The sequence below is a fragment of the Colias croceus genome, chromosome 9 (assembly GCF_905220415.1).
Source record: "Colias croceus chromosome 9, ilColCroc2.1".
Classification (NCBI taxonomy): domain Eukaryota; kingdom Metazoa; phylum Arthropoda; class Insecta; order Lepidoptera; family Pieridae; genus Colias; species Colias croceus.
In genome coordinates this window covers 5,045,831-5,117,919 of record NC_059545.1, presented here as the reverse complement: position 1 = coordinate 5,117,919, position 72,089 = coordinate 5,045,831, and the positions used below count along the sequence as shown (strand labels likewise).

General features: G+C 31.8%; 2 protein-coding genes across 7 annotated transcripts; one reads left to right on the top strand and one right to left on the bottom strand.

Moving 5' to 3' along the window:
• Nucleotides 1-13,994: 13,994 nt before the first annotated feature.
• On the bottom strand, nucleotides 13,995-33,226 carry LOC123694399 (cysteine and histidine-rich protein 1-like). Of its 5 annotated transcripts, XR_006751804.1 has the most exons (8): nucleotides 22,950-23,180; nucleotides 20,373-20,539; nucleotides 17,433-17,601; nucleotides 16,212-16,415; nucleotides 15,761-15,866; nucleotides 15,404-15,528; nucleotides 14,565-14,782; nucleotides 13,995-14,357 (listed from the first exon to the last, which is right to left on the bottom strand). XR_006751804.1 is itself a non-coding variant. In XM_045639824.1 (7 exons), the coding sequence occupies exons 2-7, from the start codon at nucleotides 20,457-20,459 to the stop codon at nucleotides 14,676-14,678; spliced, it is 798 nt and encodes a 265-aa protein (XP_045495780.1). In that variant the 5' UTR covers nucleotides 20,460-20,541; nucleotides 33,105-33,226; the 3' UTR covers nucleotides 13,995-14,675. The 5 variants fall into 5 exon arrangements, 4 of the variants coding, with proteins under 4 accessions (XP_045495780.1, XP_045495779.1, XP_045495778.1 ...); XM_045639824.1 differs by lacking the exon at nucleotides 22,950-23,180 and adding an exon at nucleotides 33,105-33,226 and having other exon boundaries at nucleotides 13,995-14,782; nucleotides 20,373-20,541; XM_045639823.1 differs by lacking the exon at nucleotides 22,950-23,180 and adding an exon at nucleotides 23,284-23,301 and having other exon boundaries at nucleotides 13,995-14,782.
• A 17,672-nt stretch (nucleotides 33,227-50,898) lies between these two features.
• On the top strand, nucleotides 50,899-65,070 carry LOC123694465 (methanethiol oxidase). 2 transcript variants are annotated; one of them, XM_045639912.1, is made up of 11 exons: nucleotides 50,899-50,935; nucleotides 56,130-56,281; nucleotides 59,415-59,600; nucleotides 61,322-61,481; nucleotides 61,722-61,833; nucleotides 61,988-62,185; nucleotides 62,272-62,369; nucleotides 62,456-62,640; nucleotides 63,198-63,347; nucleotides 64,379-64,497; nucleotides 64,883-65,070. In XM_045639912.1, exons 1-11 carry the CDS (start codon nucleotides 50,899-50,901, stop codon nucleotides 64,929-64,931), a joined length of 1,446 nt encoding a protein of 481 aa, XP_045495868.1. In that variant the 3' UTR covers nucleotides 64,932-65,070. The 2 variants fall into 2 exon arrangements, with proteins under 2 accessions (XP_045495868.1, XP_045495869.1); XM_045639913.1 differs by lacking the exon at nucleotides 50,899-50,935 and adding an exon at nucleotides 51,449-51,570.
• The last annotated feature ends 7,019 nt before the right edge of the window (nucleotides 65,071-72,089 follow it).

Sequence of the window (72,089 nt, the reverse complement as noted above, 5' to 3'; positions counted from 1 at the left end):
AGTTGCAGAAGCGCGACTCTTTCTGATATTCCTATGAAGTTGGTAATGTTGTTTTTATATTGTTTCTTTATTATAAATCCTACTCCATATAGACCTTGAGTTTCGCCAATGTAGCAAAAGATAAGATCACTATACTCTTCAATCTTACACCCCATTTTCCGGATTTCTGAGAGACCTAGAATGTCCCAGTTAATATTTTTTAGAGCATTATTTAATTCAAGAAATCGTTCTGTTGATGAAAGTGTTCGTACGTTATAAGTACAAATTTTGAGAGTTTGTTTCGCGTCTTGGTCTGTTTCTATATCTATATTTATATTCGTGTTAGGTGGAGGGTTGCAGTCTAATTCCCCACGAGGACAAGTCGGGTTGGGGAATGTTTTCTCAATATTTTCTTTCGGTTTATATTTATTTAAAGTTTTGTTCCGGCGGCTGATGACAATTTCCTATGCATTCTGATTAGTTTGTAAGTTGGCAGAAGGCAGAGAGTTACTTCTGTTCCTCATAACGTCGAAAGCGTTTAGGCGATATGCCTTTGATGATAATTGTTGTTTCCGAGGGTGCTCTTTCGTAATGGGCGAGGTTGAAGGTTGCCTTTTGCGTTTCTCGTTCACAGGTTTCCCCTGTTTGATCACAAGCTTGTCGTAGTTTATAAATGCATAATTACCTTTCTTTCTTTCTTCTTCCAGTTTTGGCTGTAATTTCTTTCTTATGTCAAGTATTTCTTTCGGGTAGTCTTCAGACAGATATACATTTTTTAATTTCTTTCTATTTGCCATTATTTCGTTTTTTTTCCATTGATTAACGAATGTCAGAAGGATTGGCCTTTCTTTTCCTTTTTCTGGGTTGTTTTTTCCAATTCTGTAGATCGTGTTTACATCCCTATCTTCAAAATTGATATTTAAATCTTCTTTAAATTTTTTTCTAACGATTTCGATAAGGTTGCTACTTGATTCTTCAGTCTCTTTAAATCCATACAAAATTAAATTATTAAGTCGTATTATATATATTTATATTTTTATATATATTAGTATTTTTTTTTATAATGACATGAAATTAATTATATAGTAATTCTTATATGGGAAGATAAAACAAGTGATATTTGTTATCATAATATATAGAACTAATTCTATATTCAACGATCTACTTTCAGCTCCACTTATCAAAAATTATCGAATAGTCACTAAAATGCTACTTCATACATTAAACTCCATGAAAATGTGACAAATATAACAATAGCTAAGACATTAAGGGCCGATTTTTCAATCATTGGTAAAAATTTATCCGTCTAATGAAGTATTACACGAACATTTTAAAATATCACTTGTAAACTGTCAAATACGGACAATTAGAATACATTTTTGAAATGGTAGTTTAATACGTTATTCGATGAATAAGTTTGAACCAAGGATTGAAAAATCAGCCCTTAGACAAGATATGTGGATTGTGGAGGAAGATATTCATACAAGTCTGCAATATTATTTCGAAATTCTACGCACGTTTGGATTATTTCCACGCTATGCACTGCTTCGTATGACATTCGTTGGCAAATTTGCTTTGCCATCCGATTCTCAAGTGCGACGATACAAGGGTTATGATTTTTATTTTGATTTACATGTATAAATTAGATATACGATGGTGAATGTAAAATTCTGTGTTATTATAGCAGTCTCCTGCAGTCTCATCGTGTATTTTATAAATGTATGTAAAATGTTTATACAAATTGTTTATGGTTTTGTACAAAATATAGAGCATGTTACGGGCATGTGACAGAAGTGTTCTACACATTTTACACTGAATTCATTTGTTTGGGAGAATTTTCATATTTAAATATTTTTGTATCCTTAAATTTTTTGTTCTTATCCAGGAATTACATACCCAAAACAATTTATGTAGCAAAAGGTTTATGCATCAATGAATTCACGAAATTAATATTCACAACCTAGTTCGTCATTCATAGACAGCTTCAAAGACAAAGCGTCGGTAGACGTAGGTCTAGAGGACTCAAAACGGAATCAGGTATCAATTCTAACTGGATACGGTACTTGGACGGTCACTTGTAGATGCATAGCATTGTGAATTCATACCATATTGTACTACAGTCTGTTTGAAATTTGCTTGGGTCAAGTGTCTCGTCGAAACGCCTTTGTGAATTTTGTTTCAATATTTTCGATGTATGCAGTTAATTGTTCCATTATTAGGGGATATATTTAAGTACACACTCTAGTTACCTATTCAAAGCTTGTATTAAAATAAATTTTGCATATCATGGCATGTAAAGAGATAAATGCACTGTACTGCTAAACATTAACATGAATGTTACACGTTACATAAAGCGTGTACTAAATCATATAGCACAAAGCACTCTGCAACAAGAATTTAATTTTCAAGCGACAAATTAGACGCCTACATGGCACACAGAGTCGAGTCACAGCAGACAAACGCTCTGTCAGGGCAGAATTGATGGAACAAAGGAATGGTTAACGAATGTTTACGAGCCACAGTTCTCATACGAAACGAGTATTATGGTTACCATTCATGGACGCGTACACTGGCCGGATTTGTTGCTAGCGACAAGTTCGATGACAAATCTGCGTGTGCATGTTGCTACGCGTCTCACAGCTCAGCGTGGCGCACGTTATCTAGAGACGAAAGTGTCCGCTAGTGTGGTGTGTTTATGATGACGGATTTGTCCACGAATGTGTTCTGCTACTTGCTCGGTTTGCGATACGTGTAGTGAATGCAAGGCTTTAGTGTAGTGCCCTGTGTTATGAGAGTCATGAATACCTAGCCTTTGATAAAGTGATTTGTGAAGCTGCGAGATAGGGAAATACAAATCCGCTAGTGTTTGGGTGTTGCCTGTGATTAAGGCAGGATTGCCGAGAGCCTTCTAATCCTGTGACATAGGCTGGATATATTACCCAGTTTGGATATCGATTTCTCTACTAGTTGGGTAAACTTTCGTGATCGTATAGGCGTTCAGTTATCACATCCCGTAATACATTTTGATGTATTGATTAACATTAGATGTGTATTTCCAATTAACTGAAAAATGGAAAAGATATTGACCATTAAACATTTTTTTACAATTTTTGGGGCTTATTAATATCTATTAGGGGTGATTTAAAAATGAAAACGTTAATTAAGAGTAGATAAGTATATAAAAATATTAAATAAAATATAAAATTATCAACAACATAGGTATTTCGTCGAGGGAAAAGGCTTTAAAAATAAAATATTTGATATATATCCCTATAACATATAACTAGATAGCCTATAACACAAAATATATTGAGTCGTTTCCAAGAACACGCCTTTAACGATAGTTTTATGAACTATTTAGTTATAATATCACTGTTTATATTCTGTATAATATTCAGTAAGGATAAAGCATTTTTATTTTACTGGAAAAAGTTTAGTAAAAGATAAGGTTTTATTTTTTTCTCTTTTTTATTCGAAGTATTATAGATGAGATAATCATACGGTACTTTGTTCACTATTCAACCTTACTATCTGCTTAACAAATTCCATCAACATTCATTCACATAAATGTACTTACACATATTGTATAAATACATAAAATATTGATAATTCTAATTCTATACTAAAAAAAGCTCCAGAATAATCGCCCAATAATTTATCTTTTAAAAACCACAAACATAATGTTTTTGGTCATAAACTGACCCATATACTTATCGCCGGTTCCCATTACAGGCCCACTTGTGTATGTGTTAAAAGGCACTAAGTCAACATTTGCTTAACTACACAGGCAATAAATTACCCTTAGTAGGCGAATAAAGAAAAAACATTCGTTAGATACCCACATCATATGTGGAAAACGTGACGAGTGTAAGGAATGAACTACACGCTGACTAATGGAAACTGTGTTTTTACTTTTTCGCTTTAATTTAATGTTATGCCATATTTTAGACTCGTGTTTGAGTGAATTATGCAGTTGCATAACACGAAGCGATTTTTTGTATGAACATGCAATCCGTTGGTTTAGTAGTAGATAGCATTAGCAATCTATTGCTAAGTAGTAGATAGTTGTCTTGTGGTTTGAAAGCATTCCGATGTTAAGCCGAACAACGGTCCTAGGTTTAAAGGCTACTGTCCACGTATAACTTAAGCTGGTGCAGACTATGTAGTCTTAAGAATGGAAACCAAACTAATATTATAAATGCGAAATGATGTCTATCTGTAATGCGGAACAAGAATAGTTCACGACCCAGACCCAGGCTTAGGTTACTTTTTTTAAGTCATGCATACCTACGAAAGGATTGAATGTGGATTTTTTCGTGAGTATAACCACTATCCTACTTGTAGAGGAATTGATCGGATTTATTGACAACATGACTCTATTTTGTAAGAATAGATTTGATTTGAATTTGAACGTTGAATTTGTTTGATTTGAACATTGTACTATGGATGCTCGGCATATATTGTACTTGAGACTTGCACGTCCCAAATTCGCGACGAAACAGCAAGAATTGTCGTGGACGAATAAGATTTAACTTTTAAGTTTTATGAGCTTATATAAACCCTGTAAATTTGAAATGAGCATTTTAAATTAACGAGATAATCTTTTAAAGGTATATTAGATAATATCAAATATCAAGATTCATTTGCTGGCTGCTAATAAAAAAGTATAAAATTATTCACACACAAAAAACGAATCGTTAAAGGTAAGCGCAGAGGTCAAAACACTGCAAATTCATTTATGCAATATATTCAAAACAATGTTAATTATTCGGAAAGTTTATTAACATTCCTTTTCCAACTTCGTATTCCCTTTACCGAGTTGTTTATAAAATGCAACATTTTAAAGTTGAGATTCCCACTGGAGTTTCATTTAAAATGACAATTTATCATCCACTGTTTCAAGAACTAGCTCAGGAATATACACAATAGGGCTTAATGTGGCTTGCAATTTATATTCAGAATTTTGTAGAGAAATGTTCGGGGGAACATAATACTTATATTTAAATACGAATATCACTTAACAAGAAGCTGTTTGCCAAATGAAAGTTTTGTAGCGTACTCATTAAGTGTGCTAAAGAATAATTAAATTATAACTTTCTACATATGCATAACGTTTATATTAAGTTCCATATGGAACGGTGGAATGTTCGAGATTTACTTACGCTCAATAGTAACAGGAGCTGTATTATATAAGATGCGAAGTGTTTCATATGATTTACTCAGGAAACAAACCACTGTCTTAATAACTTGTTTTCTGCGACAATTTTGATATATTAAGAAGAAGTGTGCTATGGAAATAACCTACTTGTTAATGTTTTTGGGTGTGTCGATTTTTTGTACAGTAGGCCCTAAATAATCAAAATCTATATACTTAGGTACATAATTCAATCCATTAACGATTCGTTAAAGAATGTTGATAAAGTATAAAAATATTTTATATTAGCAATTTCTTAAGGAAAAAAAAAGGTTTCAATTTCTATGACCAGACTAAGTCAATATTAATCAAACTTTCTCATTTTTTATAGCATATTTGTATAAATATAACTTGATGATCCTAGATCTTGTGAACACCATTCAAATATGAGATGCTGATGAATGCTACGCTATTGCGTTCAGAATAATTCATAAGTTTTCTTGACTTTATTATAGTTAGATTTTAAAAATCCATTCAGAGGTTGTTGGATATTGACTTTAAACCTTGATTTTCTTATTTTACTGTATTTTTTATTTTCTGTTCATAAAGAACCTGAATATTTTATTGTATCTAATTCTAATTAACCAATCTTTCTATCTTCAACGTGTGTACGTAGCCAATCGTTGAGAAATCATCTAAATGATATTTCATACGTCATTATAATGGTGTTTTTATAAGACATCCTATTATTAAATTATTAAACTGTACGTAGTGCATATAATATTATATTATATAGGCTTCTATTGACTGCTAAGTAAACAAAATTTTGCCTTTACATTTAAAAGTTACAATTATATAATATTTGGTTTAAAGCCATACATAGCATTAATCAAGACTAAATAATAAATCTTTCATTATTGATAAGTCAAATGACATAGCGTCTAATACACTCCAAGGAATTTGTACTACAACGGTATGGTATCCTTGACTAATGGTCTCCTAGTTAATTGATGTGGATGCCGCAGACCTTGTTATCATTGTGACGAGACGTGAGACAGTCTGATAAATGATTTACTGAAATTGTATTGAATGTGTCTCCGCATTTGGGAACTGTATACTATGTAGCGTGTGTTTGTGATTATAAATGTAAAGTAAACGTTTAATTATAACGCAATACGTAACGCTATCGTTAACTTGAATACGTTGAAATATGTGAAATATAAGATAGACAGTCGAAAGAAGAGGTATATTGCAATTACATGGAAACGCTTCAATATTATTTAAAGTTATGGAATTCTGTCAGTATTACAAAAAATTTTACCGAGAAAGTATTGCGTAGGCTAAAATGAATTCAATATTTGTGCATGCAGCTTTAAGTTTATTATAGAGATTATGTCCTGAATTAATTCAAGTCGTTTAAATATAGACGATTTTTCAAATTTGGGGCAACATTTTATATATATACGATAGTACCAAAAGCAAAGCAAACAAGCGTCCTTTAGTGTTGCAATCTCAAAATGCTTTACGTTATCAAATACATAGACGCCGACTGAGCCACGCCGCGGGCTGTACTTAGTGTTAGGTAAATACAGCGACAACTATGCAAGGAAAAGCAAACACCTTCTCGGGACTAGCATTGTCCTGAATCAACAGTAATACTGTTACTTATTCATAAGTCTAGTTTCTATTCTATTGTTTGAATTACCTATGTCAGGATTTAGGGACAATATATTTTGGATGTAGTGGGTGATGGATTAAATGGGTTTACCTTTGTTTTACGTCCTATAATTCTAAGAGGAAAGTTTTTACGTTCAGATGTTTGTTGCTCATTAATTGAAATTGGATGGACGGATTTAGGTTATACTCGACAACCCCTTTTATATTTTCTAGTATTTGATTTTACGCGAGTATTATACATTTAGAAATTAAAGACTTTTTAACGGATTTTAAACGCGGTTTATTCATTATATTATTTTCCCGACGTTTCGAACACTTTACAGCGAGCGTGGTCACGGGGAGACTGACTGTCTTAATTTAAAAAAAGTCTTTAATTTCGTTAAAAAGTCTTTAATTTCTAAACCCCTATTCATTATATTTGTAGATACGTAATAGATACTTATTTTACTAATTTTTGACATGATGCTATAGCTACTACAATCTATGTATTTTACATATCTGACATCTGTAAAAACAAACTAATCGTGCTATAAAAGCAAAACATAATCACAAGAGCAATAATTAACATTTGACAATAGTCTAAATAGTGTTAATACAATTGGAGCTATTTACGTAATGGTATCAAATTCACTAATTCAAATCGTTCCAATAAAAGAATAAGCAAATTCAGCCTATAGTATTTTTCAGATGTTATTGCGCTATAAATAACGAGGCAGCATACTGAGCGATACCTAAAACAATTCGTAGAGCACAGCTTTAAAATTTCTATGCGACTGTCACACGGTTGCGGGTCTCTGCTTTATTTTATGTAGCGATTTAGCAGCATTTTTCACTATTCGAAATACGATCTAAATTGCTTAACTGTCGGTACAAACTGAAATGGAAATTTTCAATTGCACGGTTGAAATGTAATGTTGCGTTTTTTAACGTGTCAGCGCCGAAATCCATTTTAAATGATAGCATTGTATTTATTTCAGACGTGCATTCGGAAAACAAGCTCCGTTTTGTTACGCGATTTTCAATTTAATATTAATTTTGGGGCTTACAAATTATGTGACTAACCTGTTAAAATAATATTTAAATAGGACAAAGCGTATTTTCTGTGTTGTTCAATGTTTTACATTTCGAAAACGGAACGAATGTATGTAAATTTAAATTGTACGTGAATCGCTAAAACGTTTAAAATATTTTTAACTTCGGTTTTGTTTTATCTCTTTTATGTTTTATATTCAGAAATGATTATGGACGATACGTAACTACTATCTAATTTGTAAAGAATTGCTTTAACAATATTTTAATAGCGTAAAATATTTAATTTATTTAATTTTGTTTTACCTCTACCGCTTACACTCTACATACAGCAAAAAGGTTTGGAACCGTTTTTTAATTATACTAACTAATAGAAAATAGGTATATTGCAAACCTCAATGTGAAGGCTGATTTGACCCATTTTGAAACTTCAACATTGAGATAAATTTCTTCAAGTTTCAACTTTTTCAATCCAAAACGTTTGTGCTTTGTTAGAAAAATCATTATGTTCTCTCTAATAGTAGATGTAAGGTTACCTAGTATTTTATATGGCTCATCCTTGGCTCGGCCTAGTCGTAAAATGAGTGAATAACCACATGTAATTTAAATTTTTAAAAGTTATTGTAGTTGGTTTATATTATATAACAGAATGGTTTATTTAACTCAAAACCTACGATAAAGAAGCAAGTAGATATATTGTATTTAAAACGTGAATGGATCGAAATGAATGAACTTTTTAAAATGATTCCTTGTCACAAAAATAGATCGTGATTATTATTCAAGCGACAGTAATTAAAAATACGTGTGAAAGCCATTCCTTACAAATGGAAAGAACACAGACAATTAACAAGGTCCTACTAATTAATTGGCTTTCTCTTCGTCTCAAAATATTCTTTGAGGAGAGAAATGATCACTCCGCCGGGATGCCATAATTTGATTACAAAATTCACTCGAAATTCTGATTGGACCACGATCCCCATACAAATATTTGCTGGCACGATTCAAAGTATCAAATGACCTTGTCTTCGAAATTGTGGAAACATAATGAAAGTTCTGCGATAAAGTGAAATTAATTTCATCCAAGACACATAACTGCGGCTTCGTATTACAGGAACAGAGTGATGTAAAGTTAAGGTTTGTTCTTGGTTAGAATTAATTCCGTTTAAATTAATTTTCAGTAAAGGGGAACATCAAGAAATGGCATGTGCTGTCTTCAGGTTGAAATGCGTTTGTTCATATGAAATACATTTTCACATTTTGGTATTCTATTCAATTTATTATAAAATATGTGGGGAATCTTGTTATTATAATTTAGATGTATTGCGGATTAAATATGTTTAAAATGAAAAGTGAAGTGATAACATTGAATAATGGGAATAAGTTCTCATATTTTAACTGCCATATCATAAGGTTTGCTCGATTCACGACTCATTTCACATATTATGATAAAACTATAACAATAACCTACATGCAAGCTTTTTAATTTTTTAATCACCATTAAAACTTCTGTTTCAATTAATAAAATCAAAACACGCAAAGTGATATTTACTGATTTAATCTTTAAAGGGTCACTATTTAACAATGGATTCAGTAATTATGTTTGTAGCTATCAACACAATACTTACTCGTTAATTTTGCTTGATTAAAGTTAAAACAATCACATGTTTCGTTTCAAGTATTTTCCAGTACGTTTTAAAACTGATATGTTTTTATGTGTATTTCGCGATAAAAAGGTAGCCTATGTTCTTTCTCAGGGTCTAAAGATTGTCTGTGCCAAATTTCATCAAAATCGGTAGAGAGGTTTATGTGTGAAAACCATACATACCTACATACATACATAATTACAAACTTTTCCTCTTTATAATATTATTGTTAGTATTAGTATAGATGTAACTTGATTGTGTATATTCTGTACGTTTAAGAGTATTTTACTAAAACCTACCTATAGATGATTTGAAAACTGAAAGATCTCTTATAAGTGATCCAACCATAAGGAGAAATGAAAATTATAACATGTGATACCTAACTGCGTTAAAAACAACCGACTTCAAACTTGCACTTGCAAAAATGCCCATAAAATAAAAACTACTGGGCCCATCCAAACAAAATATTTATGGGACCAATTCGACACCATTCCGCATCGAACAAAAAAGAATCACGTAAATCGGTTCAGAAACCTCGGAGTACATACATAATAAAAAAAAACATACCGGCCGAATTGATAACCTCCTCCTTTTTTTGAAGTCGGTTAAAAATAAACGAGAAAGAAAATGTCACTGATGAATGATAAAATAAAGTGTGGAATAAAACGCATTTAAAATAGCTTTTAATAAAATCTCTGTTATTAGACATAATTTTATTTCATCCTTTATCAATGCTCAATTTAAAGAGCTATTTCTGTAATTTCTTCTACCCACAAAAAATATTTAAATAGAACTAAGAATGCAAGGGAGAAAAGTTCTTTATATTCGAATAATTCACATTAAAAAAAAGAAAAAAATTAAAAAATATATTATGCAATCTTTTATAGAGCAAATAGTATAAGAGCCTTTAGATGATTCTCAGCGGTGTCTATTTATGAAAAACTGAATGAGTAGTGTTTTAATAGTTGCATTTTAGAACATTCTACACGTTTTCAAATATAAATGCTTATCCATTTAGTTACATGTTTAGGTTACACGTACAGAAAATTATTTCAATAACATAACTTGCTTCGTTTTGTTACGTTTATCCTCCATTTAAATTAGCATAAAATAAATTTTATTAAGCGGAAGATAGCAATCCCATAAATTTGTTTTGCCCAGATTATAATTTCGCGTTGAAAATGCAACTGGAAGCTAATGTAATAAATTTCATGCTCTCGTTATTCGGCGGTCTGATTTATAGTACGATTTTATGAAACCTTCAGCGGTTTTTGCGGTTTTAAATGTTCGGTTTACTTTTCTTATATCACCATTAATTAGATTTAAATAAAGACTCTCGAATAATTTAACTCGTTATAGATTAGCTGCCAATGGTTGATAGGATTCAAAGTCATCAATCATTTGTTAAGGAAACTGACCTACTTTATATTTTTCCTTTCCGCGGCTCTATAATCAAGCTGTTATATTCATGTTTTACATTATAACTTAAAATCGTAGGTATCGTAGGTATGAATGCTGTTAGAAATATCAAATTTGCTTTTACTAAAAAAATTCACTGTTAATAATAAATAAATAAAACAATTCATATATCATGCATTCACATCACATCCATTTTATGTTAATGCATGACCTGTCTCATAAAAGGTAAAAACATCTCTGAACGTTTCACCCACCGCGCCTAATTAATTTATTTTCGCAAACATACTTTAAAATATTATTAAAAATTATTTTTCCTTTGTGTTTTGTTTTCTTTATTATTTCCTATACTTGGAATTCATTGTGTTCGACCCGGGATCGACGGCAGCATATATTTTTATTATAAGCGGAAAATTTTCAGTTCATTTATCCCTGCGTCGTGGAGCGTAAAAACTAGAAAATCTGTAGAATGGGAGTCTTTGGAGATTTTATTTTTGCTTATAGCCACGACCAGGTCGTATGGGAGAAGGTATACATTTATTTTCCGTCATAAACTTTTATATTTATAGGTTAAAGTCTTTTACGGATGTAGAATGAAAGATGGCCGCCGTTTAATTTTATTAGACCAGTGTTTTGTGTTGTCCATTAACACTTGCTTAGAGTGATTAGAATTAAGTTATATCATAGTTAGTATAATAGTTAATACTGAAGATACTAGTAGTTTTATATCCAGGATTTTCACAAGGTTTCAACTTTCAAGTATCTCTAGTATCTCTATCGCATAGAAAAAACGTAGAGTGATCTAATGCCTTTGATGTTTGCCTCCAAGTCAACAATGCTGCTAGCACACTTAGGGTTGTCTATTTTTAATAAGTATTTACAGGTACCTACTGTAGAATTAAATCCACTTACAAACTAGTTACATAAAATTCTATTTGAAATATCACGTACGGTAAATACTTATCACAAAAGTTAAAAGTGATTTATTCCTAAAACTTTCGACTGATTTTGACAAAATAAGTATCAGTGCATATCCATATAGTAAAATGTAACGAAGTGAATATTATGACGTATCATTTGTAAACTATAGTCGAGCCAATTTAATAGGCAACATTTGACGTCTATCAATTTTATCTTCGAAGAGATGTAACTTGCATAAAAACATCGATTAAAGTGATCGATACGGATTTGAAACATTTGTCAATCGAATTTATTAATTTATGATGATTTTTATTCACAAGTAATCAATGCATTCGATTCTAGATGTCAGATTTCGATTTTTAGAGTAACATCTCTGGTATTTAAAAAGAAAAAAGGTTTATTGACACAAAATTGTAACGACGTCAGTTCTTCAATTCAGAAATTGTTTATTATGTTTAGAATGGTTAATCAGTAAAATGAAATCTGAAAATTACTTGTATTGGTCATTATTATTATAAATATGTAATCGTAATTTAAAAAAGTTAAGCAAATGTGCAGTTCTAACAAAACGAAATATCATGTTATTCTATGTCGTCGTTACTAGGTTACGTTGTTGAATTTTGTTGAACTGTCAAATGTTGCCTATTAAAATGGCTCTACTATAATAAATATATAAAACTTATTCGTGACAATCCTGACGCTGTGTAAATGCAATCTCAGCTTAACCACCAGTCTGCCGCTCTGTTACCTTACGATAATGTCCCTGTCTACACTGGACAACTGTACTAATTGAAAAAAAATGAAAATGAAAATGAAAATGAAAATGAAAATGAAAATGAAAAATTTCTTTAATAATTACAAGAAATGTTACATAATATAGTTACATGTGCTGCATTGAACCCCACACTAGGATCCCCTGTGTTGTGGGGCTCAATCTCTTTCGCCGTATTAGGTACATAAAAATATTTCAAAGTTTAATTGCCATTTAAATATTAAGTGTGCATATGTGCGTGTGTGTAGGCGTGCGTGTATATGAGTGTGTGTGTATGTGTATGTGTAGATGTTGTATGAGTGATTATTTTAATAGTCGGTAAATGTTTGAATTTATATTTTAATCAAGATATTATTGTAACGAGATTTTCAGTTTCTAAGTAGTCTAGATTTAATAGCCAATTTGTAACATATTTTTTACAGCGGAACTTGGTCATAGGAAAGATATTTAGTTTTTTGTTAATTATGGAGTATAAGTGAGGTCCCATGAATATAAACGCCTTGCTACCGAAAGACATATTACAGCTATGTTTCCTCCATGCAGGATTTCTTCGAGTGCGTTCGTTCGTTATAATTGTGTTTGGAGCTATTTTATGGAATTTTAGAATTACTGCTAGTATGTATAGCTGACGCACCGTTAGTATACCAGCCTCTTGATACAATTCTTTGGTTGGATATCTTAAATTCTTTTTAAATATGGTTTTAAGAATTGCTCTTTGCGCGCGCTCAACTTTTATAAGATGACATTTTTTTGCGGAACCCCAAGAGACGAGACAGTAGTTTAAAATAGATTGACAAAGTGCAAAATAAGTCATTTTGATCATTTTGATATCTGCAATTAGTCTTAGTTTTCTAAAAATGTAGGTTAATTTTCTCACACGTGTCTTTACTAAATCAGTTTGTAAATTCCAGGTAAGGTGTTTGTCAATAATCACACCTAGATAGAATTGATAGACTTGGCTAGTATTAGAATTATATAGCACTATAAAAGCTAATTAAAAAGGCAAATGAGTTTTACGTTAAGAATCTTAAAATTTTTGTTTCTATACGTTTCATATAATTTAATTAGTTTAATTTATTTTAATGCTCATTAGTCAATACTCTATTCATAAAGTAATTATTTGCAAATTTTCTTAACTTGATATCTACAAATATTATGTTGAATCTTCAGAGGATATGAACCAATGAAGCAATCTTTAAATTATTTTATGCGGCATGTTGTTGATTTCTCTCTAATAATGTTTTACGTCCATCACTCAATCACGTCAATATATATCCGGTTTTGATATCAATATACCAGAAAAACATAATTTCATGTTATTGAAAATATACGCAAGGATACTTATAAATTATAATAAAACACACAGTAACATGACATTTTGTAATATGAAACATTCAGCAATATTCAGAAATGAAAATGTTAATAAATTAATTCTTATTATATTTAACGTTATTTTTTAATGGTAAAAAATATGTGTTTCGTGAATACGATAAAAAGGATTGGAATATACTAAAATTCAATAATATGGTGTTTAGGAGTGTTACAGTAAAATTACTTTCATTATCTATGGCTTAAAACTATGTCTTGTCATTTTATTACACAATAAATTTAATAAAACAATTATAAAATTCTACTCTATATTTCAATAACTCCATGGCATATTAGTACTTCGCTAGATTAATTTATACAACACTGTGCAATTTACTCTTACAGTTGTCAGAAAATTAATCTTATTATATTTAACTACCACAAGAAAGATAATGAAACCCAATGATAATATTATAAGCAAGAAGCTTATATCTAATACACTGGAGATTTCAGTATGAACATTTAACTTGTAACAAGAAAATATGACATTGAATGAAGCCTGTATGCTTTTTATCCCTTTCACACCTAATTGGTCACCCCCACAGAAAGAGATAAAAAAACATACAGGCGTCATTCAATGTCATATTTTCTTGTTACAAGTTAAATGTTCATACTGAAATCTCCATATAAGTATAACAAGATTGACAACTAGGAATGCAATACGAAGTACGTTTTATGCAACTAATACAAGATGTAATGTGCCATACAAATGTGGCCTTAATACTTATAAGGTTTTCTAATGTCCGTCTAAGTGGTCGATTTTATAATCGTCTTCGCTATTCAGCAGTATACGGCTCTCACTACCTGTTGGAGTGTCCAGAAGCGGCAAGTTCTCAACTTCACCTGAAAAATATTGTACTTTATCGAATACATTCAATAAATTTATTGGTAACAGAAGTATATTTTTATTCTACCGGTGCGTACTAAGCTTACTTCTAAGAATTTCGAACAGATACTTCCAATCGTATAAATAATTGAAATAGGTACGTTTACTAATTATTATTTTTTATCAACAACAAGTACTTGGAAATTCTGTATTTTCATTGTTTTCTTTACTTCCAATATTACAGAAATTTTGCAGTATATTTGCATAAACTTATAGTAAAACATTATTATTTAAGGAACCTTATAAAACCTATGAATGGGTAATATTACATTGGAGTCAGGATTTATCGTATTTAGTTATTCTGCTTTCAAAAATTTGCTAAGTCAATATGTCTACTGTCTATGTGCGAGTATTTGGAACAAAATCGGAATATATTCCATTCCGATTCACGCATTGTTTTGTTATTGGATAGAAAAGCTAGATAGATGAAGAGTTAATCGTATTAATACTCCACACCGGCGTACGCCACAAAGCCTGGCTATTGATTTAGTATGTGTGCTTCACTGAATTATACCCCTGAACAAACAAGACAAATCGGTTATAATTTGCGTAAATATTTGTTGCCTAAATCCACTCACCAATCCGTACAGTGAAATTTATCGATTCGTTCTCATCCAACATGGAGAAAATGTTTTCGACAGGAATGTAAACATTTTGCGTGTGCTCCAGAAAATCAGCGTCTTTCTCGCATTTACAAGGACGCCTGAAACAAAATTTAATGTAATTAAAATACGTTAGACGGCTTATCGCGATAGACCCGAAATAATTTGGCCATTCTCCAACGGAATCCTTAAAAGTCTAAGGAAATGATTCCGAAATTTTAACAAACTTTTCCAAAGATAAGATATCATTTACAAAGGACGTTTAAGCCATAAATTTGTTGTCTTGATTTCATGAGCTTCTTATATTTTTTCTTAATATTTTTTTTTGTTTACCTATAGACGATCCTTTTGCTTGGAAGATTGGGAAGGAATATGTCGACCTCGAAGTAGAATTTCTCAGCTTGCTCATCATTAACGAGCACGGTCCACATCATACGGCCTGAAATTAAATTTTTATTCAATTTATTTTTATTTTTATTCAATACATTATGAATAAATAAGTATAAAACATTTCTAACTTTAAAAATTACCTACTAAAAGATGATGTTCTTATTCCAGAGTAAAATATCATTTAGACAAACTAATGAATTTCTTTATAAATAATTTTTCGATGTAATAGTATCTACCTAACTTTCCTATTTAGGTCAGAGACAAATTCAACAAATCAGAGACCATAAAAAACGGTCCAGCCGTATACTTGAATAATAAATAGCAGGTACTGAACTGATTTTTTTATATAGATTTTGGTACAAAGGTGAAATAAAGATTTTTTTTTATGTGTTACCTCCTTTTTTATCGTATATTTGGTATACGTTAAAAATCTTTTCATAGCATCTTAGCAAGAAGTAGTTAAGTACGGGCTCTGTACGTTTCGCATTCCATTGATCTTTGACGGTAATGAAGGGAAGTTCAGTCACCCTTTTCTTATGTTCTGCAAAACAATGGTCCATCCACTCGCCGGCGCGGCCTTCCCAATTACATTCGCCTTCTACAATAAAAAAATTATATCAGTCTAATTATTCATATTATTTTTACGTTATGAAATATTAAATCTAAATAGAGACATGTTTTCAAAATGCGTGCACATAAAGAATAATGAAAGGTGTGCTAAGTTTGACAGTTTTTAATACTTAGAAATAAGAGAGTTATCGTAATTTGTTAATCATATCGTAAACTCAAGAATTATAAAAAAAATTGCTATTATAAATTGTTTTTTGAATATTATTATAGAGCTTAGCACTGATAAAGTGAAGTTTGTTTTTATAACTAGAATTTATATTTTTCATTTAAATTTTATAGACAACTATATTATATTATTATTTTAGCAAATGGAAAATGTCCAACACGGATCAAGATAGGTTGAGCCTTCTTGCAATATCGGCACGATAATAAATTTGTTTGTCCCTAATTATCACAAAAAAAGAATAAATAACAGGTAAATGCCAAAGATTTGGTAGATTTATTATTAAGATTAATAACCTCCAGAGATGCAGAGGCGTAAGTAAGTAGTAACTAAAAGAAAACTATATTTATGTAATGAAATATATTATGTACAGTATTGTTTGAAATATTCGTATATCTTATCTAATTGTTTCTTAGATATATCTACTATCTTGATATATACGAATATCGATTAGAGGTTATTATTACTAGAAGATAATTCGTGTACCTACGTGGGATAAAATAAGTAATTTTGTTATGAAATCAGTAATGCAATGATTTATTTAGTTGTAGATTAGATTATTTGACCTGCTTATTTATTTTTATTTTTATTAGTTTTCTTAGAATTGATATTCTGGGATAGATCTGGGAGAAATAGGTAATATTATAATTCCCGGTATGCCATTATTATTTATAAATCTTTGATGGATTTAAACTGTATAGTACAATACATAAAAATTAATTATAACAAGTGCATGCTTTAACATGTGCCTAAAATGATGAAATGATGATTAATTTTATATGTACCTATTATATTCTAGAGTTTAATAAAATATTTACTTACCATAAACTCTAGCCATAAAACAATTAATAATACGGTATTGGCAATGTGCTACATGTTTCTCGAGTATCGTAAGAGTTGCGTGTTTCGGGCAGCCTTCATTAGTACACGGGAAGAGAACTTTGTTCGCTAAAGACTCCAGAACTTTCGGTCGGATCAGGGCGAACTCTTTCTGGAAAATAAATGTATAAATAGGTTTCATTAATATAAGGATTACTATATAGTATATAATAATACTAGCAATCCGCCCCGGCTTTGCATAGGTGCGTAATTATACGTGGTGTATGTAGGTAGCGATGAAAGAGATTGAGTCCCACAACACAGTGGATTCTGCAAGTTATGTGATGTATTTGCAGGTAATATTTTTTGAAAAAACAAAAAATATTTTTTTATATGCCTACATCATATAAATAAAAATATTAACGAACCGCTCTATCTATTCAAAAATCTTCATTAATTCGTTGCGTTGTTTTAAAGATCGGAGTAAGTTACAAATTTATTTTATTCTATGTAAGTGATAACAAATTGGCTTCCAATATTTTAAAATTATATTGTTTCATAGTATGTTGTAGGATAATAGAATTGTTATTAGAATATCTATTATTGGCGAACCGCCCTCGCTTCGCTTTTGTTCACGAAATAAGATATTATTAAACATAATAAATATAGTGAGATGGTCACGTTGTATGGCAAGTACAGAAAGCTTATTAATATAGCGAATCAATAGTGAATTAGATAAGTAATTTATTTTTTATTTTTTATTTATTTATTTACATCACATAGAGCTTACTATCATTACAGGATTCTAACCTAATTCGACAGTGTTCTTTTATAAATTAACAAAAACAAATCTCATCTCATCAAACATCAACATCAACATCATTAAAATTAAAAATAAGTACTACTTAACAATTATAATCTCAATACCATTAACATTCCCGATAGCATAAAATATATAAGAGCACCTTTGAAAAATCACTCAAAGTACAAGAGAACACATCTTTTTTATTGTGTACTTCATTAACTGTACGGAATGCACAAAAAAGAGGGGATTTGGCTAATAGATTAGTCCTCGCTACTGGAACATACAGTAAATTGGGTAAGATTCTTCTTCCTAAATAGTCGTCTGGAACCTTAAAATACAATCTCTGTAATATTCCAGGATTGTATTCTTTGCCCCTTAAAACCTCCACCAAGTATGCCACCAGCTTAAATTCGCGCCTTACCCTTAACTCATTATATCCCACCATTCCCAGTACAAACAGTGTGGGATACATTAGAGGATAGAAGGGATACACGCCACAAGTAGATGGAAACACATCTATTTCTATACCTTTAGTAAAGGCGCAATCGCAAAATGGTCCGCTAAAAATAACTATTACAATGAGTTCTTTTTGAAGAGTACCTATACCTTTTATATTAAGAGATTATATAGGAATGCTTAAAATATAATAAAACATAAATGAAGATATAACAGAGTTAGATAATCGGTGCTAGATCGCCCATTTATCGAGGAAGATTATACGCTATTTATCCTCACGCTAAGGCCAGGAGCGGAGCTACGGGGGTGAAACCGCGGGCGCAAATCTGTGATTTGTGTAATCTGTATATTATGATGAATCTACATACGAATCAATGTAAGAAAATAAATTAGATTTGGCTATAGCACCAATGTTTAGAAGTTCTGTATTAATTTGAAGGATATCCAGATTATCCGTTACTAGGTCAGGCTATTTATGACGTCAATGTTTACAACGGTAGGCCAAACAAGACAAACGGACTATAATTGTTTGGTTTTAGCGGGACGAATCGATTTGATGCATTGTTGTTTCGAAATTTCGCTTATTTATGCAAATGTTCTCGAAGTTTGTATGTCATTAGATTTTATTATAGGTTATTTGTTTTTATTTTTAACTTTATTTCCATGAATGAACAATGGTTATGATAGATGTTATAACAATTAGTATGCAATTAGTCGACCGTATTAGTATAATAAAATATATTTTTTAATAAGTGAGTCATTGAACGAATACTTAACCTTAAAGATATAATAAATAGAAAAATAAATATCAGTTTATATTTGATAACATATTGCTTTCAATATTTGTTCCTGTTATATTTTGAAATATTTCTTATCTAGGTATAAGCGATGATAATATTGTTCAATATCTATATATCCTAATACATCTATATTAGGATTGGAATTCTCGAATTGACTATGACGTCAGTAAACATTCCCTAGGCAATTATAGAGTCTAAGGAATATTAGTGCAAATTGTATTATCACGTATCATTCTCTTGTACAAAGTTACGCCATAGAGAATAGTAAGTATGGTGACAAACTTAGTATAAGAGAATCTTAGTATCTATGACACACATTTCATATCTCGTATCTCTACTTAATGTTATTTTAATTAATGTCAATGTAATTTTGTTTGTAACGCTTCCAAGCCAAAACAACTGAACCAATTTGCATAAAATTTGGTAAAAAGTGCAAACTATCTTTTTTTTCGAGAAAAGACATGAATGACATGTTTGATGTGAAGTTTTTATTGTAGAAATCTTACGGGACAGAAACTATGCCCCTCTATATAAATTTATAATGTATTTTGCTATATGCCCCTCTACATAAAACCACATACTTAATGTATTTTGCTTTTAATGAGGTGAATGAACCCGAGGGCGCAAAGCTACATAAAGGTACATAGGTATAGGTCTACCTAACATATCTATACTAATATTATAAAGCTGAAGAGTCTGTTTGTTTGAACGCGCTAATGCCAGGAACTATACTGGTCCGATTTGAAAAAATTCTTTCGGTGTTAGATAGCCCATTAACGAGTAAGGCTATAGGCTATATTATATCATTACGCTAAGACCAAAAGCAGCGGAGCTACGCGGGTGAAACCGCGAAGCGCAGCTAGTATACCATATAATCTTTACCTTGCAAACATGGCACTGGTAGCTCTTCTCATAGCACGGCCCGCATATACTGTGTCCGTCCACACACAGGTAAATGGGAGGCTTCATGTATTTGTTGCATTTCGTGCAGGTCAAGTCCTGGATTAGACTCTCGTAGTGGTCCGTCTCTAGCAGGGTGCTGAGAACCACTGGAAGAAATTTAGTTTATAGTTCTTAAATCTTAAAGCCAACATTTTCTATATAATATCATTACCACAACAAAGCTTTGCGTCTGCCTTTCAGTCTATCTGACCGCGATAAATTCAAAAACCACAGCAGCGACTTTCATTCTGTTTAAACTAATAGATAGCGTGGTTCTCGAATGAATAAATGGATATAAATGTAATCATTATATAATTTGTTAAGTTTTAAAAAATGCGAGCGAAAACGGGAACTGAAAGCTAGTTTCAATTATAGCTAAAAATGACAGGATAAGTCGAACGTAATATAAATGTATTTTGATTGTATACAACTGAATAATTGTGGTAGTTGATAACGAATTACAGCCAGCCAATAAGATTAATAACAGAGTGAGGGTAGTTGGGTCGGAAATCGATTAGACAACGTCCGAACACGGAGGCGCAATCACTGAAAATACACACCGATTGACGAGTGAAAACAAGTGACATATGCATGTAGATGTAAATTTTATTAAATGAATAAATAATAGTCAATGATATCTAACATATTATGTATAATTGTTTAATAATAAGTATCGAAATTATATTTTTACACACAGAATATTATATTTTTAAGTAGAGAATAAAGTATAAGAATTTAATAAACGGCGCCCATTTTCGATAGTTCAAAGTAAGAGCCCTGTAAGGGTGCCAAGAGTCTGCCCTTAAATCAAGCGTAAATACGCTCGCTTTGTAAGAAAATAAATGACTTGAAATATTGAAATTTTTTAATTCCTTCAAATGAACTTTAATTTAATCTAGAGCTCAAGAGAACATAGAACAAAGATTAATAAATAATATAGTATTGAGTCAATGCATGTAGATACTTTTATGCATTACAAACGCATGCCATAATCAAAACCAAATAAACGATTTTCCTAATGTTATAGACGTCAACATGTTAATGTTATACTAATGTGCTAAAGAAACAATACAATGAAAATACACTTTCTATATTTAACCATAAACAGTTTGCGTACAAACCATTCGTTATTCAGTACAAGTATCCGAATTTAATTTTAGCCTACAAAATTGTTTTGTAACACTAGTTAATTGTGGTCCTATATTACAACTCTGCTTGACCATCTGCTATTCACCGAAACTGCTTTAAATTGTTCTAAAACTTTATATGTAAGGATTAAGTTCTTCAAACATAGTTTTATTGAACTATCTTGAAGGTATAACCGTATATTCATCATGGAAGAGCCAACAATGTGTAATATGGTATACACAATAAGTATCATTTAATTTGTAGAACTATTTGTAACGTTATTGTTAACGTTATATGAGTAAGTATGAATTAAGGTTCTTTGTTTAACGTAGTTCACATATTGCCGCTATATGAAGCGCAAATTTACGAGTTTCATATTAAAATTCAAATGGGTCTGGTATATGTTAGCTATGGTAACTATTACCTCGCGGAATTTATATTATCGTTTTACTGCAGCAATATGTTACAAAATAGCCATAAATAGTCGTTGCGTTAGTAGTGTTCGGGGATTTACTGTAATTGCAACGATATTCAGCAACTTTGGTAATAACTAGGACTCCAATGAGAACGATTTTGGTTCATTTCTTATTGCATTCTCGTATTAAATAAAAATGCAAAGAAATGGATAGGTATTAGTTGCAGATGAAGTCCGTAAAATGCAGAATTGACAAGGAAATTTCAAGGTGGGTTATATGTCTATCTTTCAAGTGGCTACATTGCTCATTACCTTGACGGTCTTCAGTCAAGTATAATTATTAAAGTATTTTATTTCATTCAATTAATAAAAGGATGTTTTATTCAAACTATAAAGCTGATTTAAAAGTCTTGTATTTTCAAGAGAGCATAAAAATATCTCGGTCTACAAATAAGTGCCCTGTAATTTGCTGTCAAAAAAAATTTCGATTTTACGTAAAAAATAATACTTATACATACTTAAAAAAGGTATGATAGTTATATTCAATCACAACAAAATGACCATTGTCTGAGTATTCGTGACGTCATTAATGATGTGAATGTACTTTCAAACACAGAGAAGTTAACGACACAGTTAATTCGTATTATTTAACATAACACATTTATTAATTAAATTATATAATTTTACTGAAAAGATTACTTTTGTAACAGTATTATTCCTACAGTATCGATTAACACTTCATGCGAGGGCGCGCTAACTGCGTTAGAAAACGCGATGTAACTTTTACAATTTTATAGAAAATTCTCGTAGTTAATAATAGCTACGAAAAATCTTTTCAAATCTTAATTCTACATTTTAACAAGGCGGGGTACATTTGTACCAATTTAGAAGATAAAAAATTAAGACAACAAAAACTCAATTGTCAACACAAAAACATAAATCAAGCTGCATAAATGCGCCTAAAACATACTAACGTTTCCTCCCTGACGTGGAAGACGCTGAAGACATTTTTACACAACACTTTACCACACAACACCAATTATGCACTTGTTTAACACACCACCGGTATGTGTTCGATGATTACGGCGTAATCTATCCATTTTGAGTGATAAGAAACGGTGTATGAGCGCGATTGTACCAGTCTAGTGGTTTGTTGGCGACAGAAACTGACGGCAGTCTATATTTAATGCGGCAAGGTCGCTTACACGCTTCTAACTGACCAACTGCGCTAGTTTTGTTCACAATCTTGTTTGCTAGAACTATGCGCAAATTGAAAGCAGAATTACGAGCTACATATTTCAGACTTACTTTTCTATGACACAGGAAACATCTGTTCAGAGGGACACTTACTTTTCATTGACAGGGGAATTATCTGAGACGTTACAGAATCAAATCGTTCTCATTAGATTATAATTCCGCAGTGTATTTACGTCAATTGATTATTATCATTCGGTTATTGATAATTGTGATAACGTATTGTTATTGTATAACCTTGAGTCATCAAATTAGGGTCGGGTACGGTGGTTTTGATTTGTTGTCTTTTACAAATATATACTAGCATTTCACCCGCGGCTTCGTCTGCTCACGTCACGTTATCGCGTGAACCTGACAGTCTTTTCCAATAAAAATTGTTATTCCCATTTCGCAAATTCCTCTTGTCGAAGTTTTACCGTAATATCGGTTGAAAGGCTAATAATTGGACTAAGTGACATTACAATATGCGATATTTATTTACCCAATGTAACTTGGATATACCAAGACAATAGGCATATACATAATTGTATGAACAGGAAAACGAGTTTAGAGCCATCTTGCAAAGTCGATACAAATTCGCCTTGAATTTCAGAAGCGGTAGGTACAGCCATCCAACATCACAATTCCATACCTAGGGGTAAAAAAAAATACAAAATTTGGCAGAATTTTTACGGATATTATGCTATGTAACGGGAAAATCACAAAGTACCTTTATTTATAGGATTTGGAAGACGATAATAAATCAGTTTCGGGATTACAGAGCCCTCATTATAATTCTGAGCTAGGAAGTCACGTACATAAAAATTCACCCTGCCCTTTATAGAGACGGCATTTTTAGGGTGATCCCACCAGGTATTTCAACAATGAATGAATTTATAGAAACAGCTATATCTGTCTACATGCACATTAATATTATGAAGGAGGGATGATTTTTCAGGTAAGAAATGATCTGAAAAAACGTATTCGTTTAAAAAAAGTCACGTTTCAAAGTTTTAGATAAAGCAAGTTATTTTTTAGTGACAGAGGCTATCTTTTTTTAGGGTTCTCTAAGGAAAGTCAGGCTTCAATTAAGGCGAGTTAATATTTATTATTATAAACAATTACGCCTCGACCGAATCTTGCTACTGAATGAAATATTTTTTTGTTTTCAAAAGCAGACTCATTTACAATATCACATTTAAGTTTCAAGTTTATTTAACAAAAAACTATATAACAAGAAAACGAACCAAAGCAAAAGTTTGTGGTTTGTTTCCAAAAGTTATGGTTTTCGTCTAAGGGTCTCCCTACATTTGTCATCTTTTTCTATTTTTGTCACTTTTACCATTCAAAAATAGATTTTAATTAAAATACTTATTTCTATACTAAATGGATACTTATAAAAGCACAACGACTTAAATAATAATAGGTACTAAACGCAATTTCATTCTACTGTATTTTTAGTCGTAAACTTTTGCTACGAGCTCGATAAGTATGATATAGTTATGAATTTGTTATACGATCGAACCTCTATTAATAAGCCCAAATAAAGCCATCTTACATCTCAGACATCTAAAGCGGATAGTCAATATGGTCGAGGATATTAAATATTCCGGACTTCAAAGTGTTTGGCCGACACAATACGATTTCATTTGAATGCGTTTGTGGAGAGCCTAATACCGCTCTCGGTTGCGATAAGTTCTACATTTGTTAAACCTTTGTGCAAAGTTTATTCATAAACAGCAGCACTGAAAAGTTTTAATGACTTTTTGCACGTGGTGGAAAAATTTCCAACTCAATGAATACATTAGCTGTAATGTAAATCACGAGATACGTTACAATGGATGTTCAGTTCAAGCGAGGTTATTGTTTCAAAGCATGTTTTCATTGAATCCCCATTTTTTCATGAATAATATCCACGTCATTATAGCTTCGATTTTAACTGTTTTCCATACAATTTTCTACCCTATTATACCTCTGTAACCATATTTTTATTCCATATTTTAGCAAGCATATTTTTATTATTTCTCACAAAATATAATGCGTTAAAAGTTCGCAGACTAACCATACCAAAAGCACCGTTATAATAAATAAGTCCTAACAAATATGTCACCAACAAATATTTTTATATCGTGACCAGCAACATTATGTTAGGCAAGAACTGTGCCAGGCGTTTATCATTCAAAAGTAGGCGCTATGCTAATGTGTGTACACGGGGTACATGTGTAATATTATATTCCGAAAAAGTTGTTTATTGCTACATTCTGTTTCGTGTTTTATATGCTCCTATCACGGACTATTTTTGCGTGCAATTTAAATTACGTTGTTGTATGAAATCCCTGTACACAATTGGATAAGAAGACTGTAATGTGTACCTTATCATAGTCGTTCGCCTGCGGCCATTCTATTGTAGAGAAATTGTTCTTTTAAAAGTTAGGGAACGAGAAAACTGTGATATTAGGTTTTTCATTTAAAGTTATATTAAAATCGCTACCGTTCTTTCCTCTTTAATTTTTTCGCTCATTGCAATTCTTGGATTTCCAGTGAACGTGCTAAAATTTAAGCGGTAGTTTTAGACGTGTGAAAATGAAGAGGAACATTTGAGAAATACTTCGTAATAAATAATTAATTACCTAAATGAGGCCATTCTGTCTTCAATTTTCATATGTCTGCTACTTTTAAAGCAAATTTTCCCAGCTTAAGTATTTTGCAGCTATGGCCATTCACAAAGTTTTAATCCATCCGTTATTACTGAGGATTATGAGTTGGATTCTTTTTATTGTTTTTATTTAGAGAGCTGGAGATTGCGTCGCGTTTTTTGTTTAATTTTCAACCGTAAATGAGGATTTTATCTGTTTATAGCGGATTATGCAACTTATTTCCGACATTATTGAGATATATTAATATAATATGTATGTTAAAATCTTTTTTATTCTGGAAACATTCCTATTAATATATAGAGCAAGCACTGTTCTAAAGATTAATAAAAGCAATGATTTTATAATTTGAATATTAAAAATCAGCTTTATCGTAACAAACAACTTAATACATACGTCCTCTTTTTAATTTATATCTGTTGGTTAGTTATATATAAACGCAAAATTAAATAATAATACCTAATTTTAGCTTTACACAAATCCAGGTCGTAGAAAATGAGTTTCGAACCCTTTACGTACACCTTCTTGTAAAACTTGTGTTGAATAAATAAATGTTTGAGTTTGAAATACATTATATCCCGAGTATGTATTATAAAATACATTTCAAGTTTATAAATGTGGAAAGCTTATACAATAGATGCAAATATTTACCAGCTCGGTACGTGCCAGAGTAGCGTCTAGTAGATTTGATAGACAAACATACCCTTAGCCGATATATTTGTATAAATACTTATTATTGTAAATTGAGCTGACGTGAATAATTATCATATTATTTGTTCATTTTCTTATTATAATACAGTAAAATATTTTGTTGCCAAGTCATTAAATAAATCCTGTTCATATGTATTCAAGGAATGCAAATAGAATGTGTTTTTGTTTGATTTATCACATAATCAGACCTCAAACCAATAAACATTTACTTATTAAAATCATGATATATTACAAAGGATTGGATTTAAAAATAAAAAAATAATATTATGTGGAGATTGGAATATTGATATTCTTAAAAAGACTAAGTTTTCAGATGAACTCATTACTTTACTACAGAACTTTAATATTGAATGCTTAATAAAAACACCTACTAGGAAAAATGCATGCATAGACCAAATAGCAACAAATATAAAAAGAAATGTGAACACAGAAGTACTACACCTCGGTTTGTCAGACCATGAAACGGCACAGATATTAAAAGTTAGTATGACAAAGCGCAAAACAAACGTATCCTGGTTTGAGACAAAAAGAGACTACTGTAATGAGAATATTCGTAAATTTTGTGAATGTATGTCATCATTAAGCTTCTCCGAAACACATGAATTTAATAATTTAAATGAATGCTTTAATGCTTTTTATGAGTTATTCAAACTGTTTTATGATCTCTGTTTTCCTATTATTAAGATAAAGAGAAGTACAGGAAAATCTAATCTTAACTGGATAACAAAAGGATTGAAGAAATGTTGTATAAGAAAGCGACAACTTTATCTTAAAAATATATATATTAAAAAAATGTATACTCATAGTTGGAATCATTATGTGAAATATAAAAATATACTAAAAAGGTGCATTCTTAAGTCAAAACAAATTCAAAGTGAAAAATTTATTAAATTGGCAAAAAATAAGAACAAAGCTTTATGGCAAATGATATCTAATAATATTAATGACGAAACTAATATTACAGAAATTGAAGAGATTGTAGTTAATAATAAAATATACAACTCAATGAATGAAATTTGCGAACAGTTTAATAATTTTTTTATGGACATCACAAATCAAACGAAATTTAATTTTGATGTAAATGCCATAAAAAAGACTTTGACTACAGAAAGTTGCAATACTATTTTCTTAACACCTACAAACAGTATCGAAATTTGTAAAATAATAAAATCACTTAATAACACTAATTCAGTAGGAACAGATGGAATAAGTACAAAAATATTAAAATCCTGCAGTAACCATATTTGCGAACCGTTGTCTTTTCTTGTAAATTTATCGATGGAACAGGGAACTTTTCCACACGCGCTAAAAACATCAGTGATAAAACCATTATTTAAAAAAGACGATCCAAAAGATATTAAAAATTACAGACCGATAGCGTTAATACCAGTGATATCTAAAATATTTGAAAAAGTAATCTTAGAAAGAATTAGAAATTATATTGATAGAAACAAGATCTTATGTAAAGAACAGTTTGGATTTAGGAAAAATAGTTCCACTTCATTAGCATGCTTTGATATGGTGAAAGAAATAATTCAAGCCTTCATCGAAAAAAAACCCGTAAGCGCTATATTTTTAGATATGAGCAAGGCATTTGATTTTGTAGACCATGAATTACTCTTGCTTAAGTTAGATAAATATGGTATAAGAGGAATTGCCAAAGAATGGATTGCTAGTATTTAAAGGATAGAGATCAGTATGTGGAAGTACAACAAATAGTAAATCAATCAAGAAACGTATATAGATCAGTAAAAAAAACTAATAGATCAGGTGTACCACAAGGAAGTGTGCTCGGCCCGTTTTTATTTCTCTTGTATATTAATGACCTACCGAAATCAGTGAAACACAAATCAGTTTTATTCGCAGACGACACTACCCTAATTGTTAAATGTACTGAAAAGGAAACGTACGAGAGAGATATAAATGAAGCAGTTAAAAATATTGTAAAATGGTTAGAAGACAACAATCTTAAAATTAACTTATTAAAAACAAAAATAATTCAATTTTATACTAAGAATTGCTCCAAAATAAACCTAAATATAAAGTGTGATAACCAAGTAATAGAACAAGTAGATCATCATAAATTCTTGGGTGTTTTGTTGGATGAAGGTCTAAAATGGAACAAACACATTGATTACGTTTGTGACAGAATTAATCGTTTCGTTTACGTATTACGGCGTCTAAGAGATACTGTTTCTATGAATGCAGCAATAAATGCTTATCATGCCTACGTTTCCTCTGTACTTTCATATGGAATCATTCTTTGGGGACAATCTTGTGATGTGCGGAAGGTATTTGTCTCACAAAAAAAATGTATCAGAGCTCTGTGCGGTTTGAACCAAAGAGACAGTTGTAGACCTCTGTTTAGTAAATTACGGATCCTTACTTTAACTTGCATGTACATAAGAGAAGTATGTTTATTTGTAAAATATCACCCGGAATACTTTAAGAAGAAAGGAGAAGTAAATTCGCATATGTTGACAAGATACCAAAACAAATTACATTTCCCAACGTGTAGAATCAACAAAGCTAAAAACAGTGTAACATTTATGGCTATTAAAATATATAATAAAATACCGGACAATTTCAAGGAACTACCAGTAAATCTTTTCAAAAATAAACTGACGAACTGGTTAATGGTAAAACAATTTTATGACATTGAAGAATTTATGACTTTGAAGTAGTGTAAACTGAATTGTGTGTGATAAGTGAAGTGTGTAGTGATATAATCGTGTAAATCGTAGTGCGTTCGCGTAATTGTGAAAATTGAATTGTGTGTACATTTAAATAATTAAACTAATCAACTTTCTTTTTTAATATTTGCACACCCAATAAATGGGTAGAATGTATTAGCCACATAATATTGTAATGAAAACATCTATAATTTGTAACTACATTCTTGCAAATAAATATAATTTGAATTTGAATTTGAATTTCAAATTTAATAATCAGACCTCAAACCAATGAAAGTGTACCTATTACAAATAAAGTTTAACCGCAAAACAAAACTCTTAGAAAACATTATTCTCATTGTGATAAGCGATAAAATAAAACGTTTTATTAATTGCGTTTAAGATTTATCTAAAGTGGCTGAAGTTTATTAAAAGTGGTAAATTAGTTTAGATGCTTAGAACTCTTAATTTAACCATAGTTTCTATAAATTTCAACAATATTCAATATATAATCGATCTGTCTACACCGTTCTGCATTATACAAGTAGAGGGGAAATAAAATTTTGTTTATTCACATAGATTTCTAGTAACAAAGAATACTTATTGGTAAGAAAAATAGCTCGAATGGCTTCGTGTTGATAGTACAGGTGCAAGCAAGACATTTATTTTTCTTTGGCACGTCCATGTTTTCTTAACGATAACGACAACACCCGTCTACGTGAAGACGGATTTGCTTTGGTATAAAGGAAAATGTTTCTGTATTGGTTTTTATCCTTTCTTGTTTACAGTTTACACCTGAATGTAATATTTAAAAGATAAAAGTTTAGGAAAGGTTTCCTCGTATAGATGATTTGATGATAACTTTGTTAATGAGCTTATCGTAATTTTAGTTTAACAAAATATTAAAATCGTAGAACGAAATTAAGTGACATTATTTATTTAACCAAATCACAACGCTTTGAATTCACCCGTAGCTTAGGTACATTCATTCACAAATTTATTGTGACTGATTCCGGATAAATGCTCCCGTTTTGCTCGATGCATAACAAAGACATTATCAGCCTTTTTATACGTACTGTGAATTGCAAAGCCTTTAGCTTAACGCTTAGTTAAAATATATTGACCGCATCTAAGGTTGATTAACCCGTTTACCGGTGCAATACATCCACGAAAATACATTGACCATATTATTCAATGTGTATAACGCTGTTTGTTTTCCTCGACTTTCGATCTAGGTTAGTCTATAGTGTATTATCAATGGCACAGGGGGTAAACCCGAAATAATCCATACTAATATTGTTTTTTATTTTATTTTTATTTTTTGGATCTCTGTTAAATTACGTCAATATTTCTCAACTGTAACACTGGAAGGTCATCGGTACCCGTAATACAGACAATAGTCTAGTACGGGACCATCGTTTTTGTCTATATTTTGTATTGAAGTTGTGAAATAAAGATATTTTATTATTTATTATTATTATTATAAATGCGAAAGTAACTCTGTCTGTTACTCAATCACGCCTAAACTACTGAATCAATTTGCATGAAATTTGGTATGGAGATATTTTGATACCCGAGAAAGGACATAGGCTACCTTTTATTGCGAAAAATGTACCACGGGCGAAGCCGGGGCGGACCTCTAGTATAACTATAATATATCAACATAAACAAGTTATGTAGCGTTGTTTGTTTCTACACGACTTATAATATACAATTTGATTAAGTTTCCTTGCTAACACGCGTTTAACTTCGTCAATAATTATTTTACCTAACGAATTTTTTTCAGTTCAATCCAATATATCCTGAGATTGTCCGTAATTAATTTATTGCTGTTGATTTTATTTTCTGCTTTTAGTTATGAATTGAGCTTCATTTATTTAACGTATTTATTCAATAAACTTTGCACTTGTCTTAATTTGGGACGAAGTCAGACAAGCTCAATTGTAAACAAACACTGGAATATTTATCTCAGACGGCATAAAAACAAGTTATTTGCGAATAAATGACTTCGCTTATATTAAAATCTTCTATATACAGTTTATTATACGCTATTAGGCAACACCTGCAAGCATTGTATTGCCAGAAATTAATTTAATCTCGACAACGTGACAAAACTTGACTCTGAATCTGTTGCGCTTTGATAGTGTGCTTAAGAAATTATTATTTAATTAAAATATATAAAGCGTAAACTAGAGGTATGTTAATTGTATAATAACACTAACGATCACAGATTTTAAAACCTATAATTAAACATTTTCTTAAATATCTAACAGAGTAAAAAAGTGTAATGTAAAATTAATATCAGTTATACAAATAATGTATCACGAGTAATAGTAGTTCTTCGTATATTACTCGCGCATTTCTCGAAAACAATACAAAAACAGTCAATCGTAGTTGATAACTCATGTATAAACGTAGTTTTAAAATGAAATATAGCTATGTTAACTCCGTAAATACTGGCATACGGTGACACCTCATATCACCCTAAACGTTTATTATACGTTATTAGTGAAACTGTGCAGGTGTCGTATCACGCGGGCTGTATTGCATCGATCCAGCGTGACAAGAGATGACATATCACTCAGTTGTATTTTGATGCTACACTACCAGTTACAGTGGGTGTAATTAATTATGCTACCTGGTAGGTTTTGTCATTTGTGAAATAGTAATCGTCACTGCGTGCGTGCGTGAGTGAAAAATTTGATAAAATACAATACCCCTGTGTAACGGTGTTCATCGCAAGAGCGTGACAGCGGAGATGACATATCACTCAGTTTCATTTTATGCTACATTGCTAGTTACAGTGGTTGCAATTAATTACTGCTGGTAAGCAGACAATTTGGGATAGAACAAATAGGTGTGGTGACTGTGGCTGTATTTTATCACTACAACGTGATGAGAGATGACATATCACTGATCACTCAATTGTTTTGATGCTGCACTGCTAGTTATGCAGGTGTTTTAACTGGGTCTGCATTTTATATCTACAGCGTGACAAGAGATGACACGTTGTAGAGATTTAAATCACTCAGTTGTATTTTGTGGCTCCAGTGCGAGTTATGGCCCCTGGTGACCACTTTCATAAACAAAAGAGTAGATCTCTGCTTGCTCTACCACAAAAAAATAAGAAAAAATATGATATTGTTTCCATACCTTGAATATGTAATATAACCTTTAGTAAAAACGGTAAATTAGTGGTGGTTAGTCATTTAATGTGGACAAACCACCATATAATGTTAAACGAATATTTCATTGATCCTGGCCATAACATAGGAAGAATTCACAACTTAGGGTCTTGCTATGGAATTTCACATAAAAATACCTAACCACTAACAATACCCAAAAACCCTGGCGCTAATATTCGACCTTTATAAGCTAGACAGTCATAATATACGAGTAATAAAACAGTTACATAAATGTAGTTTACACGTATAATATTGAATATAAATCTATGTAGAGAGATAATAAGATACTTCGCGAATTGTAATTAGGTTATTATGTCAAGTTGATATTCGCAATATGAATACATTATAATTTGTATTTCATCAAAAATAAATATATTACATACTTGTTTGCTTTCATGTCCTTAATAACCTTGCCAAAAAGTTGTTTTTATTCACTATTCTTGTTTAAAAAAATTAAGAAGTACTTATTTCCGGTTTGAATAGTTCAACTTTTTACCGCACTCTTTGGCAAAACTACAAGTAACAATACAAATACATAATACATATATTTATTAATTTCAAAAGGTTTAATGAACATGGTCTTAAATATCAGGAAAAATATATCCTATAATTACTAAAAAGAGCCAGAGCATTATAGAAAAGCTTTCGTTTAATCTGAATAATAATGAGGTACCTTTTTATAGTGGAGAATGCTCTTGCATACCCACGGCCTTCGGGGAAGAGGCCGTAGGTTATGTCGGACTCCCACTTCCTACAGATGAACCATAGGGAGTGGACCTACCGACTAAACTAAACTGTAATTTTCCTTAAACATACAGGATGTTTTGTTCAACAATTCTTGTTACTATCTATTCTTGGAAAATACCTAGGCCTAGATATTATGAACTATAAATTAAGAGAGATGTAAGTCTTGTCATACATAAATCGTATGCGTAATAAAGTGCTGAATATTATTCATTATTGTGTACTATTAATGTGACCCATATTTTATAGGTAGTATGTTGATCAATAATTGTCTGGCATGGAATATACTACGACTACTTACATGTAAAATATATCTGATTTAAATTCACAATATTAAATTATTACTACCAACCTAGTAAATAGAAAGAGAAAAAAAGGAACATTGCTTAATACGAAAGGATGACCACTTCTGACTGTAAAATTCGGTGAAAGAAGATATTGATTCATCATAAATAGTATTCTGTTTTTTACTTAATTTTTAATCACTACAATTTTTTTAATCTGATTTTTATAAACAAACAAAGCTCGATGAGAAATTTGCTATGCAATATAAAGTGGAAGTTTTCATAAACGTATCACAATAACTCAATATCTTAATGTTTTGTAAACATTGTTATTTTGAACTTAGGAATCTCTGGTGATAGTAAATTACAATACATTATTGTGTATATATCACAAGCTATCTATCATAAACACAATGTTATGCAACCGGCTGATAAAACTTTATGTTGTCAATATTTTGTTTCCACGTGAAACGGAACGGTTATTTTTAAATGCAATGTAAATAATAACAATATAATTAGTTAGGTACTTATTAGTATGGGAATAAACGTCATTATTAATTATTATTCTTTTTAAACTAAATGAAAGAATGGACCGGATATATCTCAATTATCAAATCAGTTAATTTGAGGTCAACAATTTGTATGATATAACGATAATGAACGGGATACGTGGGGGCGATTGTCCCCGTAGTCTACAAACGAATCTCTAAAAACAACCCTTTATCTACGTTCTATAAATAACAAACCATTTATGGACTTGGCGTTAGGCCGAGATTGCACTTGGCGACACGCCGCGTTTGGCTGCCGATGACAAGTCGATGCGATGACTTGTCTTCATGCGCCCATATTGTAGCTATTACTGATTAAAACTTTGTGAATATACCTATACTTTAACTAAATAACGAACCAAGCTTTTTAAGAACATTTGATTCATAATGTTATAACGGCACTAATAACAACCAAACAATATCATTAACGATACATATGTTTACGACATTCAAATCACTGTTTGATTAAAGTATTTATATTCGCATAATGACTTTCCCAATAAATGATTAATTGCTTTGTGTATAAGCAACCCTTTCCGTGAGGCCCATGACATGTTGTTTTGAACTTAGTGCCACACAGTTGTAATAATTGACAAAGGTTATCTATTCTATTTATTGAGAGAGTGAGCCACCAGCGGGCTTACTCCAGACGGAAACTCCAGTTTTGCTCGAACACGGTTATTGTAAACAATCTGGGAGTGAAAAATGTGCTTGCTGTCTAAAAACGTACATTGGATTTTTTATATAATGATTTTATACGGAAGAATTATCAGTGGTGATTCGTTGACTTTAAATTCAGTGTTCAAAGATTTGTGTAGCCGGTCGCTATCGAACCTGATATTTCAGATATGCACAGGTAACATAATGATCAGTGATCTTCCACCTAATAGTTTGTCGAGGGTGAGGGCAAAGCGGGCTTCTATGGTGTATTTGAAGGAGAGACATCGAAGGCAGGTGGCCGACGAATGCTGTGTGCATGCTTGTACAGTTGCACAATTAATCCAGTACTGCCCTGAAGATTGGTGAAGTGCTTTCTGAATAGTTGAAACGTACTTATTAAAGTCGATGGCCTAAGCGAGGTGTGAAATCACGAACCTCTAAATGATCTCATTTTTGCTTTAATTATAAAATATGTAAATAGTACCTTGATTATGTAAGACGAATGTAGATATTTTACTTAAAACCTGCCTTTATTTAAAAGATAAAGTTATTAATTTAAGGCGATTGTAATGATGCACGTCCATAAATTTCTTACTCAAAATGGAATATTTTATAGATTGTAATGGAAAAATATTAATTAATACGTCTCCAATGCTAATTAATGTTTAATTTATATATAGATTTAAAAGCAAATGAAAAAAAAGTTCTGTTTGTTCGTGTAATAACTTATTTCTGTACAGACTGATTAAATATTAATTTATAAATTATTTTTATTTTAAGCATCATATTATGTTAAAACTAATTTAAATAAGTATTTAATTAAATAGTTCCGAGAATTGTATGTAAATAAAAACAAAGTAATAATTTAAATCTGTGTGTAAGGCAATAATTTAATTGGTACATGTTGATTGTTGTTTGTAATAAACATATTTATTTATACCGTTGTTTTATTTTTCTGTGTCCATTTCTGTAACAGCCTATTTCATATGGTCGGCGTTATCGGAATTCGCCACGTGCAAAGTTGTCAATAAATAACTGTGGCAACAAACATATCTTGTATCTAAAATGTAACCTATATTTAATATCTAGGTCATACGTTGTACTGAACTCCTAATCTGACCTTAATGTAGTTGAGTATAAACATCAATACGATAAAGCTGGCTTTAGAAATAGTAAAGTCACACGACCTGTGCCCTCGAGTCGGGATTTACTGATGTTGGCTAAAGAGTCAGACTGCTTTGATTTAAACAGTCCATATTTACTCCAAAAAAAGTAAGAAAGTAGTCCATGTTTTCAATTTCTTATTCTTTCACAGTGACTGAATAATTCAGGGTCAGTAAGTTAACATCATATCAGTTTGCCTATTATGATAGTACGAATGTAAAATATGAGTTTAAATTTTAATTAAAAACGGATGTGAACATGATATAATGCGTTTTATCATTTATTAATAAAATATGTCACAACCAATCTGAATACTTAGAATTACATTTACGAGTAGGCTTAAACGAGTATAATATCATCATCAGCCCATATACTGCTGCATTCCCACTGCTGGGACACGGGCCTCCTATGAGGGTACAGGCCATAATCCACCACGCTGGCCAAGTGCGGGTTGGCGGATGACACATGTCGTCGAACTTTTTAATTCTTCGACATGTCGGTTTCCTCACGATGTTTTCCTTCACCGTTCGAGCAGTGGTGATGTTACAACATGCGCAGATAAATTGAAAAATCAATTTATTTCCTGCGCGATCGCCTGGTCTCGAACCACGGACTTATCGATTCGAAGTCCGAGGTCTCACCACTGAGCCACCACTGCTCTTAGCCACCACTGCTCTTCAAACGAGTATAATATGACAGGGTTGAATAAATTGTTAACTATTCAGTAGAGTAAATTAAAGAGAAATATTAAAAAATAAACTTAGTAAGACTGTATAATTATTATATGTTAATGTATGTAGCTTAACTTAGGTACTTTAGTAAATATGCTTTATTTTCTTTAGAATAACATAATTAATAATATTATGACTTCAATATTCATCTTGGACTTCAATGCGTTGACCGATATCCCGTGAATATTGAGTATTATCAAGAGATTCTAAGCACTCTATATACAAGTACATAATAAGAAAGCTTTTCGACGACATTGAATTCTTAATGTAAGGCAGATTTCCTTTCAATTCAATGTATTTAATTACATTTCATTTTAAAAATTCAATTCATTGTATTTTATTACAGAGCGTTGTTGGGAATAAAAATAAACATTTTAAATTATCTGAAATTTATCATTTTAAATTACAAAACGTCCAAACACCCAACTTCACACTGTTTTATTTATGTATTATATAAAGTCATGATAAAGTCTAAAGATATAACGCAAAAGCTGTTTCTGTAGCTAATGTAGCTCCGTAGCATAAGCTACATCGCCGTTTTTGCATGAATGAGTTACAAACAACGAAACTTATTACTTTTTATAAGATAGATATACCAAGTATCTATATTAAAAATTTCGATGAGGTAATCTAGCCAAGGATCTCTCTCTTGTACAGCTTCCTGTAACGATGAATTTACATCCAACGAACATAGAGCTAGAGCATTCTTTCCTGCCCCCCTAGACAAGTGGCTTTCTATTAGCACGTTTGATAGAATAGATTATGAATGTATGAGATTGACGTAAGTTGTCGATACATTTATCTACAGCTTATGTCAATCTCATACATTCATAATCCATTCTATCAAACGTTACGCTAAACGAAAGCCACTTGTCTAACCCCCCTGATCTTTAACCCATTGAGCCCCAAGCGGTCCGATCGGTCCCAGACACAATAGATTTCCTATTGTGTATGTGGTTCTGGGGCCTGAGTTATTAAGTGTAAATGAAAACTCTTATTCGGTGTTGTTCAGTATAATAACATTGCGTGAAATCTTTTCGAACGCACTAAGAACAACAAAAGAATACGCCTGTTTACACTAAAAGAATATGACACTGTGGTAGAATTTAGCTACTATTATGCATTCTGTGATTGTGGGGTTAGAATGACCATTCGCTCGTTTGATGTAAAACACCGGAGGCATAAACTAATAATCTATGAGTTGTACACACAGTTAATCAATATTTATTATACCTAGGTCCTTCCTGTATATCACAAAACTATACATTTATACTATATGACATAAAAATAAACAAATTAATCAAGATTAGTATTAATTAAATGCAGTGGACGTAAACAACACAATATTATTGCATGCTTTTGTTTAATTAACTATACAATAATCTATTCAGTATTCTGATGTTGAGAAGTATGTTTGTTTGTTTGGTTGATTACGCTCATCTCAGGAACTACTTAGTGGTTTTAATTGAAAATATTTTTTTATGGTTGGATAATCCATCTGTCGAGGAACTCTACAAGTAGGTTACATAGCATTACGCCACGACCAAAAGGAGAGAGCAACAATGAAAAATGTTGCAAAAAGAGGAAATTAATATTCCTTTAAAGAGCAGACGAACTTGGATGTATCGGCTAGTACATAAATTTAAGCCCTAAAATAAGTATCATATTAAAGTAATATGATCAATTAAACATTCTAGTCATGTTCTGAGAATTTTTCATGAATTCAATAGACGACAAGCGCCCAAGTCTTCATTTTATTAGTATCAAACCGACACCGATTTTGGATAATAGGATAATATGAAAACTTCAACCTTATTAGTAGAAAATAAACATATTTATTTGGGAAAATTTGCATCTTTTAATTCAATTTAATTGTAATCGTGTCCTCCTATTAATGAAACGATGAAGATGAAATGATATTTGGTGCGACCTAATTACTGTTTAAAAGCTCTTGCTGGCCTCTTTGTTAAAAATCAAAATTTTCTATAGACATGTATATTGTGTGTATGTAAAAAAGTAACATAATGTGAAATGCATTGAAACAGAAAATTATTTATGTAGAGAAAAATTCAGAGAAACCAAGTGACAGTAAAACCATAAAAGTGTCTATAGATGCTTTTGAATAATGTTTTTAAATCGCCTGCATACATTTTCTAACGGGCATTATACGAGGTTTCTTTGCTGCCTCTAATTGAGGTTAGCCTTTTCAGCAATTAGAGGCGCCAAAATGGAAAGAGAGTTAAAAGCTACAGTCCTATTGTATTCTTTGTTAAACACTTTTTGGAAAAAGTGAAGGTTGATAGAAATTTTGTGTGATCATCCATTTTTAAAACATTATTGTGAATAACAGATAAAATAACTTAGCATATACAAACTAAATAAAATTAGATTATTCTTTTGAGTGAAACAATTCTACAAAAATATAATAATATTTTCGTGATTTCAAATGAATAATCTCATTTACACAATTATTTTTCATGTGTTTCCAAGTAAACCTCATTAAATTAAATAATACACGACGTGCGATATTTACATAATATAGACTTAACGAAATTTTTATATGCCTCAATATTTTTACAGGATAAGTTACTTACACAATGCAAGTTTTTGTCTCTAAACATATCCTGAAATGGTTGGCCGTCATAAAACGAAATGTCCATTAAAAGACAATGAAATCCGTTAAAAGGAAAAAAAAACACAATGAAAAATGAACGCATATGCAAACAATAGGCAGGCTGTATTTAAGCTAAGTCACATTTTGTATGTGTTACGTATAGGTGTAGGTACTTACTATCCAGAAAGAAATGCCATATTTATTTTTTTGCCGCACTACGAATTATATATATGTTTTTCTTTCCTGTGTTTGGTTTAAATGATTATTCTAGGAATATCATCATCGACGCTTATAACCTCTAAAAATAAGATCCTATAGTGTTTGTATTCATTCTTTTCTTTTTCAATGAGTTAAAAATTATTCTTTATTCGTTCGTAGCTTCGTTATGTACAAATGACTTGATTAGTCAGTAAGAAATCTACATAATATTATACACCACTGTATACTTTGATAATTAACCATTCTAACTTCTATCATTGTTCCTATTTTAATAATTTCAAGCAGAAATTAGAAATATAACAGTCTTTATTTTAAAAATCGTTTAAACCAGAGTCTTTCAAACGTCTGCGAGATTAAATCCAATTTGATGGTATTGTAAAGGGAGTCTTTCCCTTTTAAGTCGTAAATTAGTTCCCATTCATCTGCAGGTCTATTAGTCTGCGTCGGACGCATAGCAGATGAGTCATTATGCAACCTGAGTCTAGCTTTAAAGGCTATATACTCGTACCTTTGCATGTAATTACTTAACATTGTTTGATATGCCCTGGGCATGTCATTTGGTTCGCCACTACATAGTATAAAACAAAGTCGCTTTCACTGTCCATACATCCCTATGTATGCGTAAATCTTTAAAACTACGCAACGGATTTTGATTCAGGTGCAATAGATAATAGGTGATTCTCGAGTATATTTTTTTTACGTTTTAGACAAAGTTTGCGAAGCTCCGGGCATAACGCAGACGTTGTTCTGCCCTATTGCCCCTTTTTCGTGTTTTCTCCTTAAGAACCTTCCTTGCTCAACAACAACGTTAAAAAAATTGATAGAGCCCTTCTTCAATTTTACACTTAGTAACACATTTGGCAATTCATTTGTATGTGATGTGGTATAAATTACACATATTTAAATACATTTTTTTTAATTTTATGGCTTTTACACTCACTCATATTGTTATATGTTTCAAATTGTACAGCTATTATAAGTCTATAAGTTTAGTTCATAGAATATTCTTACCACTAAACAAATACGATACGAGATACAACCAGTTTCTAGGAAAAGAAAATGTGATATACCTACCTATAACACATTCTTGTAACTCCTTATATTGTAGGGCTTGACATATAAAATTGCGGTATCTATTGGGATTTAGAAACAAAATGTAATCACATTCACTGATCGATTCGTGTGTATTCCATATTTATAAGATTTTTTTTGCTCAATCACGGTATAAAAAATGGTTTTTGCGAGATACACAGTCTTATTGAATCCAATATCCATATTAAGGAAATTATTTGAAACTAGTGGTCCGCCCCGGCTTCGCCCGTGGTACATAATATTATTTCGCAATAAAAGGTAGCCTATGTCCTTTCTCGGGTATCAAAATATCTCCATACCAAATTTCACGCAAATTGGTTCAGTAGTTTAGGCGTGATTGAGTAACAGACAGACAGACAGACAGAGTTATTTTCGCATTTATAATATTAGTATGGATATTGGACTCAACATAAACCAGATAATTGAAGTAACCGTTCAAATAATGCAGTATTCTGACATAACAAAAATCTATCAAAGCAATCACAACTAACATAATAAAACAACATCAAAACCAATTCAATAAAATTTTAAAATCAAACATTATTCTTAATGTTCGTGTAAAATATTTTTCCGTCGAACATTATCCACAAGCGCTGCGGGCGCTTAACTTCACCTCTACTCTGAATAAACAATGTAAATATGAATTTACAGCGCCCACAGCGCGTATGAAAACTAATGGTTCCTACAGAATCCTTAAATATCGAAAATGAAAATAAAAGCTCGCATACCTGCTATGAGGGTGAGACTGTAAATGACGGCGCTTGAGGATTCAACTTTGCGTAAGGACGTTTTATACCTACTTCTTCGTATTAGAGAGCCGGATTAATATTAATGCGACATAGATAAATTCCGTATAGGTATGTATATTTTTCAGCAAATCTAACTACTGTATTATCTGTGTGGGTGCATAATGGTGAAAATCCTAGAGAGTATGACAATATTTTTTTTTTGATTTTAATATAATTCATACGGTTAATTATGTTTTTGTATGTTTGTCCAAAATTGAAATAACTTTATATAATACATAAAGAAAAGTATACCTATTCAATTATAAGTAGGCAGGTTTCTGAATGTAGTAAGTATTTGATGTTAAGAACTTCTCAAACTATACTTAAATACTGCTTAAAATTTGCCGAACTACGTTTTTTATATGAAATAGCACTTACCTCACATCACGCAATATTTTTGCTATTTTATTTAACCCTTAACTAGAGTCGTGGGTCCAATGGACCCAGGTTTTTTAAAGTCTCGTTTACTCCACGGCTCTTACCGCAGAACCTCCCACTGCTCAGTACCTTCCTGTAGTACGCCGGAGAGTATCCTGTGAGACTTAGGTAGGTACTGACCTTTACAGGGGTCCACTGGACCCACGACTATAGATACGTAACTTTTTTATTTTCGTTATTAAATTTATTATTTTATTTTTTTTTTAGTTTTTCGCTATGTCGAATCCCAGAAGTGTACATGTTGATAACGAAGAGATGTTAGAACAATGGTTAAATGAAGAATTGTTAAGAAATGATGAAGACTCCGATGAAAACTCAACACCTACCCGTATTGCAGAAACTAGATCAGATAATGAGTTTTCCGATGATGATGTAGATTTTGTTGTCGAGAGAGAACATGACGCAAGCTCTGAAATATCTAATTGTGAAAGTTCTGATCATTTGTGCACTAAATGCAGGGAGCCCATATGCATGACTTGAGCAAATATAATTTGTAAATCTTGCACGTAATACCTACGGATTGCTATTTTTTTTATATAAGAGTTTTTAGTTTGTTTTTGTTTTTTCTAGGAAGCAACATACTTTTTTTAGTTAGATAAAAAAAATTGATTTAAAAAAAAAAAAAATTTTGTTGAGATTTACAATTTTTGTAAGACGCCTTTTTGTTGTGTAAGAAAACAACGACTGATTTTATAAGTGAAATTATGTTAAGTAAATAAAAGTTCTAATTGTTGATTTTTATAATATGTATTCTTTCTATATGTATTCTTCTAAAATATCATATTTTATTTAAATTTACCTAAAAAAATGCATAAATAAGTAATTATGACCACTTCAAAATACATGGGTCTAATGGACCCACGACTATACATACGTAACAATGTTTCACGACTCTAGTTAAGGGTTAAATAAATCTGGTCGATTATAAACATTGCAAGCTCTTTTTCCGTGAAATGGGTTAGCAATTGCGCATGAAATGCATGCCTGGAAAACCTTGTTTGTGATAAATCCATGAACAATTTAACAAAACTCTCTCATGTAAAATGTAGAATGCTTTATATAGTTACTTTCTGAAACTTATATAGAATAATATACACTGTGGTGTGAGTAATATAGGTAATAAAATATTTTAATCTTCTCCTGTAATGTAATTATGTAGTTATGTTTCTAATAAAATATGTTTATTGAAAACTATATAAAAAGTGCTATATTAAAATAAAAGATAAGAGACGTATGCAAGAAAATGCTTGCTTGTGGCTATACGGAGTATTGGCAGTGAGTAGGCTTGTCTTCACAGACAACAGTGGAAACAATTAGCATGAGTTCCGACGGACATTGTATTTATTTGTTTTTACATACACAAATTCCTTACAGCTATTGTATTATCTGCTATTGTATTGTATTACAATCTTTCGAATTATAAATAAAGTTTATCATTCCCATATACATATTATGTGATAGTTGCGTTGTTTAGTATGCAAGTGATGATAAATTAACTATCACATTAATCTGCTTCACTGTTAAACCCTTAAACGAGCAAACCTTGATGAATGAACAGCTCATGCAAGCGAGGAGTATATTGATATTCCCATATGTTAAATAGGATTTTCCTAAGCGTTACTAATCTCGCTGTTATCGGATATTTTTTAAGCATTGACAGCTATTGAATTTGGTACAGGGAACGTAGTCTACGGGATATGCGATTTTAGTGAATTAATATACTAGAGACTTGGTAAAAAATATTGGAATTTTAGAAACCAATATGCGCCTTTTGTGTTTAAGTAAACAGATTGGAATATTAATAAGTGCTTCAAATACTTATTATCTACTATCAATCAAGACTTGAAGGACACAAAAAAACGTCGCTAAATCGCGCCTACAGTCGTGGATTTTGTCGTATAGGTATAAAATGTGCATTCAGGCCAAAAAATTTTACGGGACAGCTAAAATTTAATAAGCATGTTGGGTTCTTTAAAATAAATAAAACTTTATTTCATATAATTTCAATTTAACATTCAACTTAATTTCGTCGATCGCGTGGTAATGTGAATATCCAATGTGAAAATCGCTGCCAGCTAACTTTATTGGTATCGCCGAAGCACGAGGAATCCCGCATGTCATTTCGTCGCTGGAGGCAAGAAATTGAACGGAACATGCCACGACACGCATCCAGTATAACTTGAGCTATTTTGTGCCATATTTTGCGAAACGTGATGTGTAAATCAAGTGTCATTTAAAGCTGGTGATTGCAAACTATATGCGGCTCGATGCACCCCTCCGAGGCATATTGGACAATCTACGATACCTGACATAACTGGGGATTTCATTACCGTAAATTGAGTGATCATGATGAGAATCCAGATTGTACATTTGATATATATTGCTAATCGCTTTGGTTTCAGAGGGAAAACATTTATGTAATGAGTTAAACGTAGTTTTAGAAGAATGTTTGATAGACGTTTAGTACAAGATATGGTAACTAATTGGTTTATTAATCGATTTTATGTAGTGTCTTCTTTCAAAACCGCTATCGAGATAGATAATATTCTGATTGCCTTCTAAATAATAATTATTAAATGATCGTTACTTAAATTACAATATCTTACTGTCTATTTCATAAGCATCTAAAAAAGGTATCTATGAAAACGCTATTTTATCGTAATCCACAGATAAGTTTATTTACTTGCAGCGAAACTTTCCCAAGCTACAGTTCATTACATTACTGAGCCAAACAAAAGTTAGCTGACCGTAGAAATAAAAGTTCAGCAGAAAGATGTTAACACTTTCGAATCTGTAACGAAAAGGAATTTACGGAACGCCAAATGGACCAAACTTCCCACTCGAGTCCTTGCGAGGTAATGACCCAAGTTTTGTTTTTCTTGTCGCCGCTTGTTTTTCGCCGATTTACCGCGGATCCCATTTTTCTGTAAACTTCCAACTTATATTGTTAACTTTTATATTACGTTCCGAGTTGTGGGTTAGATTTATATGTTGCTTCTTGCGAGGAGGCTATGAATGTACGAGGAGGTAATAATGTGTAATGTGTAATATGTAATGTTTAAAATAGTAGTTTATTGCTGAAGTTAAAACATTTGTGATAAACGTATTTTATAAGTTCATGTTTTATGAAATGGGTTTGCTTCTAATTTTTATATTTTGAACAGAATGCGTGCAATTAGATGACCACAGAACGGAATAGAACGCAGTGCTTAGGTTTAATGGGCCCATACATGGTGACCATAATTGTGTGAATCGCTAGATTTAGAGGAAATAATACAGCTTTAGTAGTGGCATCATTTGAATAAATGAATACATTGTAATCAATTTTAATACTGCAAATGAATAAAAGTAATATTAATCTCAATAAGATCAGATTTCAGAAAATAAGTTTTAACAATTTGTGTCGCGAAGAATTAGTGTAATTTATTTCTATTTAAATATTTACACACCCATAGTGGGTAGAATGTATTAGCGCCATAACATTGTAATAATAACACCTAATTTTGTAACTACATTCTTCCAAATAAATGTAATTTGAATTTGAATTTGAAGTAACAATTTCTTCAGACCGTAAATGCATCCTAACATTTTATTACACTTACAACAAACAAACTTACAACTTTACATAAAAAGTAGTGACCTCAGAAGAACTTCTAAAGTGGATATGAATAATATAATAATACAAGTTATACAACTTTTGCCAACAAGAATTTTATTTTATCTATTTCGCTGCTTGTCATTATATGAAAAAGTTTCCGTAGTAAGTACGAGATGTTTGAAGGGTATACGAAACAACTATTTATTATTATGTTTTCGAAAAAATTTCTTATTTATAATGTTTTAATATTCCGTAGATAACCTTGACTCGAGACTTGTGGAACAAATTTAGAAGTTTGGTAGGTAGGTAATACTTTGTTTTACAAAAGAGAGGAAAAGAAAAACGTTTATTTGTTAACTGGACGTGTTTATAATGATTCCAAATAAATATACATGAAATATCAGATAAACAGTACGGTATATTAGTATAATTGTTATATTTCTTATTGATCCTTTAGATTTCAGAGGTAGTGGTAGTGTATTTTTTTAACAAAAGAAGTAGAAGCACAGTAAAAGTATTCCATGAATAAAATAAATAAAAGCGGTTTGATTGTTTCAAAAAAGTCCCCAGTTTTGAATTGACTACCTATCTTTTGTTATTTCGAATTTAAGGCTTAATTTTTACTCATCTTCACACAAATTCATGTTTTCAATCTTTTTATGGTACAAAGATACATGATCCTCCATTTAGCGAGCTTAATGGGAAGTGGAAAACTATAAATTACGATACCCCTCTAAAAGGATAATCACATGAGCAAATGAGAATATACAGTCCCTAAGTGGGCCCTTAATTGATAAAGCATCCTCCTATATAACGGTGTGCGTGAGACGTATACTGCGTCTGTTTGTAGGTATATTTCTTTTGCCGTTTTAAATGTACCTCTATATAATATATGCATGTGAAAACTTAAAGCTGTCAATGTATTTTTCTTTTAATCGAGCATATTGCATAATACTTCATACAATTCTTAATTATTTAAAGTGTGAATTCGTCGACAACACATGCATTTCTAGAAAATTTTGAGTCAACATTTAAAAAATGTCTGCTTTATAATAGTTAAACTACACTTTTCAGCAGTAAAAAGATGTAAATCACTAGGTACGCAAAGTAAATTATTTCTTTGAAAACAACGAGCTGCTATTGACATTGTTTGCTATACCTATACTTTGCTTTTATTCTTACTTAGGGACGGCGTAAAAGGGTGTTTTTCCCGAAATTCTTCGTTCATCTTCCTGCTGTCATTCGAACATTCCTTTTGTATTCAAATCCTCTTAAATATAATCCTTCTTCATCCCTTTCAACCAAATAGGTTCATTCATTGCTCTTTTAGAAATGATATATTACAATCATACATTAATCTATATACCTCTAATAAAAATGTATCTCCAAATGTGTTGGTAACCGCAAAACTCGAGAACGGCTGAACCGATTTCGTTGATTATTTTTTTATTATATTCCTTGAAGTACGAGGATGTTTCTTATGTAGAGAATGTACCACGGGCGAAGCCGGGGCGGACCGCTAGTAATATAATAAGTACCGTTATTTATGCATTAAAACATTAAGGGTTTAAAAGTATAAATTTTCACCAATATTCACAAAAATCCAGGTGGAAAACTCTCTAAATATTAAACCTTTCAGCAGACGCTCCCGAGGGGCTACATATCAGATAAAACGAATACTCTCACACCTAATAATACGGCATTGGGTGTTATAAAAAGTATATTGACTCCATCGCTTTAAAGGATGAATATCGACAAATATTGGCGTTTAGATGAAGTCACGTAATCTCTCACTCTCATATGTATACATGAAGCTATAATAAACTGCATCAATAACGTCAGGGAATGACATCGTAAAACTGAATTCAATGGAATTGAAAAATTGATGTCGAGTGGAAAAAATCGCTTACCAACTTTCGAAATACGTTTCGGTTATCACTTTTCAGTTTCGAGTTTATAAAAACATATTTTTATATTAGAGTTTGTAAATTTTGCGTAACTCGATTTGGCTAGCTGGAGAGCGAAGTGAAAAGTTGTTATGAAATGTGAGTTTCATAAAAACGAGGATATAAATTATATTTAGGCTGAAGCAGCCAAATCGGGTTCTTCCTGTAGCGAGGCTGACAAAGGCAGAAGGAAGTGTCCTTAGCATGCATTCTTGTGAGCCTTTGTACGTGCGCTTGTGTCGAGATGACGTTATTAGACTGCATACCTGACGTAAAATATAACTGTTTTGTATTACAGCCCATGATCTAAATCATACTTTAATATTGTACATTTTTTTTTAATTTTAAAAATATATTAGTTACGTTGATTTGAATTACAGATTCACTTTTTTGTTTTAAATGATCAATCTTCATTTATTCTGTATAGTGTATACTTACATAAAGTATGTCATATATTTTTACGCAAACAAGATCAGTACACTTAAAACGACGCTATTGTTTAACAAGAAAGAAGCATTAAACGTAAGGGATTTTTGACGTGACAACGTCTTGTATTTCGATAGAGCCGGCTGCACGCACGAATAAACATGACTCATGCGGCGTTTTCTCGCTCTGAGGCGTTCCGTGGCCTTGAAGTGCAAGCGAGAGCGCGGAACGAGCGAGAAAGAAGCACAATCGGACGTTGTCACGTTCAACAGTATCGTCAGTAAACCGACTTTACAGACAACCAATTTTTTTATAAAATATTCAACGCGATTCAATTTGGCAAAGTGTATCCCAGTCCCCTTTGTAAATTTGAAATCGATATGAAAGTTATAGTCACTTCACGAAACTTGTAACGTCTTAGACGCTGTTAAAATTTTATAGACACTTTTTTCCTGGAAAAAATCAATTTAAAAGAAGAAAAGTTAAAAGAAAGGGTCGCTTATCTTCCGGCGGCAGCTGCTGGGCTTGGAAAACAGAGGAGTGTTGAGGATCTCTGTGATTTTATGAAGTCGTTTCTTTGTATTAGCTCAAATGTTGGCTGCAATGTTAATTTCATGACTTTTTACAACGAGACGTTGCGTCGTGATGAAAAATACCTAAGTAGGGACAAGATTGTAATTTGTAATAGAATAAAATTGTTTTAGCACAACGTAAAAACATAAATGATTTGATTTTCTTTTTTGTCTTCAATAGAATTACAAAAAACAAATATGGAAGTTAACCTGAATATAATATGTTTATTTAAACAATTAACAAATGATTTAGGAAATTACGTGCTTGGTACGTGACGTGGAAACTTATTTTTTTTTACTTGAATTCAATAATTTTAATACTTATCCAAAATTCGCAATTCACTTCTAAGTAATTAAAATTTAATGGACTTCAATATTATCTAATAATATATTTCCTAGTCCTATTCAAAATTCAAGCAAAACAATGCGTGCGCTGCTTATAATACGGATTCAAACATTTTTAAAACACCCTATCAATCAAATACATCTGCCAAACAGCGTATAACAACCCTGTATTGTTTTGACGCACACTAACAAACACATCCATCAGCACAGCATACATCGGTAAAAGTGTTAGCACGTCAATGCAATAGTAATGTCAGTATTTGGGATATCTCCCCTGCGGCAGATGTGTTGGCAACCTAACTGTAAATATTCCTAAAATCGAATATTTTTAAAAGAATTTACACATTCATAACGTGTTAACGGCGTTGGTTAAAATGCAACCGAATTTTTGTACACGCTAGCGCCTAGCATAACCTAACCTGCCATTCTCACATCTCTATGTTCATTCAGACAGTTTTTCTATGCCAATGTGTAAAAAAATGATTTAGAAAAAGACTTAAGAATTGAATATGATTATCATTCATATAATAGGTATTATCCTTATACAAATTCAAATTAATACAAAGATTAACAAATAACAATACAACGAATAATACTAATATCCCTATAGAAGATTGAATATACATTTCAGTCGGTATTCAATACGTAGAAAATAGTGGAATATTTACAAATTGTATTAAACTATTTTATACTTATTTTAAAGTTTCTTATCTATGCAAGCACATGCAGTAAGAAGAAGTTATTTGCATCTGTAAGATATTCTTGCATCAGTAGTTGTAAGAATTATTACACTTTACAATTAATTGGAAACACACACATAAACAAAAAAAAAACATTATTTACTACACTGCTATAAAATATCTTCATAGTGAAAGGTAGATTATAATGTTACGGCCCGCTTATTAAGAAATTCTATCCATAATATTTCACATAATACAATAGATTATATTATACCTTCATGTTCTCATATAAAGCTATAAGACAAACAGTTGTTACTGAAACCAGTGAGACATTGTAGGTAGACGAGTTCATGCCCCTTCCTTTGTTACTTACGCACTTGCCAACAAGCTACGAAACTTTCTTGAAAAGCGCATCTAAATAAATAACGAAGATATTTTTAAATAATAATATTTGTCGATTATTTTCTACATATTAATCTACAAATTCTATACAACTTTCAATTGATTTTCGATCAATATTAAATAATATCCACTGTAGTAATAAATATTATTTATAGCACAATATTTGAGTTCATTAGCCAATTGTGAGTAGAACATCGCATAGAGGCCTGATATGCTAGAATAAGTTAAAAATTACAGCGTGTTTTAGACACTAACATGCCACATCCACCTTTCCTTAATTTTCGCGCATCTCAGTTGAAAAGTCATCGGGAAACTCGCAGGGCGCGTCGCACCGGCCGGCGTGTTTTCCCTCAACTCAGTACCGTTTTTGCTGACGACGCGAGAGGGCGCCTCATGCGTTCCGCCTCGCGAACACGTGACTTGTTGCTGACACGATCCATTTAACAAACAAACAAACATCTCACCACGTAATATGTAGCAAACTGCGCTGTCATGAATTTTATTTCGAAACCCCTCTACAACCACGCCAAACTTTTCATGCTCTTAAGTTTTGCATTCGTAATTGTCCTCGCCGGTATTTTGCTCCGTATCAAAACCGAACAATCGCGGATTACAAACGAAACTCAAGAGCCAGACTCCATTCAATACGAGTCCATGATAAATGCGACCGTCTCGGAACCGAGGAAAACGAGGAGAAAAGAATACCTGTACCGCCTTTTGACAAATACGACCCGTTCGCTCATACAAATGGAAATAAAAGCTAGGAGACTGGAGGAAAATATGCGTAGGATTAAGGAGAAGACTGCAGATTTATTGTGGAAAAATAAGGACAAAGCGCTGTGGCAAATTCTGTTTAAAAATATAAGCAGACAAATTTCTATACGTCACGAGTTTCATCAACATTCTAGTTTGCGGAGAATAATGCAAGACAATCACTCACACAGACGCAAGTCTGCGCGTAGAAGTTTTATGTCGCGTAAGCGATGAATTGTGTTAGCTTTTAAATGTATAAATAACTTTATATTTAATTAATATTAAAGAACGATACAAATTGTGACAATAAACTTTAGTTTGAAACAGTTAATCTTTCAAAGACTATGACGGCAAGTGAATACGCGATTTGCAGGCAAAGCACGTACGTAGCATATCTCTGTCTTATTTCAGTAGCTACAATTTTGCTGAAAAGTATCTTCGCCTTCACTGGTTTTAGCGAGGGAATGTTGCATCGAATGATGTCTTTGCTCACGTATCTGGGTAAGGCATAAAGACAATTTGTTTCGTATTGTCAAGCTATACTCACGTTTAACTTATCATTTCAAAAGTACTTTTATTGCTTTCGATTATTTGGAAGATTATTTTTATTATTGTTAGATTTGTTAGCGTCTAACTAAAAAAGCACTAGTTTTTTAATACAGCACTTGACACTGTAGCTAACTCAGGCCCCGGAATCACAGACACAATAGAAAATCTATTGTGTCGTGCACCGATCGGGCCGCTCGGGGCTCAATGGGTTAAAAATCTACCTACTGGTTTTAAAACAGTCCACACTTTATACATTAATGATTAAACAAAATACTTACTATAAATAAAAAAAATTGCGTTGTAAGACATACAATTTACTATATTTCCCATGATGAAATCACATATTCATTAATGGAATTAAAATAACACTGTAGCAAATGTTTGGGCCGTAAAATTCGAGTGTTTTGCACCTAATTACTCAGGCATTAACATACAAATGTATGTAGTGTGTAAGAAAGAGACGGCTATAGAAAGATCGTTTACCGTAATCTTTGAGCGTCGTGTATGTCAGTGATCATTCGACCGGTTATTTATCTGTCAGTTATTTACTCGTGAGTGACAAAATATTGGATATAAAATGTCTTGCTGTAAGTAAATAATATAAAGTATTAACTATTGTAATGTTTAAGCCGTAGTTCTAAAGAGGTATGGAGATAATTCGTCTGCGCGGTTTTATATGCGTTTAAAATTAGTTTTCTTGTTAGTAAACAATACGCTTCATTAGAGCTCAACCAGTTTTATCTGTTATGCGACCTTGATATTATGGAGTTGAGATATTTTTAAAATAAATGTCATTTTGAAAAATAACTCTATTTTAGCAGAAATGAAACTGAAATTTTGTAACCAGAATGTAGTGTTTATTTAGTCAATTATTAGGTTACTTCAGTCATAGTAAATAAGGACCGGTTTGTGTAACATGGTCATGTAAGCAATTTTTGAAATACGAAAATATTTTGAATTCCTGTCTGGGCTCCGGAGATAAACATAAATATATCACTATAATTATATTAATAACAAAAACATTTACTATTTAGGTCCATTACCTACATGTGAGCAGAATTGAATTATTTTATCGATATATCAGCGTTTGTTTGACTTGTCACGAGACGAGTTGTATCGAATTTATCAGTACTTTAAACCAATTTAAATAAACATATGATAACAATATTATGTTTGTTAAAAATAGATAAACTTTACATTGGTTTGCTATGTGTATTCTTCGTATATTGCTCGCATTGTTTTCTTTCGCTGAATTATTCAGAATAATATTTACAGCTACACCCCTTTTTATTATTTCTAAGTCTATAAAGTTTATATTTCGTTCAAATTAAGTATTTTATAAATATTTCTATGCTCATCGGTTGTAAAGGTTTTTGTAATTCTAAAACAGGTGATGTTTATTAAATACTAGCTGCTCCGCGCGGTTTCACCCGCATTGCTCCGCTCCTGTTGGTCCTAGCGTGATGATATATAACCTATAGCCTACCTCGATAAATGGGCTATCTAACACCGAAAGAATTTTTCAAATTGGACCAGTAGTTGATGAGATTAGCGCGTTCAAACAAACTCTTCAGCTTTACAATATTAGTAATTAGTATAGATGTGTATATTTGCAATCATTTATAAATATAAATGCTGTAAGCCTTCAAAATATATTATTTCGTTCCGACCATATTCATTAAAAACCTAAGAAAACAGTACCAAAGAAATCTTTGTTGACATTCTTTCTCAATAGGTTTTTTCAGAGGCGGTAACCTACTTGAAAAGCTATCAGGAACTTCTATCAAAGATATAAAGACGCTTTTATATACCGCTACCTGATGGGTTCTTAATAAAAAATGACCCAAGCTTGTCAATTGAAAAGAAATATCTTTGGGGATAATGAAATGTGTACTTAACTTTTAATATGGATGAGGAATAGGATTATTCATAGAGCGGATATATTATTGAATTTCATGAAAAATTTTGATTTTTAAAAATACGGATAAAAAGATAAATGTATACAAATGACACTGTTTGAAAAAGTATGTGGTTATTTTGTGTGAAAATCAATAATCGCAGTTATGATGAGGCCTAATTATTATTTGTTATTTTTCCACTGTTTTCGTAATTACTTTTGTCTATTAGTATATTTTGCAGCTTCTTCTCTTATAATAAAATGCATCATAAAAAATGAAATCATGTATGCTACGTGCATTCAGCTAACTACAGATAAAACTGAACTGAATTATTTTTAGAAGATAAAACATACATAAGTGGTAAAGCACCAAGTATTCATATTGTTTTATTTATTTTACTTGCTATGGTATATGTATATGTCACAGCCAAAATTTGAATTGTATGTGTGTAGTAGGTATATAATAGCGCTATTATGAGTGGAATAAAAATAGACCATTAAACTGAAGTATTCTTATAGAATAAATCTATTAACATACAATAACCTTAATTTATTTGAATACTCGAATTGAAAACAGTATTCATAAATATTAAAATAATTTTATATTCGTGTTCACCTCATTAACCATAATTGAGCACATATTTGCTTTTATAAGTTACACTGCGAAATTTACTTTAATGTTTTCATGTGCCATTCATTAACTGATGATTCATTCATTAAATAATATGTTTTGTCTAATTCATTTTTTACAATTAAATATTTTTCTTTTTTAATTTTGTTTATGCCAGGAAAAGTATAGAAAACTGGTATGATATATTTTAAAAACACTGTTCAACAAACAGATTACATTTAAAAACATTGTATTCATAATTAATTATGAGAAAAGGGGTGAGTAAGCGCTTTTTAATATATTTATTACATACTAAAAGGAACTTATCAACTGTTTCATCAAAACAGAATAGATAACCTTTAAATAAAACTAAAATAATTATTTTTACTTTATTTATTATTATCTATTGTAACGAATCACGTTCCTACGATAACGCAAAAGATGAAGTTAATTTACCCTGTTTTCATTATGGCGTATCTTCTCTACTTGCCTGTAATCAATTCTAACAATATTTAAATTTTGTATTTATGCAACAACTCTGTAATTTATTATATTATTACCGTGAATAAAGAAATGGTTATAAAAACCTTAAGGATCATGTTTTTCAAGATAAAAAAGCTTTCCTGATATAATAAACCAATAACGATCGTGATGTTTTATATTGTAATTTGTTAAGGCCCTTTTATCCTATATTTTTTACAACTTAACTTTATAGTTATAACCTACTTTTTGTAGACAATATTTTAAGAAAATCTTCCAGTATGTCGTCAAGAGAGTCGTAAAATGTGGGATAAGACAGACGTTCTGATTTTAGGTGTTATTATCTAATAAATAATAGAGATTAAATTAAACTGTGCATAGTACAAAATCAACACAAGTCTATGAGAACTATAGATGTTAAACGACCTTCGCAAAAGCATTAATTAATGTCCGTAAAACGCAAACTCATATGGACATTCGTAATTTAAAGGCGCGTGATTGTGGCGGTAACAAAATTACGATGCGTGTTAAGTTAAGGATGCATATTCGTATGATAAACAAACAATAGCCGACTGATGAGATTACACAACACAAAGGAGTAATTTATATGCAGGCATTACCTGACGCGATTACAGAAGCGAGGGACGCTCCCTCCATGTTAGTAATTGAATAATTTTAGCATTCGCTCTGTTTATTTTTAGTTTGATAACCTCAAAATTCATTATTTTGTATTTTTGATGTAAATTTTAATAATGTATAAAAGGTCTTAGCTTTAATTTCTCTTTTTAAATTTATCGGGTGTAAATTTTTGGCAAACATTCTGGCTTCTTCATTAGGCGGACGGGTCTGCACAGAGAGAGCAGCCTCGCGAGGCAACTCGGTCAGGCACATAACTCGGCCGAGGAAAATGACAAATGTCATTTTCTTTGTGGAAAAACCCATTTTATGATGCCCCTACCGACACCGTACGTTACCTACGTTTAACGACAAATAAAATAAATAAGAAATGGCAAGTTTATACCTTTATTGTATAACGGGATAAGCGCATTTATTTTCAGATTTCGGTCGCCTGTCAGACATTGTTATTTGTTTTATTAGATCTGTTCGAAGATTGGAGACAAGATCTCATAGTTCTTAAGGTTGATGCCTATAAAGAAGTAACGTAGTATTCAAGGAATCATCTATTAGTTAGTATTAAAATATAAAAGTAAGTAATATTTCTGCTTAATAAATATTAAAGCAGACATCTTGCTTGACATGCACTTTAAGAATTTAACATTTAAGTACTTTTCTACATTTACACTAAATGTAACAACAACATTTTTTATACGACGTAATAACATTAATATGTTTGCATCTAGTTAGCGTGTAATTATCAAGTTGTGAATATTGAATACAGAGTGATTGAGTGCTAGATTAAAATAATAATCTCATTAGTCATAAACCTATATAATTCATTGCTAGTATAAATCATGGGAGCCTTATTATTATATTACAGCTAAGGGAATGTGATTGAGTGGCGGATTCATTTATATTTCTGTTGAGTCCCGTATCAGCTTACTTCCAAGCGCGTTTTTGACAGCACCCTAATTTTTCAAACATTCTTCAAGACAGAATTACTCCGCGTTACTTTTGAGAATGTATAAGTACCTTTAGTAGTTTTTATACTGATCATCAAATGACGTTTCATTTTCAGGCGGTACAGTGTAGGTAGTATAAAACAAATCTCTTTACCCTAACCCAGCTCAATATTATAAACAAGTCTATATAACTGCGTTAAAAACAACCGACTTCAAACTTGCACTTGACCTTGAACAAACCTTTTCCTTTTTTTGAAGTCGGTTAAAAATAAATAAATAATGAAGTTCAAATTAAAACCTTCAATTTTGCATTGTACAAATAATAATAGTTATAAAAGTATAACCATTGAAAATAGAAAATATGCACGGAGCACAGATAATAATTATAATACTATTAATAGCCTAGTACACGTAGTGATCAACTCACGTATATTTTAATACGTATCTAATTCTGTATGGTTGATTGTGTGGTTCAGCAGAAGTTCTAGTACATTCTGATACTTTACAACCGCAACAGTACCTTACCCAACATTAACTTCTCATATAATAATCACGTGTACATAAAAGATTATCCCACAGGCAAGGGTCCCGGGTACGCGACGCCATTAGATGCATTTCACAATGGCCCTAGAGAAGACCTTCTGTACGTGATCTGTGTGCAGCCAGATAAAACTAAACAAGACTACATATCTACTGTGGACGTGGATCCCGAATCTCCCACTTATTCACAGGTACATTTTGTTATTACAATTTTGTTAAATAAGCAAAAGAAAAATTCGCTCGCAGTACTAAGTACATATTTCTTAATAATACAGTGATGTTCTTTTAATGTTGAATTCGTAATTGAAGAAAATGGATTTACACACAAGATGGGTTCTTATATTGTGTAAAATAAACTAATGTGTAAAAGCCGTTACTTAATTTTATGTCATAAAAATCTGTATTCAGACAAATTACTAATAAAAGATTTCATGAGATTAAAGATTGAATTATTGATGCAGATTAGTATACCCACAATGAAGAGGGGAAAAATAAAAAAACGACTTACTTCAAAAGAGTTATTAGCTATTTGCAATCATATTCGGCACCCTCCTTACAGCTAACAAAACCTCGTTAACCGTATTGCAGTCCAAACAAAATAATATTGAATTTCGCAAATAGAAACTGCGAGGCGAGAGAGCACGTATTTTTTGCAATCGATATATTTGTAAGACTGAGATTGCATGTTCGAACTAAACCCCCTGTCCAAACGTCGATAGAATGAACCAATATTTGCAGTGAACTATTCGCCCGAATGAAAACTCGACCGACTTGAACTTCATGCTTATCGGATTTTAGTATTGCCAATGCTTTTTATTTACACGTAAAGCAACCGTATTTCCTAAATGTATTGTCAGTGGCGTAGCTAAGGGGACTAGGGCCCTGGTGCATAGGGAAAGAATCGGGCCCTCCTCCCCTCTTTCCGCGTAGTTTGAACTTATATTTGCCTTCAAAATTATTGATAAGAATAAGAATAGAAAACAGTAGGTAAGTGAACTTATCCCTAGTAACTAGGCTAAATCCATACGTCGTCTCTATTAGAATCTCCATGTGTTTAATAGAAGAAAAAGGGAATAAATAAACAACGACGCACATGACAATATAGAATATTATCCCTAGTAGGCTAAATCCATACGTCGTCTCTATTAGAATCTCCATGTGTTTAATAGAAGAAAAGGGGAATAAATAAACAACGACGCACATGACAATATAGAATATTTATTGTACAGATGAGATTAATTAATGAAAAAAACGATTTTCAACAGAATTCCCCTATAATTTCAATTTTTGCGAATTCGTCTATAATTTCACTCAAATCCAAGTTTGATGCCGCCTCATTTTCTATTGCAATTAACGATAAATGTCGGAGGCGATCTTGTCGAATGCTGTTTCTTAAACAAGTGATAACTGCGTTAAAAACAACCGACTTCAAACTTGCACTTGCAAAATTTACAAATACCTACAGACAAAAATGCTCATAAAATAAAAACTACTGGGCCTATCCGAATAAAATTTTTATGGGACCAATTCGACACCATCCCGCATCGAACAAAAAAAGAATCACGTAAATCGGTTCAGAAACCTCGGAGTAATCGGTGTACATACATAAAAAAAAAAAAAATATATACCGGCCGAATTGATAACCTCCTCCTTTTTTTTGAAGTCGGTTAATAATTTTTAATAATCTTCAGTTTACTGAAAGATCTTTCTGCTGCCGCGGAAGTAACAGGAATTGTATGAAACAGTAGCATCGCTGTATACACTTCCGTTAGGTCACATTCGAGCACGCCAAATTTTGTTAAAATTTCTTTGCAAAGCTGGCGAATATTATTATCCATATATATCCATCTATAGATATATCCATCCAACCATAATCATCTGTCGACCTATCGATAAAGCTATCGACAATCCTTCCGTAACTATTCAAATACACAAATACCAATCATCATCCGTATGAATTGTTTTTTTTTTATTAGAAAAATTTTTTTTTTGAAAGCTGAGGTTTGAGGGCCCCCTGAGCTCCGGGGCCCTGGTGCACTGCACCACCTGGCCATATGATAGCTACGCCACTGTGTATTGTTACAATGTTCTTGGTTACTCAGTTGTAGCTAACATACGATTTATTGCATGACTCTTTGTAATATTTATAATACCTTCAGTGTAAGCCTAGAGCTTTATTTATCGCGCGCAAAAATTATTATTTATTAATTGTTATTTCCAAATCTCGATATTCATGTTCGAAAGTATAATCAGTGTAGTCGTTTCGAACTAAAATTATGTATAATACGAGTAATGATTTTACATCTGAATTATGATTTTATCGTGTGCGGTGTGACATTTGTACGTTTTGGAAAGCCCATGTTTCTGGAGATGATATAGGTTCCTAACAATACACCGAATTGCTAGTTGAATATAAATGAATTCGCTCATTATCTTAAACCTGATAAAATAAAAATGGGTACCTTCTGTGTCTGAAAAGCTTTCGCTTAAGCATAGAAAATTGTTTTACACAATTAAGTATTCAAAAAAGACTACACAGTCTCTATTTGCATAGTCAACATACAATAATTATTCTACTGTTACATCCATACTAATATTATAAATGCGAAAGTAACTCTGTCTGTCTGTCTGTCTGTTACTCAATCACGCCTAAACTACTGAACCAATTTGCATGAAATTTGGCATGGAGATATTTTGATACCCGAGAAAGGACATAGGCTACTTTTTATTGCGAAATATGTACCACGGGCGAAGCCGGGGCGGACCGCTAGTTGTTTATAAATGTCTAAAGTATATAATAAATAGAATTATGTCCAACGCTCGCTCGGTATAGAACGGTGTTCTAGCTAGACAATAACAGCGAGTAATCCAGAAGGATTTCAGGATTTAACTCGGAAAAGTATCATTGTGTCGGACCAGCGCAGTACAGATCTAAATTAACAAGCGTAATGCAACACACCGATGAATCACAGTTAAGTTATTTGTAAATGGTATTAGCTTTTATTTGTTTCTATTCTAGTAGATTCTGAGTGAAAATGTATGTTAAGCTCTTCGTGGTGTAGGAGAAAATTTATTAAGTTTGTATTGCTGTATGTTTTGACTTTTTACAGAACATCTCTAATATCATTCAGGGTAACTTAGTCTACAATAAAATCATTGATAGTGTTATTTATGTATGTAATGTAATCCTTCCATACTTATCAAATAGTTAGAATAGTTTGTAGAGTAATCTGTGGTTGTTTAAGTACATTATTAAAGTATGTGCATCTATTTAATTATGTACTTATTCTTACCGAATTAGTAATCAAAGTTGAAAAACTACAGGTAATTCATCGTACATATACCGGTACGATAGAGGATGAGTTACATCACAGCGGCTGGAACGTCTGCTCAAGCTGCTTCGACAAGCCCGAGCTGAAGAGGGACATGCTTGTGTGTCCAAGCCTTCATTCTAGTAACGTTTTTGTGCTTAATGTGGGGACTAATCCTAGAAAACCGGAGCTTCATAAGGTGAGTTTTATGTTTGCCAATATTAGAAATATATTTGCGATATTCTATCTGAATTATTTAAATAGATTTTGTATTTTATAACGAATTATTTAATATGGCTTTTCTTATTATTTAATATCGACTAAATTGCTAAAACAATAATTCAGTAAGTATTTTTATAAAAAACATAACTATGAGGAAATCGGAGACTGTTGAAGTTGGTACAACAAATATTTTCTAAGCCCGTTATATTTACAGGTGAGAAAATGAAACGAACGGAAATGAAATATATCGAATCAATTGATTTGATACGATATGTTTTCAATACAATATATTTTACTTTTTTTCTATGGTTATATGTGTTTTCAAAGAATATGCGTTCAATTAACATGAGGTTAAAGAAGTAAAGTACATTTTTATAGCGCTAAAGCGCTTATGCTGGTCTATAAAGTTTCTATTGCGGTTCCATACTTAAGAACTCGATGTTCGTACAGTCGCGGACACAAGCTGAATCTTGTTTGCGAACTCATAAAACTGAATTTTCATGTCAACGAATCGAGGGAACTTTTGTAATTTCCACTTTTTACAGCGATTCCTAGTTCGCAACTTTCGCGGTGATGGCTTTTGACGTGACAGATTTTCGGGTAGTTTAATATACTTGGATATTTATATTTGATATACCTATCCACATTTTTAGTGGGAAGCAAACCTTAACACCAATTTGTGAAACTGTAACATAATTAAGTTCTTCAAATTCTACATTTAAATGATAAAGAAAGGTGTTGGTATTGAATATTGATGCATACCGTTATGATTTAAAGTCGTAAATAGTTATTTGTTTATCTCTTCATTTATAAAATCATCCATTATTATTCCCATGTGTGTTAATTAGGTCATTAGTGCTTTTTTTTCACCAATACGATTAAAAAATATTGCAACTAGTAACTCATCAAGAGCCTCCCGAATTAAACTGCGATTACATTTATTACATGTAGCCAATAAAACAATTTACGTAAAATGTACGCAAAGCAATAATTGTTAATTGCCGGTCCCAATTAAGTCGTTCATCAACTAGAGCGCAATAATTATTCAGTGGCACATAGTTCACAAGTGAAATTACGGCTACCTAGAACTCATCTAGGATCCATCTACAAACTTGGAACATTTTGGTCCATGTCAAACTAGTTATTTGGGCGAGAACTGAGCATAAATTGCGTCCTATTTAACCTTTTATTTCCCTTTACAGAATACGAGATCAGGGCATTATTCGTGTAATAAAAAGTATAGCTGTTATTCGGTTATCGACTCTTTTTTTATAGAGGTCACCCATATGGTATTCTAAATCTGATACAAAACATTCTAAATGTAAAACTTTAGTTGTATTTCATAGGACCAAAATAAACACTGAACTACCATAGAATACAATATAATATTATACAATAATAATATTTGCTTCATGTAAAATAGCAAAGTACTTTGATACTACGTAAGATCATAAGATCTATTTTTACAGGTTTCTCACGAACTCCTCTAAGCAAAATAACAAACTAAAACTTGTAACGTACCTCCCGTAAGTTTAGTATCTGTGCAAGCCGAAGTTCGGAAGTATTACCTAATCGAAGGTTAGCATTAAAGCAATTTCATCGTACCGTAACATGTTGAACGAACTTTGTCGAGAGCGTCTTATCGCCTCCCAATATCTTTTTCATAGTGTGTTCATGCTCCGAAAATCTCATTACCAGGTAATCGATGGCTCTGAAATGAGGTCGTTCAACTGCAGTTTCCCGCACTCGGTACACTGCCTAGCGACCGGCGAAGTCATGATTTCGACTATGGGCGATAGGGATGAAAATGGGAAAGGCGATTTTGTGCTCATTGATTCGAAGACGTTGAAAGTGACAGGTACAGGCATACTTTGAATGTTTGAGATTGTGTCATAAATGTTCATTTATGCGTGATTGCTTTAATTAAATTTACGGACCAGAGTTAAATCAGAACATTAAATCATGATAATTTTATAAATGTTACATGAAATTAAATATAATTATATAAAAGATATGGTCAATATTGTGATATTATTTAATCGTTTTTTCTTTAAATTTTGCTTACATAAAGCATATCGTGAACTTATGTCATTTTTAGGTTCTTGGGCCAAAGGAGAAAAGAAAGCGAAATTCGGATATGACTTTTGGTATCAACCGTACCACGATGTTATGATAGCCACCGAGTGGGGATCACCAAAACATTTCAAATCGTACGATTTTTCTCTTAATATTATAAATTCAAAGAACAGCTTTTTCATTAATTTATTCATATTAAAGTCACGAAAAGTCCAATATGACATTCAAACGTTAGACGTTTATTCGCAATCTTGATTTCTGAAAAACCGAAACCATTTATTTCTCCAGAGGATTCCATCCAGATGACCTGTCTAACCCGGAGAGATATGGGACATGCTTGAATTTTTACAAATGGTCGACGCACGAGTTAATACAAGTCATAGATTTAGGAATAGAAGGGTGTGCACCCCTTGAGACTAGATTTCTCCATAATCCTAAAGCCGCCGAGGGATTTGTGGGGTGCGCGGTACAGGGGAATGTGTACAGGTAAGAAATATGGCTCGGATATAATTAAGTACCTTATTTTATCCCCGGATACATAGAACAGTCGTTGCTTTGAATTAATATTTCAGATTCTACAAAAATGATACCGGATTATGGAGTGCTGAAAAAGTGATCGATGTTCCACCAAAAACTGTTTTGCGAGATGGTGTCGAAAGCAAGATTAATGGTAAGATGAACAATAATTTAGAACATGAAATTTACTGTGCTGCGGTAAATTTTGAGGAACTTATAGTCTTGTGTTGTTTCTTTTAGCTTTGATAGGTGATATTCTTCTTTCCCTGGACGATAAATACCTTTATCTATCATGCTGGTTGCACGGTGATGTGAGACAGTACGACGTATCTGACACAAAGAACCCAAAATTGACTGGCCAAGTATTCCTTGGCGGCCAAATAGCAAACCACAATTTGGAGGTCGTCGATGATAAAGAGTTGAAGGTATTTTCTCATTTTCATTGCGAATGACGCTTCAAATTAATGTTTCATGACTTCACACAATTACCTTTTCGCTGTGTCATTCCTTTCATTTCAGTTTACCCTTTGTTCGTTAAATTACTTTCAACGGCTTTACGCAATCCAATATTTTGTTTCGCAGTTTTTACGATTATTTGTTTTGTTCGAGCGATTAACTTAGTATTGCAGGCATTGGTTATTAATGTTCTTTTTTGTATTGTGGGTATTGGAATAAAAATATTGCTGTGTTGGTAACGTTTTAGAAAATTTATTGTGTTTATAGTAGGTACTTTTACAAACATTTAAATGTTTGCTTTTTCGGAAAATGCATTATTCTTTTTTTGTTATTATTATAATATTATCTGTGTACACTATTTATTAGTAATTTTGTTGAACAATGCCTTAAAACTGTAACTTTAACATAAACCTTTCGAAAATAAAACAATCGCTTTACAAAGACGAGTTAAAATTAGAGAAATCCTCATAACGTTTGATTGATTCTATACTTGTCCCATTTGAAACATTGAATATTTCATATCTAGGAGCCGTCAAAGCCTGTCACAATAAAGGGTAAAAGGCTTTATGGCAGCCCTCAAATGTTACAACTATCTCTGGATGGAAAGCGCTTGTACGTCTCTTCGTCGCTTTATTCTCCGTGGGACAAACAATTCTACCCTCAAATGGTTAAAGAGGTATGTTATGATAATATACTCGTGTGTGTGTGAGGCTTTATTCTATAGGCATGAAAATTACATAACTGAGCCTCATATGTAAGGTAAGTGTATGTTTGATAAAAGACGTTACCAAATTTTTGTTATGGTGTCTTGTTTTGGATTTTAAGAAAATATTTTTTTTAACTTTAAGTAATAATATTTTTGAATAGCTGATCATTTTGTATACTTATTAATTACTTCACGTTTTTGTAAATCATTTCACCTTTAATATTATAAACCTTGACCTCTTATAATTATTTAAGTCATAAATTGACGGCAATTAATTAAATTCTGTAACGCGCTTATAAAAGGGTTTACAGATTAAAATACGGTAACAAATTTAATATTTATTTAGGTATACAACCGCCTGGTAACTAGTAGTAGATAATGTGTACACTTAAAAACTATGTAAGAGAATATAGGGTCACAGAAACGTAGAATTCCGGCGCTTTATTAAACATTACACGGCTCCACATGTGAAGGTCCAAGACAAAGTATTTTATTTGTAGGTATATACCAGCAGTTTTCTCCCAAGCGGGCCGCAATACGGATGCCTTATATTTAATATCGGACTAACTCCAGTTTTATGTATCCTTTGTAGGAATTACAATATTGTATTTTCGTTTTACCTACTAAGTATGTATGTTTTATTTTTGTTCCTTTCTTCCTGTAAAATATGGCGGTTTGTTGCCAGTCGGTTTTAATTCATGTTTGACAAATTATTTTGTATGTGTCTCTTATATATATTCGTATCAGAATTTGCACACGATTAAGCAGTATTTTATTGTGATTATAATATGTGTTTAAATATATCAATATCATAACAGTAATGCCAGTCAATATCACTTTATATGTAGAGATTTAAATGGATAAGATAGAAATAGGTAAATGAATATGGTAGGAACTAGGGAAATCGACTTAATTAACTTCCTGAAGGCGATAGTATAATGAAAATTGATTAATTAATGTTAGATATACACTGGGATAACGATTTTCTTTCTCTTGACCAGGGCGGGTGGATTGTGAAGATAAATATTGACAGGGAGAATGGAGGAATGAAGTTGGATGAAGACTTTCTCGTTCATTTTGGGAACGAACCTAATGGTCCTGTGCTACCGCATGAAATAAGGTATGATATTGCTTTAATTTGAGTAGGTAAAATAATTATAAATATATCCTTTTCTTTATAGCAGTTCACGAATTTTTGTATACCTAGTCATTATTGTAACATTTCAAAAATTAAAGATGTTTATTGCTTCTCATATCACATTACATTGGATTACACAGTACATTACAGTTGGTAATGGTTCTTACAAGAAAGCAAAAGGCTGCGTCTCAGTTAATGCTGTCCAAAACAGCGCTGTTTTTCAGACGCCCCTGATAATAGAATATAATATAGAGTATAATATTTTTTTTAATAAAAGTCACAATTAAGCACATGCTTATGTCAATAAAATATTTTAATAATGATGCCATTATATTCTCATTTATGCAAACTTATTCTTTTATTACAGGTATCCCGGCGGTGACTGCACCTCCGACATATGGCTTGCAAAAGACTAAACACGAGAACGCGTGCCAACATTATTTTTATATAAAATCGTATAAATTTTCATACAATGTAATCCAATCATGTAACCTAATACAATAAGATCGTTTTGTATAAAGTTTGAAAGCCAAATACAAGTGTAATATTCCGTGATTTATTTTCGTATTTCCTGTCAGCGGATCCCAAATGAAACATTCATTTTACCGATGTACAACTTTGTTTTTCGTGTAAAACTTGTTTTATGATAGGTACAGGACGTTCGCTTCAACAAATAAGTAAACAATTTTGTAACGTTTTGTCTTTTTTCTAGAAAGTGTAGCTGTTTTTTTAGAAATCAGATCTGTTATACGGTACCAGTTGAAAACAAATACGTGTAGACTGTGGGTACTGTAGACTTAAATGCGAATGAATAACGATTTTGACTATGCAATATGTTAACAGTCCTACTCAAAGTGTGGCGATTGACGAAGCAAGGGATCTCAGAGCCTGAAAGTTCAAAATACGCAAAGTTTTGTACTAAATAAAACTTATTCTGGCTATGCAGTGGAAAAATACGAATGACAAAAGTTTAAATATTACGAATTTCCTCATAATTATCATAGTCACTATAAAGACTTATTTGGCTTCTCAATAATATCATCTGCAATAGTACTTAGAACTTAGAAAAATGTTTTTGAAAGAGCTTAAAAATATTCCATTGAATATTGGGTGGTCAACGTGACACAACCAAAACAAATATATCTTCAGATCTCAAACATATTTCAGCCAAATCGATGGCAAATGGGATTTAAGATTGTTTTCAAGATAATGAAGGGCTTAAAAGGGTTCAAACTTTCAAGTGGCATTAAGATAGCCCTTACAATGGCAATGGCCGCTGTTTGCAATACGACAATATTTAATTATTCACAGAGTTTCCCGTTGGAGAGGTTTAATGTAAATTACTATCAACCACTAAGCTATTTATACAGGTTTATTTTGAGATCTCGTCATTAAGCTGGTGAAAGTTATTTATCTCTTTAAAGTGAAGGTAACAAAAAATACAAGTACTGTAGAAATTATCACTTGATATTCCATTTACAAGAGCGAATATGAAATAATCTATCAAAATATAGGTACTCCTAATTATGTAGAGCTGGCTCTTGAATGTCGGGATTTACGTCTCAAACTTCACCTCAGTAATTTCTACGTCTCAAGATATTATACATACCTCGGAAATAACCTTTTATGTATACAATGAAAGCTATTTGCTACATTGAACGATTCTCATACAAATAAACAGTAGGTGAAACAGCAAAATAAATTTTAGTTCCTATAGGAAGTTTATAAACTAAAATGCATAATGTCTTTATTCTGATTATGACATTTTTGTTGATATCATTCCTAAGCCAAAGCCAAGCTCAAATTCATGTAAGCCACATTTGAAAATAGAAGCAGATTGATATACACACATCACAAATTTAATTTCAAATAACGATGATATATCACCCAGCTCCCTACTACACAACTTCTATAAAAATGTATCTTCCCGCAATACGCTGACATTTAACTTTTTTGTAATTCGAGGTCGCAACCATTACGAGGCGTATAACTCTCCCAAACGTTCACATGGGCCATAAGATGTTTCAGCGTGTGTTTCGAATAACTGCGCTTCCCTTCCCTCAATATGTTCCCTGAGTTTCGTAATTTGATTCCAGTGAAATATTAACTAAGAAATGGGTGCGTGGGCTGGCTTGGAACTTAGGCTGTCGCTGTTAATGGTTATGAAGGCGAACTAAACGTAGGTTAAACACGTGTGCGGTGACGTAATTGTACCTTCCGTAATAACCATTTGGGTGGAATCCGAAATTTATTAGTGCCAAAAATTATCTTCTACGGAGACCTATTTTAATTGAATGTTTATTTTGCTCTAGTAACATTGGCAAATGTAAAAGAATTTCTATATTTTCAATGCTTTATTGCTGAATCTTTAAACTCTATCGTAGGTCGACGAGGGTAGTCATTTCATACATCATTCTTAATACATTTGTCAATAAAATCTTCCAATATATTTTCAAATATTAATGAAATAGACCTTGACAGTTAACATTCAATATTTTTAACAATATTTGCATACCGATAAGCAAATATGGCTCGTAATTATAACCTCAAGGCACCCTTTCGATTTCATTACATTTATTGAATACAACAAAGGGCTCAGAATACTGAAATTAAACGCTTTTATTAACCGAAACAATAGTAGAGTTTCTGCCCGAATATCGCAAATAATATCACTAAAATGAAAGGTTTTATACAAATTGGTTTTATAAGCTTGAACCCTTTAAATTGAAATAGATATTTGCCATTTGAAACTACGAGTTAATCCCGTGTAAAAGTTAATGGAATATTTAAATTTAATAAAAATACCAAATTAGCAACTATTTTCGACTTCTCAAGAAACGTGGTCGTTTCGTAGTTATATAATTTTGATCTCCGTGGTACAAAAGTTAAGCTTTACAAATTATTAATTTGCATAACATACAATGTCGCAAAGAAAATTTGCATTAACCAACACAAAGGTATTCCAAACCTTACTGCGTGTGTGTTAAGGTTCACATTCAAGTGAAGTTTAATATTGTTAATAAAAGAATATTGAAGGGTGTGTGGTTAACAATAGCGGAGGCGTGTATTAAATGTCACGTTGCTAGTGGCAACAAAGGCGACAGGAAAATGCCAGCAGTTTTACTGGTTTTGCACGACCCGAACTTTGCAGGAAAGAGGTCTTGAAAATTGTCTGCCTTAAAATTGTGTTCAATTGTGAATTTTTAAGACCGACATTTTATGCTACGTTGAAGATTTCGTATTTAGACGTGGCACTTATACGCCGGAAACATGTTTAACTGAAGGAAATTTTAAAAACATTTTTTGACTTCTAACATGATAAAAGATAATAGCTGAAATCGTATCATCTATACTAATATTATAAAGAGGAAAGGTTTGTAATTATGTATGTATGTATGTATGGTTTTCACGCATAAACTACTGAACCGATTTCAAAAATTCTTTCACCATTAGAAAGCTGCATAAATAGAATATCTGCTAGAATATTTATATAATGAGTAAATAAGCTAAAATAACAAATAGAAGTGAAGACTATTTCTTAATTAATTCCTACACGTGTATTTCGAGAAACATTATTATGATGACACTACAATAAAAATACATTTCACATTTATTGTATTTATTTATTTATCTGTTTATTCACACATATCAATTACTTTTACAGGATTAAGCTAGTGTGGTACTGACTAAAACTGTAATTCTTATACAATCATAATATTACACATGATACGACTCCTTTTAGTTACCACACTTGCCTTGAAAACAATAAATTCAAAGAAATCGATACATACAACATTTAAGTACTTATTTATTATTTCGTTTATATATTTACATTAGGTAACCTATGTGTAGATAGGTTTGCTTGATTCTCAATATCATTACCATTAATAATTAACAAATTAAATTGCACAAATCACAGAAACTAAAGGGTAAAGTGCCATAAGACTGCGCGACAACATTGTCCGTCTGTTCACGTAGAGATACACGGATTTTACTTCAAATTGAAACTAGCTTGTCACCCGCGACTCTGCCTGCGTATCCAAAGATAATTTACAAGGAAACAAGATGTATTTAAAACGTAGGCTATAGCACTCTAGTCTCTTATCTATCTCCAGACACAAAAATAGTATCACAAAATCTCTCTTCTGCTATACGTGAAGGAGAAACACAGGCCACAGATTTCAATAAAAAAATGCAAGCGAAGTGCAGATTGGCAGATCTCTCGATGTCTCTCCTTCGCTATTGGAACAGTATTAATTTGTAGAATTTATTTATTTATTTATTTATTTCATTAAGGATTACAGAATGTGTAAACATTTAATTGTTCCCGAAATTTTCGATTAAGCCATTGTTGGTTTGGACATAATTTAGTTCAAAATGAATAACCTATATTATGTTGTGGTATATGGATAATAACATACATAATATGGTAATAACATACATTTTCAATTGCCTCTTTACAGCCCTTCCTGTGACTCAATTGCTTTTGCATATTTAACGATGTTAAAATCCAAAATAATTAATCCCAATTATACAGGAAGATACGGATTATATAAACGGGAATAGAATAATAGATAGACATTAATTAACTCTATCACAACCCAAGGTAAAATAGGTCGTTATTTGTAAAATAAGCATTGCTAACTCCAATTGAATTTGAACCCTGTTTGTTATGAATTAGAGTCCTTGTTTGTATTATATTTAGTCTATTCTGGGAGACAATATCTGAGTGACCCATAAACATGTTATGGTTCGTATTAATTTGTATAAAATGCTGAAATATTTGTATGGAAGCCTGTTTGCCATTTAATTTTATTATGTTAATATCAATTTAGATTGAAACGTTGAATGAAACATTTTTAATTATTTCATAAGGACAACTAAAAACATTTTTTGATAGGTACATGAAAGAAACAAAAGAAAATATTAGTATAAATTCAATTTATTGTCCCAAAGGGACTTATTTTCTACGTACCTAATGAATAGGTATATTATGAGAAATGATGTATTATAAAACAAGACTTGTTAGTTACGAAAAATATTTAAAACTGATAACTATGCCTATAGTCGACTATGAACTAAATTTGCTTATCATATTACAAAAAGCGTGGCAGCTCACGTATAAAACGAATTAAAAACTTCGTTACAGTCTACATAAAATAGTTTTTATAATTTGTTTTTTTTTTATAAAGCTTGAGGAAAATATTCGTGATTTCATTGCAACTTGATCGAGTTATAAGTACATAATACATTTGAATATTAACGAGCTACTTTAGTAGAATTAAAGTTGTTCACCGGTTTATCTTTCTAATCCATCGACTTAGGCAATTGAAAACACATTAAGCCTTCTGCGAAGACGTTTACGGTTGCAATTTATAGCTCTTGAAACTTTCAACCCCCGTTAGATAAATAACAATTTTATGCCTTTTGTCTAAACCAAGCAAACCCTTAGGAAATATGTGTAATATTATTGTACCTTCAGTACAATTCTTACAGAGACAATCTCACAAACAAACACACCTCTTCATTTTATAATATTAGTAAGGATAAGTAGGATAGCATATTATCGTATTGTACAAAACTTGTATATTTTTTATTGCAGCAAACTGGCAACAGCGCATCAGAGGCAAATCGTTTCTTGTGGTTTGGCAACACCCACAATATATCAATTGGATGACTTGACTCGTTTTTATCGATATTATGATATCAAGAATCGTGATTTTTTAGGTATACCGGAGTTTCATAATTTCAATGTAGATTTTGAACGCATACTCTATCTACACTATGATTTATATGAATTATAATTAGGCATTATTATCATAGTTGCAAGTAACATTTATAATCAATGAAATATATTCATTAGATTATTCTTTATATGAGACTTTTTTTCTTATTTGATATACCTTTAATCACATAGCCTCGAAATTTTGGACACGAACTACCCACAACTATACGTAGCCAAAATATTACGTACACATACCAAGCACCATAAAGCCTAAATATTTAGCTCCGCCGCAATTAATTTTAATATTTCCAAACCACGTTCGAAATAGCGAAGTCACTCGGAGTTTACCGTCTACGTTAAATGAATTTTTAACCCATCGCAGGATAGTAACTCCCGGAGTTTAATTAAAACTCCGCCAACAGTTTTGGTATAACCAGTGAAAAGAAAAAAATGTATTGCGCGAACAGCTGTTGCGGATGTAGCTTTCGATATTAGAAGCTGATACCAAACGGTATGTGATAAGAAGAATATTTTATGTCACAGTGCTTGATATCTAAAGTTTCATATGATTAGTGGGTAAAGATGCCAGATATTGTTGAGCTCGGATAGAATAGTTTTTCTTTATTTGCTATGTATATATGTATTAATATTTGTATTTATTTATCTATTTCCTACTTTTATTTGCACCTCCTATAATGCCTCGCTATGCTCCTTCTACTATCCAATTATTCATTTTTCTTCATACTTTTCCTATATCCTAAGGTTGCCTGGAAGATATCGCTTCTTAGCGATAAGGCCGCCTATTTGTACCGCTTCATTGTTTGTGTATTATTTTTGTTTGATTTTGTTTTGTTTTGTGTGTGCAATAAAGTGTTTTTTATTTATTATTTATTTTATTTAATAGCCTAGGTTACAGGAATTATAGCTGTAAACTGAAACATGATCTTTATAATCGCATATTGATTAATAGAGAAGTGAATACGCTTCTCTGCCACATAAGTTGATATATAATTTTTATCAGAAACTGCAAAAGTACTCAGCTCTACCCTTAATGCAAATAGAGCGGTAAAAAGTGTAATAAATCGGGAATTAACATTGTTCTCTGTTCGTACGCTAAATTTCAGACTTAAAGATTAATTATTAGTACAATCATTAGGTAAGTTTACTTCTACTTACTCAAATTTATAATTCAACAGTCTTCATACTAAAATCATGACATATTATTAGATCCGCCATAACAATTAAACTGCCTCTACAAAAGTATTGGTTACCGCTTACCATCAGGCGAGCGTGCACTCTTAAACTAAAAATATCAATTTCATTATGAAACAGTCTCCATAGACTATATTTTGTTTGTTATTTACGAGCGTGCTGTTTCAATATCTCACAGTAACCGTTAGGTTTAACCTCATTATGTTCCTTATTTTACGTCAATTTTCCTAACAGTACCCTGGAGGGCTTAACCCTCTGCCAAGAATATATTTTGCATACGGGCCTATGAGGTAATCAAGGGAGTTGTTTGTTTTACTATCGCAGGCTGTGTGATGGATTTTCCATGTTTACTTTTATGTGTTTATTGAGTGGCTTAGGGACGGGGGGCTTTAAATGGAAGTTAAACGGTGATTAGTGATCTATACCCGTATAGGTAGAAATTGTTCCGTTTTATATTTATCTATGAGGAGTGAATAAAATAATTAATATAATAATTAATATTGCAACATTGCGTGATAATTTTTAACATATTAATTAATAGGTTCTTTATAATGTTAAAAGTGAGATGAATCAATATTAAAGTTAAGATTATGTGCTAGTCAATTTTATGTAGGTAGTGATTGTGCCTATACTGAGA

What these genes read in the sequence shown, in the direction of transcription:
- LOC123694399 (XM_045639821.1), bottom strand. Translation starts at nt 22,983, where the DNA reads ATGTCTTCAGCGTCTTCCACGTCAGGGAGGAAAC. An exon ending in TTCCACGTCAGGGAGGAAAC is followed by an intron (nt 20,540 to 22,949) that starts GTTAGTATGTTT and finishes AATTTCTTCCAG; the next exon opens with TGGTTCTCAGCACCCTGCTA. An exon ending in AAATTTCACTGTACGGATTG is followed by an intron (nt 14,783 to 15,403) that starts GTGAGTGGATTT and finishes AATATTTTTCAG; the next exon opens with GTGAAGTTGAGAACTTGCCG.
- LOC123694465 (XM_045639912.1), top strand. Translation starts at nt 50,899, where the DNA reads ATGTTGCATCGAATGATGTCTTTGCTCACGTATCTGG. An exon ending in TCACCAAAACATTTCAAATC is followed by an intron (nt 61,834 to 61,987) that starts GTACGATTTTTC and finishes TTATTTCTCCAG; the next exon opens with AGGATTCCATCCAGATGACC. An exon ending in ACCCTCAAATGGTTAAAGAG is followed by an intron (nt 63,348 to 64,378) that starts GTATGTTATGAT and finishes TCTCTTGACCAG; the next exon opens with GGCGGGTGGATTGTGAAGAT.